Genomic DNA, 72,089 nt, shown 5'->3' with positions numbered 1-72,089 from the left:
ATCTCTTCAGACCCCTACGGCCCTTCTTCCTGGAGGGAAGGCAGAAGACTGCGTTGTGGCTCCAGAATTAACATTGTGGAGGGCTTGCAGGTCAGGAGGGTGAGGATGGAACTCTGAACGCACAAGCGCCAGTTCAATTCAGTGCCGAGCACCTGGCATTTCCAATGTGCAGCATCTGACTCGAGATCCGCAGCACCTGAGTGAGGGCACATGTCAGATGGTCGCTCATGCTAGAGTTTCTGTCCATGATGGCTTAGGGAATGGAGGGGTGGCCTCTTGAGGCCATGGAGCTTTCCAAGGATAGGGCTTGTGAGCTGTTCTGAACAGCAAGCTTTCTTTTTGCGGGACAGCGTAGTCTGTTTTGATGGCAACAGGGTCCCCCATATGGAATGATGTCATAGCAGAAGTCACTGCATGGATGGGGGGAAAACGCAGCTCAGCTTACCCTTCCACCCCAGGAACAAGGCCATTTGGATCTTGTGGCTTTGGGGCAAAGAGCCCAGGGGGCTATGGTGACAGGGAGCCTCATTCTGAGGGGTCACAATGCTGGCTTGTGTCCAGGGAGACCATTGAATGTGGTGGGGGCTCAGGAGCAATGAAGGATTCTCCTCCCCTGAGGTTGTGACACAGCTCCCAAGAGCCAGGTTGCCTTCTGGGGACAGGAGATGTTCTGTTTTGTGGCTCAGGGATCAATGTGTCAGACCATATGCAGGTTTTCCAGAGTTTGCCTCTGGAGACAGATGACTGCACACCCAAGCTAGGGTGCTGATGAGGACCTTGGGGCATGTCAGGGTTTATCTTCTGATTCAGGGCCTTTGATCTGGGTGTCTGCCTGGAGGTCAGTGTCTGGCATACGTCCAAAGGTGCATTTTTTCCAAGGCAGCATTCGAATTTGGGGTGGGCTCAGGGGCATTGAAGGTGTTCCCTAATCTGGATGGTGTGTGCAACTGTGACAGACAAAGTTTCCTTCGGGGGGTAGACAGAGTCCTGTGCTGTGCCTCCAGAGGCCCCATCCTGGAGGCACTGTCGTCCAGGGCTTTGGGGACAAAAGTCTGCCAACCAAACTCATGATAGGGTTAGGAGTGAGGGGATGGCAGGCCGATCTGCCGACCATGAGGGCAGGGCCACATATCTGAAATTAGGGCATCCCGGAGACCGGAGCACAGGCTGTACTGTCTGGGTTGTGTGCCTCGGTTGGCCACGGAATGTAGCGGGATCCTCATTGTCCATGGGAGATTCTGCCTCTGTGAGGATTTTGCCTGCATTACAAAGGGTTTAGTGTCCTTTGGGTGAAGGGAAGAGTGCTGTTTTCCATCTCAGCAGTCCCACAATAGCTGGGATCCCAGACTCGGCTTCTGGGTCCAGGTGCTGGAGAACCAGACTGAGGGTGAGGATTTGGGTGCAGGGGCATGTGGGGCCCCACATGTGGGCTCCTAGTCCAGCTAGGAAGGGGGCTGGCTTGAAAGCGGGCACAGGGTGAGCGTCACAATGACTGTTTGTGGCCAGAGCAGCACTCCGTAGAGGGCGTGGTCACAGGGGCCATGCAGCTGGCTCCTGCTCTAAGAGATAGACACCCATCCCCACAGCAAACTTTTCACATCGTGGGGAAGGTGGAGTGCTCTTTTCTGCTTGAGGTTCCCCCATAGGCCGGGATTTGAGGTATGCTCTGAGCGCAGATGCCTGAATACCCAGATTGGGTAAAGATGACAGTCTCTGGCCAAGGCAGGTCCCACCTGCAGGATATTGGGCCCGCTACCTGGGGGTCTGATTGGAGGTCGGGGCTCAGGCTGTGTCAGAGCATTAGTGCACAGGGAGGCCTAGGATACTGGGGTGGCATCGAGGTCCGTGCAGGTTGATCCTCACGTGGGGATTCTGGGCAGAACCCTAGGGCCCTTCTTCTTTCTGGAGTGCAGGCAGAAGACTGTGTTGTGGCCTGGATTTAACAATCTGTAGGGCTTGGGGTCCAGGAGGGTGAGGACGGAATTCTGAATGCACAAGCACCGGCTCAGTTCTGTGCCGAGGACCTGGAATTTCCAATGTGCAGTGTCTGACTCGAGATCTCCAACACCCGAGTTAGGGCATGTGTCAGATGGTCGCTCACGAAGGAGTTTGTGTCCCTGATGGCCGACGAATGGAGGTGTGGCCTGATGAGGCCATGGAGTTTTCCCAGGCTGGGGCTAGTGAGCTGCTCCGAACAGCCAGCTTTCCTTCTGCGGGACAGGGGAAGTCCATTTTGATGTCACCAGGGTCCCCCATATGGAAAGATATCATAGCAGAACTCACTGCATGGATGCCTGGAAATCCCAGGTCAGCTAACCCTTCCAGCCCATGAACAAGGACGATTGGATCTGGTGGCTCAGTTCCAAAGGGCCCAGGGGGCTGTGAGGACAGGGAACCTCATTCTGATGGGTGACAATTCTGGCTTGTGTCCAGGGAGACCTTAGAATGTGGCAGCGGCTCAGGCGCCATGAAGGATTCTCCTCCCCTGAGGGTTGGACGCAGTTCCCAAGAGCCAGGTTGCCTTCTGGGGACAGGAGGTGTTCTGTTTTGTGACTCAGGGATCAATGTTTTGGACTATATGTAGGTTTTCCAGAGTTTGCCTCTGGAGACAAATGCCGGCAAACCTATGCTAGTGTTCCGTTGAGGACCTAGGGGCATGTCAGGTTCCATCTTCGGACTCAGGGTCATTGACCTGGGTGTCTGCCTGGAGGTTGTTGTCTGGCATGTGTCTGAAGGTGCATTTTTTCCAAGGCGGCCAACAAATATGGGGTGGGCTCAGGGGCATTAAAGGTGTCTCCCAATCTGGAGGGTTTGTGCAACTGTGACGGGCAGAGTTTCCTTCGTGGGGGGGGGGGCAGGCCATGTCTTTTGCTGTGGGTCCTGAGACCCCATCCTGGGTGACCTGTCGGCCAGGGCTTTGGGCACAAAAGTCTGCCAACACAAACTTGGGATAGGTTTAGGGGTGTGGGTATGGCAGGCCGATTTGCAGACAGTGAGGGCAGGGACACGGGAACTGAAATGAGGACAACGGGAAGGTGGGAGCGCAGGCTTTTCTGTCTGTGTTTTGTGCCTCGGTTGGCCACGGAATATAGTGATAGTCTCATGGGGCCATGGGAGATTCTGCCTCTGTGAGGATTCTACCTGCTCCCATGGGTTTGGTGTGCTTCACGGGGAAGGGAAGAGTGCTATTTTCTGTCTCAGGGGTCCCGCCATAGCAGGGATTCCACAGTCGGCCTCTGGGTATGAATGCCTGGAGAACCCAACTAGGGTGAGGATTTGGGCCTGGCGGCATGTCAGGCCTGATATGCGGGCTCCTGGTCCAGCTAGCAAGGTGTTGACTTGAGAGCGGGCTCAAGCTGAGCGTCACAATGCCTGTTTGTGGCCAGTGCAGCCCTCCTGTGTGGGCGTGGTCTCAGGGGTTATGTAGCTGGCTCCCACTCTGAGGCTTAGACCCCATCCCCACAGCAAGCTTTTCACATCGTGGGAAAGGGGGAGTGCTCTTTCTTCTTGAGGTTCCTCCAGAGGCCGGGATTTGAGCTATGGTCTGGGCGCAGACACATGAATACTCAGGTTGGGTAGAGATGACTATCTCCGGCCAGGGCAGGTCCCATCTGTAGGAAAAAGGGGCACACTACCTGGGGGGCTGATGGGATGTTGTTAGCCCAGGCTGTGTCAGACAGAACATTAGTGTCCAGGGTGGCCTAGGTTATTGGGGTGCCATCGAGGTCCGTGCAGGTTGGTCCTCAGGTGGGGATTCTGGGCAGAACCCTAGGGCCCTTCTTCTTTCTGGAGGGCCGGCAGAAGACTGCGTTGTGGCTCCAGGATTAACAATCCGGAGGGATTGCCGGTCAGGAGGGTGAGGACGGGATTCTGAATGCACAACCGCCGGTTCAGTTCTGTGCTGAGCACCTAGCATTTCCAATGTGCAGTGTCTGACTCAAGATCTGCAGCACTTCAATCAGGGCATGTGTCAGATGGTGGCTCATGCTGAAGTTTGTGTCCGTGATGGCCGACGAATGGAAATGTGGCCTCATGAGGCCATGGAGGTTTTCCCAGCCTGGGGCTTGGGAGCTTCTCCAAACAGCAAGCTTTCCTTCTGCAGGACATGGGGAGGCCGTTTTGATGGTACCAGGGTCCACCATATGGAAAGACGTCGTAACAGATGTCACCACATGGATGCCTGGAAAGTCCTGTTCAGCTTACCCTTCCAGCCTAAGAACAAGGGCTTCTGGATATGCTGGCTCTGGGGCAAAGTGCCCAGGAGTCTGTGGTGATAGGGAGACTCATTCTGAGGGGTCACAATGCTGGCTTTTGTCAAGGGAGACCATAGAATGTGGCAGGGGCTCAGGCCTCATGAAGGATTCTCCTCCCCTGAGGGTGGGATGCAGCTCCTGAGAGCCAGATTGCCTTCTGGGGACAGGACGTGTTCTGTTTTGTGGCTCAGGGATCAATGTGTTGGACCATATGTAGGTTTTCCAGAGTTGGCCTCTGGAGACAGATGCCTGCAAATCGAAGCTATGGTTCCGTTGAGTTCCTAGGGGCCTGTCAGGTACTATTTCTGACTCAGGACCATTTACCTGCGTGTCTGCCTGGAGTTCGGTGTCTGGCATGTGTCCGAAGGTGCTTTTTTCCCAAGGCGGCCAACAAAGTTGGGGGTGGGAACAGGGGCAAAGCAGGTTGCCCTCCCAAGTCCTGGAGGGCTTGTGCAACTGTGACGGGCAGTTTTCTTGGGGGGTGGGCAGGCAGAGTCCTGCGCTGTGGCTCCAGAGGCCCCATCCTGGAGGGCCTGTCGGCCAGGGCTTTGGGGACAAAAGTCTGCCAACACAAACTCGGGATAAGGTTAGGGGCGAGGTGAGGGCAGGCCCCATCTGCAGGCCATGAGGGCAGTGCCATGGGATCTGAAATGAGGGCGATGGGGAGGCGGAAGTGCATTATTTTCTGTCTGTGTTATGTGCCTCGTTTGGCCATGGAATGTAGCGGTAGCCTCATGGGTCCATGGGAGATTCTGCCTCTGTGAGGATTATGCCCATCACCCAAGGGTTTGGTGTCCTTCCAGGGAAGGGAAGAGTGTTGTCTTCCGTCTCAGGGGACCCGCCATAGCAGGGATTCCAGAGTCGGCTTCTGTGTCCGGGCGCCTTGAAAACCGGAACGAGGGTGTGGATTTATGCCTACAGGCATGTCTGGCCGGATATGCGTGCTCGTGGTCCAACTAGCGAGGGGGCTTGCTTGAAATAGGGCTCAGACTCAGCGTCACAAAGCCTGTTTGTGGCCAAGTCAGCATTCCTGGGTGGGCATGATCTCAGGAGTCATACAGCTGGCTCCCACTCTGAGGGTTAGACCCCCATCCCCACAGCAAGCTTTTCATATCTTGGGGAAGGCAGAGTGCTCTTTTTTGCTTCAGGTTCCTTCATAGCCCGGGATTTGAGTATGGTCTGTGCACAGACACTGAACACCCAGGTTGGCGAGAGATGAGAGTCTCTAGCCATAACTGGTCCCACCTGCAGGATATGGGGCCCTCTACCTGCGGGGCTGATGGGAGGTCGACCTCAGGCTGTGTCAGACAGAGCATTAGTGCACAGGCCGGCCTAGGATATTGGGGTGCCTTTGAGGTCCGTGCAGGTTAATCCTCATGTGGGGATTTTGGATAGACCCCCTAGGGCAATTCTTCTTTCTGGTGCGAAGGCAGAAGACTGTGTTTTGGCTCCAGAATTAAAAATGGACAGGGCTTGGGGGCCAGGAAGGAGAGGACAGAATTCTGAACGCACAAGCGCCACTTGAGTTCAGTGCAGAGCACCTGATATTTCCAATGTGCAGCGTCTGACTCGAGATCTCCAGCACCTGAGTCAGGGCACATGTCGGATGGACGCTCATTCTGGAGTTTGTGTCCATGATGGCCGAAGAATGGAGGGGGGTCCTCATGAGGCCATGGAGTGTTTCCCAGGCTGAGGCATGTGAGCTGCTCCGAACAGCAAGCTTTCCTTCTGCGGGACAGGGGGAGTCCATTTTTTTGGTACCATGGTGCCCCATATGGAACAACGTCGCAGCAGATGTCACTGCATGGATGCCTGGAAAGTCCAGCTCAACGGACCCTTCCAGTCCAGGAACAGAGCCGTTTGGATCTGCGGGCTCTGGGGCAACGTGCCCAGGGTGCTGTGGTGACAAGGAGCCTCATTCTGAGGGTTCACAATGCAGGCTTTTGTCCAGGGAGATCTTAAAATGTGGTGGGGGCTCAGACGTGATGAAAGATTCTCCTCCCTTGACGGTGGGACGCAGCTCCCAAGAGCCAGGTTTCCTTCTGGGGACAGGAGGTGTTCTGTTTTGTGGCTCAGGGATCAATCTGTTTGACCATATGTAGGTTTTCCAGAGTTTTCCTCTGGAACAGACACATGAAAATTTGAGGACCTTTGGGCATGTCAGGTTCCATCTTCTGAATCAGGGATATTGATGTGGGTTCTGCCTGGCGGTTGGTGTCTGGCATGTGTCCCAAGATGCATTTTTTCCAAGGCGGCCAACGAATTTGAGGTGGGCTCAGGGCATTGCAGGTGTCTCCCAATCTGGAGGTTTGTACAACTGTGACGGGCAGAGTTTCCTTTGGTGTGCAGGCAGAGTCCTCTGCTGTGGCTCCAGTGGCGCATCCAGGAAGGCCTGTTGGCCAGGGCTTTGGGGACAAAAGACTGCCAACAGAAACTCGGCATAGTGTGAGGGGCGAAGTGATGGTAGGCCGTATCTGCAGTCCATGAGGGCAGGGACACGGGAACTGAAATGAGGGCGATGGGGAGGCAGGAGCGCAGGCTTTTCTGTCTGGGTTGTGTGCCTAGGTTGGCCACAGAATGTAGCGGTAGCATCATGGGGCCATGGGAGATTCTGCCTCTGTGAGGATTCTGCTCAGTTCCCAAGGATTTGGTGTCTTTCGGGGGGAAGGGAAGAGTGCTGTTTTCTTTCTCAAGGGACCCGCCATAGCTGGAATTCCGGAGTCGGCTTCTGGGTCCGGGCACGTGGAGAACCCGACCAAGGGTGAGGATTTGGGCGTAGGGGCATGTCAGGCTTGATATGCGGACTACTGGTCCAGCTAGTGAGTTGGCCAGCTTGAAAGCGGGCTCAGGGGGTGCCTGGGTGGCTCAGTGGATTAATCCACTGCCTTTGGCTCAGGTCATGATCTCAGGGTCCTGGGATGGAGCCCCGCATCCGGCTCCCTGCTCTGCAGGGAGCCTGCTTCCTCCTCTCTCTCTCTGCCTGCCTGCCTACTTGTGATCTCTCTCTCTGTCAAATAAATAAATAAAATCTTAAAAAAAAAGAAAGCGGGCTTAGGCTGAGTGTCACAATGCCTGTTTGTGGCCAGTGCAGCCACACTGATTTCCAAAGAAAAAGGGGGACTGTAAGGGCCTGATTAGCCAGAGGAACTGTAAACCCCAGATATAGGGGCGGGCCAGGCCAGATAGCCATATCCAATCAGTGGGGTGCACATATATTAACTGTGGTGAGTTGAAATCTCATTGGCCACCTGTGTGTGGGCCGGGCTCAACCACCTCTATAATGGTTAGTCTGTGAGGCTGGGTGGGGGAAGAAGTAGGAAGAGTTAGAATAACCCTTGGAGTAGTGGGAGAAGTTGGAGGAGTTAGAATAGCCATTGGAGAAGTAGGAGGAGTTAGAATAGCTGTTGGAGAAGTAGGAGGAGTTAGAATGGCAGTTAGAATAGCAGTTAGAATAGCCATTAGAATAGCTGTTAAAGTAGCATTTGGGAGCCGTTCGAGTAGCCATTAGGGTAGGCTTTGGGAGCCATTAGGGTAGTCATAGGAGTGATAGCGTCGGAGTCATCGGGAGCAAACCGCCCCAAGCCGTGGCCCTGCTGCTGGTGGCCTCGCCGCCCCCAGCTGCAGCCCCGCCACCAGGGCCTCGCCACTCCAAGCTGCAGCCCACCACCAGGGGCCTCGCTGCCCTGAGCCGCAGCCCCACCGCGACCAGCCTTGCAACCTCCAGCAGCCTCGCCGCCCCCAGCTGTGGCCCCGTCAGCAGCGGCCTCGCTGCTCTGAGCCGCGCCCTCGCTGGAGTGGCCTGGTCCCGAGCGGCCTAGACAGAGTGGCATCATTCCCGGGAGCGGCCTCGTTGGCATGCGGCCTCGTCCTTGAGCGGCCTCGTCCAGAGCGGCCTCTTCATCATCGGAAACGGTCTCGTCTGGTGTGTGGCCTCGTCCGGGGAGTGGCCTTGTTGGAGTGGCATCATGGGGAGCAGAGTCTGTGTCTTCGGGGTTGTTGTCCTTGACATCCTTGCCTCTTCATCATCGGGAGCGGCCTCCTCTGGGGAGTGGCCTCATGGGGAGCAGAGTCTGTGTCATCAGGGTTGTCATCCTCATCGTCCTCCTCATCCTTGCCTCTTTGTCATCGGGAGTGGCATCCTCATCATCGTCGCCTCTGCGTAAGAGATGGCCCCGACCAGTCGGTTTGATTTTCGATGCTTGGCATGAAATAAAGCTTTGCTTGATTTTTGCTTTGTGTCAGTCTCGTTCCTTTGATCACGGACCCTAAAAACCCAGCCGAGTGTGAGGATTTGGGCCAAGGGGCATGTCAGGCTTGATATGTGGACTCCTGGTCCAGCTAGCGAGGGGGCCTGCTTGAAAGCAGGCTCAAGATGAGCGTCACAATGCCTCTTTGTGGCCAGTGCAGCCCTCCTGGGTGGGCGTGGTCTCAAGGGTCATGCAGCTGGCTCCTGCTCTGAGGGTTAGACCCCCATCCCCACAGCAAGCATATCCCGTCGTGGGGAAGGCGGAGTGCACTTTTCTCCTTGAGGTTCTGCCATAGGTCTGGATTGGAGCTATGATCAGGGTACAGATGCCTGAATGCCCAGTTTCGGTAGAGATGACAATCTCTCGCCATGAGAGTTCCCACCTGCAGGATATGGTGCCTGCTACCTGGGGGTCTGAGGGGAGGTCGGGGCTCAGCCTGTGTCAGACAGAGCATTAGTGCACAGGGCATCCGAGGATACTGCGGTGCCATCGAGGTCCGTGCAGGTTGATCCTCACGTGGGGATTCTGGGCAGACCCCAAGGGTCCTTCTTTCTGAAGGGCCGGCAGAAGACTGCATTGTGGCTCCAGAATGAATAGTCAGGAGGGCGAGGACGGAATCGTGAGTGCACAAGCGCCGGTTCAGTTCAGTGCCGAGCACCTGGCATTTCCAATGTGCAGCATCTGACTCGAGATTTCCAGCACCTGAGTCAGGGCACGTGTGCAATGGTTGCTCACGCTGGAGTGTGTGTCCATGATGGTCGACGAATGAAGGTTGGCCTCAGGATGCCATGGAGTTTTACCCAGGCTGGGGCTTGGCAGATGCTCTGAACAGCAAGCTTTCCTTCTGGGGCACAGGGGAAGTCCGTTTGCATGGCACCAGGGTGTCCCATATGGAAAGACGTCACAGTAGACGTCACCACATGGATGCCTGGAAAGCCCAGCTCAGCTTCCACTTCCAGCCCAGGAACAAGGCCGATTTGATCTGGTGGCTCTGGGGCAAAGTGCCTAGGGGGCTGTGGTGACAGGGAGCCTCATTCTGATGGGTCATAACGCTGCCTTGTGTCCAGGGAGACCTTAGAATGTGGCGGGGGCTCAGGTGGCATGCAGGATTCTCCTCCCCTGAAGGTTGGACGCAGCTCTCAAGAGCCAGGTTTCCATCTAGGGACAGGATATGTTCTGTTTTGTGGCTCAGGGATCAATGTGTTGGACCATAAGTAGATTTTCCAGAGTTTGCCTCTGGAACAGGCACATGCAAAGCTAAGCTAGGGTTCCATTGAGGAACTTTGGGCATATCAGGTTCCATCTTCTGAGTCAGGGCCATAGACGTCGGTGTCTGCCTGGTGGTCGGTGTCTGCCATGTGTTGGAAGGTGCATTTTTTCCAAGGTGGCCAGCGAATTTGCGGTGGACTCAGGGCATTGCAGGTATCTCCCAATCTGGAGGGTTTGTACAACTGTGACAGGCAGCGTTTACTTCGGGTATGCAGTAAGAGTCCTCTGCTGTTGCTCCAGAGGCCCCATCCTGGAGGGCCTGTTGGCCAGGGCTTTGGGGACAAAATTCGGTTAGGGTTAGGGGTGAGGTGATGCCAGGCCTGATCTGCAGGCCATGAGGGCAGTGCCACGAGATCTGAAATGAGGGCAATGGGGAGGCGGGAGCACAGGCTTTTCTCTCTGGGTTGTGTGCCTTGGTTGGCCATGGAATGCAGTGTAGCCTCATGAGGCTATGGGTGATGCTGCCTCTGTGAGGATTCTGCTCGATTCCCAAGGATTTGGTGTCTTTCAGTGGGAAGGGAAGAGTGCTGTTTTCCTTCTCATGGGACCTGCCATAGCTGGGATTCTGGAGTTGGATTCTGGTTCCAGGCACCTGGAGAACCCGACCAAGGGTGAGGATTTGGGCATAGGGGCATGTCAGGCTTGATATGTGGGCTCTTTGTCCAACTAGCGATGGGGTTGGCTTGAAAGTGGGCTCAGGATGAGCGTCATAATGCTTGTATGTGGCCTCGGCAGCCCTCCTGGGTGGGCGTGGTGTCAGGGGCCATGCACCTTGCTCCAGCTCTGAGGGATAGACCCCTGTCCCCACAGCAGACATTTCCCGTCGTGGGGAAGGAGGAGTGCTCTTTTCTGCTTGAGGTTTCCCCAAAGGCCTGGACTGGAACTATCTTCAGGGCACAGACGCCTGAATACCCAGTGTGGTTAGAGATGACAGTCTCTGGCCATGGCAGGTCCCACCTGCAGGCTATGGGGTCTGCTACCTGGGGGTCTGATGGGAGGTCGGGGCTCAGGCTGTGTCAGACAGAGCATTAGTGCACAGGGTGGCCTAGGATACTGGGGTACCATCGAGGTCCTTGCAGGTTGATCCTCATGTGGGGAATCTGGGAATACTCCTAGGAAACTTCTTTCCAGAGTTCAGGCAGAAGTCTGTGTTTTGGCTCCAGAATAAACAATCCGGAGGGCTTGTGGCCCTGGATGGTGAGGACGGAATTCTGAACGCACAAGCGCCGGTTCAGTTCAGTGCCGAGCACCTGGCATTTCCAATGTGCAGCATCTGACTCGAGAATTCCAGCACCTGAGTCAGGGCAAGTGTGCGATGGTCACTCATGCTGGATTGTGTGTCCATGAGTGCTGACGAATGGAGGGGTGGTTTCAGGATGCCATGGAGGTTTTCCCAGGCTGGGGCTTGGGAGCTGCTCTGAACAGCAAGCTTTCCTTCTGAGGGACAAGTGGAGTCTGTTTGGATGGCACCAGGGTCCCCCATATGGAAAGACGTCGTAGCAGACGTCTCTGCATGGATGTTTGGAAAACCCTTTTCAGCTTACCCTTCCAGCCCAAGAACAAGGATGTTTTGATATGGTGACTCTGGGGCAAAGTGCCCAGGGGCCTGTGGTGACAGGGAGCCTCAATCTGATGGGTCTCAATGCTCCTTGTGTCCAGGGAGATCTTTGGATGTGGTGGGGGCTCAGACGCCATGAAGGATTCTCCTCCCAGGAGGGATGGACAAAGCTCCCAAGAGCCAGGTTTCCTTCTGGGGACAGGAGGTGTTCTGTTTTGTGGCTCAGGGATCAATGTGTTGGACCAATATAGGTTTCCAGAGTTTGCCTCTGGAACCGACGCATACAAACCTAAGCTAGGGTTCTGTTGAGGACTTTGGGGCATGTCAGTTTCCATCTTCTGAATCAGGGTCATTGACGTGGGTGTCTGTCTGGAGGTCAGTGTCTGGCATGTGACCGAAGGTGCATTTTTTCCAAGGCCTCCAAGGAATTTGGGGTGTCCTCAGGGGCATTGCAGGTGTCTCCCATTCTCGTGGGTTTGTACAAATGTGAAGGGCAGAGTTTCTTTGGGTTTGCTGGCAGAGTCCTGCGCTTGACTCCAGAGGCCCCATCCTGGAGGGCCTGTTGGCCACGGATTTGGGAACAAAATATGCCAACCCAGAAACTCAGGATAGGGTTAGGGGCTAGGTGACAGCAGGCCTGATCCGCAGACCGTGAGGGCAGTGCTGCGGGATCTGAAATGAGGGTGAAGGGGCGGCGGGAGTGCAGGCTTTTCTGCCTGGGTTGTGTGCCTAGGTTGGCCACGGAATGCAGTGGAATCTTCATGGGGCGATGGGAGATTCTGCCTCTGTGAGGATTCTGCTCCGTTCCCAAGGATTTTGTGTCTTTAAGGGGGAAGGGAAGAGTGCTGTTTTCCTTCTCAAGGGACAAACCATAGCTGGGATTCCGGAGTCAGCTTCTGGTTCCGGACGACTGGAGAACCCGACCGAGGGTGAGGATTTGGGCCTAGGGGCATGTCAGGCTTGATATGCGGACTCCTTGTCCAGCTAGCGAGTGGGCCAGCTTGAAAGCGGGCTCAGGCTGAGCATCACAATGCCTGTTTGTAGCCAGGGCAGCCCTCCTGGGTGGGCGTGGTCTCAGGGGCCATGCAGCTGGCTCCTGCTCTGAGGGTGAGACCCCCATCCCCACAGAGAACTTTTCCCATTGTAAGGAAGGAGGAGTGCTCTTTTCTGCTTGAGGTTCCGCCATAGGCCTGGACTGGAATTATCTTCAGGGTACAGACCTCTGAATACCCAGTTTGGGTAGAGATGACAGTCTCTGGGCATGGCAGGTCCCACCTGCAGGATATGGTGCCCGCTACATGGGGGTCTGATGGGAGGTCGGGGCTCAGGCTGTGTCAGACAGAGCATTAATGCACAGGGCGGCCTAGGATACTGGGGTGCCCTCAAGGTCCGTGCAGGTTGATCCTCACGTGGGGATTCTGGGCAGACCCCTAGGGCACTTCTTCTTTCCAGAGGACAGGCAGATGACTGCAGTGTGGCTCTAGAATTAACAATCTGGAGGGCTTGTGGCCCTGGAGGGTGAGGACAGAATTCTGAATGCACAATCACCGGTTTAGTTCAGTGCCCAGCACCTGGCATTTCCAATGTGCAGCATCTGACTCGAGATTTCCAGCACCTGAGTCAGTGCATGTGTGCGATTTCGCTCACGTTGGAGTGTGTGTCCATGATTGTCGACGAAGGGAGGGGTGGCCTCAGGATGCCATGGAGGTTTTCCCAGGCTGGGGCTTGGGATTTGCTCCAAACAGCAAGCTTTCCTTCTGAGGGACAAGTGGAGTCTGTTTGGATGGCACCAGGGTCCCCCATACAGAAAGATGTTGTAGCAGACGTCACTGCATGAATGCTTGGAAACCCAGCTCAGCTACCCCTTCCAGCCCAGGAACAAGCCCGTTTTGATATAGTGGCTCTGGGGCAATGTGCCCAGGGGGCTGTGGTGACAGGGAACCTCACTCTGATGGGTCTCAATGCTGGCTTGTGTCCAGAATTGGACACAGGATTGGTCTTAGAATATGGCGGGGGCTCAGGCACCATGAAGGATTCTCCTACCCTGAGGGATGGACAAAGCTCCCATGAACCAGGTTTCCTTCTGTGGACAGGAGGTGTTCTGTTTTGTGGATCAGGGATCAATATGTTGGAGCATATGTAGGTTTCCAGTGTTTGCCTCTGGAACCAACACATGCAAACCTAAGCTAGGGTTCCATTGAGGACTTTGGGGGCATGTTAGGTTCCATCTTCTGAATCAGGGTCATTGACGTGGGTGTCTGCCTGGAGGTTGGTGTCTGGCATGTGTCCGAAGGTGAATTTTTTCCAAGGCGGTCAACAAATTTGGTGTGTGCTCAGGGGCATTGCAGGTATCTCCCAATCTGAAGGGTTTATACAACTGTGATGGGCACAGTTTCCTTTAGGTGTGCAAGCAGAGTTTGCGCTGTGGCTCTAGAGGCCCTATCCTGGAGGGCCTGTCGGACAGAGTTTTGGGGACAAACGTATGCCAACAGAAACTCGGGATAGGGTTAGGGGCTCAGTGATGACAGGCCCGATCTGCAGACCATGAGGGCAGTGCTGTGGGATCTGAAATGAAGGTGACGGGGAGGCGGGAGCACAGACTTTACTCTCTTGGTTTTGTGTCTAGTTTGGCAGTGGAATGCAGCGGTCATCTCATGTGGCCATGGGAGATTCTGCCTCTGTGAGGATTCTGCTCGATTCCCAAGGATTTGGTGTCTTTTGGGTGGAAGGCAAGAGTACTCTTTTCCTTCTGATGGGACCCGCCATAGCTGGGATTCAGGAGTCGCTTCTGGGTCCGGGCGCCTGGAGAACCCAACAGAGGTGAGCATTTGGTCCTGGGGCATGTCAGGTTTGATATGTGGGCTCCTGATCCAGCTAGCGAGGGGGTTGCCTTGAACGCGTGCTCAGGATGAGCATCATAATGCCTGTATGTGACCTCGGCAGCCCTCCTGAGGGGGCGTGGTCTCAGGGGCCATGCAGCTGGCTCCAGCTCTGAGGCTTAGACCCCCATCAGCACAGCAGACTTTTCCCGTTGTGGGGTAAGCGAAGTGCTCTTTTCTGCTTGAAGTTCTCCCATAGGCCTGGACTGGTATTATCTTCAGGGCACAGACGCCTGAATACCCAGTTTAGTTAGAGATGACAGTCTCTGGTCATGGCAGATCCCATATACAGGCTATGGGGCCCGCTACCTGGGGGGCTGATGGGTCAGGGCTCAGGTTGTGTCAGACAGAGCATTTGTGCACAGGGCGGCCTAGTATACTGGGGTGCCTTTGAGGTCCGTGAAGGTTGATCCTCACGTGGGGATTCTGGGCAGACCCCTAGGGCACTTCTTTGTGGAGGCCAGGCAGAAGACTGCGTTTGCGGCTCCAGAATTTACAATCCGGAGGGTTTGTGGCCCAGTAAGGTGAGGACGGAATTCTGAAGGCACAAGCGCCAGTTTAGTTCAGTGCCGAGCACCTGGCATTTCCAATGTGCAGCATCTGACTCGAGAATTCCAGCACCTGAGTCAGAGCACGTGTGCGATGGAGTGTGAGTCATTGATCACGGATGAAAGGAGGTGTGGCCTCAGGATGTCATAGAGGTTTTCCCAGGCTGGAGCTTGGGAGCTGCTCCAAACAGCAAGCTTTCCTTCTGCAGGACAGTGTGAGTCCATTTGCATGGCACCAGGGTCCCCTATACGGAAAGACGTTGTAGCAGACGTCACTGCATGGATGCCTGGAAAGCCCAGCTCAGCTTACCCTTCCATCCCAGGAACAAGGCCGATTTGATCTGGTCGCTCTGCGGCAAAGTTCCCAGGGGGCTGTGGTGACAGGGAGTCTCATTCCGATGGGTCTCAATGTTGGCTTGTGTCCAGGAAGACCTTAGAATGTGGCGGGGGCGCAGGCGCCATGAAGGATTCTCCTCCCCTGAGGGATGGACAAAGCTCCTAAGAGCCAGGTTTCCTTCTGGGGACAGGAGGTGTTCTGTTTTGTGGCTCAGGGTTCAATATGTTGGAGCATATGTAGGTTTCCAGAGTTTGCCTCTGGAAACGATGCATGCAAACCTAAGCTAGGGTTCTGTTGAGGACTTTTAGGCATGTCAGGCTCCGTCTTCTGAATCAGGGCCATTGACGTGGGTGTCTGCCTGGAAGTTGGTGTCTGGTATGTGTCTGAAGGTGCATTTTTTCCAAGACCGCCAACGAATTTGGGGTGTCCTTACGGCATTGCAACTGTGACAGGCAGAGTTTCCTTCAGGTGTGCAGGCAGAGTCCTGTGCTGAGGCTCCAGAGGCCCCATCCTAGAGGGCCTGTTGGCCAGGGCTTTGGGACAAAAGTATGGCAACAGAAACTCGGGAAAGTGTTAGGGGCGAGGTGACGGCAGGCCCTATGTGCAGACTGTGAGGGGAGTGCCATGGGATATGAAATGAGGGTGACGGGGAGGCGGGAGCACAGGCTTTTCTGTCTGGGTTGTGTGCCTAGTTTGGCCACGGAATGTAGCGGTAGCCTCGTGGGTCCATGGGAGATTCTGCCTCTGTGAGGATTCTGCTCCGTTCCCAAGGATTTGGTGTCTTTAAAGGGGAAGGGAAGAGTGCTGTTTTCCTTCTCAAGGGACCCACCATAGTTGGGATTCCGGAGTCGGCTTCTGGGTCTGGGCGCCTGGAGAACCCGACCGAGGGTGAGGATTTGGGCGTAGGGGCATGTCAGGCTTGATATGCGAGCTCCTGTTGCAGCTAGTGAGGAGACCTGCTTGAAAGGGGGCTCATGCTGAGCGTCACAATGCCTGATTGTTGCCAGGGCAGCCCTCCTGGGTGGGCATGGTCTCAGGGGCCATGCAGCTGGCTCCTGCTCTGAGGTTTAGACTGCCATCCCCACAGAAAACTTTTCCCATTGTGGGGAAGGAGGAGTGCTCTTTTCTGCATGAGTTTTCCCCATAGTCCTGGACTGGAATTATCTTCAGGCTACAGACATCTGAATACCCAATATGGGTACTGATGACAGTCTCTGGCCATGGCAGTTCCCACCTGCAGGCTATGAGGCCCGCTACCTGGGGGGTTGATGGGAGTTCGGGGCTCAGGCTGTGTCAGACAGAGCATTAGTGCACAACGGCCTAGGATACTGGGGTGCCGTCAAGGTCCGTGCAGGTTGATCCTCACGTGGGGATTTTGGGCAGACCCCTTGGGCACTTCTTTCTGGAGGGCAGGCAGAAGACTGCGTTGTGGCTCCAGAATTAACAATCCATAGGACTTGTTGCCCAGGAGGGTGAGGACGGAATTCTGAACACACAAGCTCCGGTTCAGTTCAGTGCCGAGCACCTGGCATTTCCAATGTGCATCATCTGTCTCGAGATTTCCAGCACCTGTGTCAGGGCATGTGTGCGATGATCAGTCACGCTGGAGTGTGTGTCCATGAGGGCCGACGAATGGAGGGGTCCTCAGGATGCCATGGAGGTTTACCCAAACTGGGGCTTGGGAGCTGCTCCGAACATCAAGGTTTCCTTCTGCGGGACAGGGGGAGTCCGCTTGGATGGCACCAGGGTCCCCCTAGGGAAAGACATCGTAGCAGACGTCACCACATGGATGTCTGGAAAGCCCAGCTCAGCTTCCCCTTCCAGTCCAGGAACAAGGCTGTTTGGATCTGGTGGCTCAGCAGCAATGTGCCCAGGGGTCTGTGGTGACAGAGAGCTTCATTCTGATGGGTCACAATGATGGCTTGTGTCTAGGGAGACCTTAGAATGTGGTGGGGGCTCAGGCGCCATGAAGGATTTTCCTCCCCTCAGGGTTCGACGCAGCTCCCAATAGCCAGGTTGCCTTCTGGGGCCAGGAGGTGTTCTGTTTTGTGGCTCAGGGATCAATGTGTTGGAAATTATGTAGATTTTCCAGAGTTTGCCTCTGGAAAAGACGCATACAAACCTTAGCTAGGGTTCCGTTGAGGACTTTGGGCATGTCAGTTTCCATTTTTTGAATCTGGGACTTTGACGTGGGTGTCTGCCTGGCAGTCGGTGTCTGGCATGTGTCCGAAGGTGCATTTTTTCCAAGGCGGCCAACGAATTTGAGGTGGGCTCAAGGGCATTGCACATGTCTCCCAATCTGGAGGTTTTGTGCATCTGTGACGGGCAGAGTTTCCTTCAGGTGGACAGGCAGAGTCCTATGCTGTGGCTCCAGAGTCCACCACCTGGAGAACCTGTGGGCCATGGCTTTGGGGACAAAAGTATGCCAACAGAAACTCTGGATAGGGTTAGGGGCAAGGTGACGGCAGACCTGATCCACAGACCATGATGGCAGTGCCACGGGATCTCTAATGAGGACGACGGGTAGGCAGGAGTGCAGGCTTTTCTATCTGGGTTGTGTGGCCATTGAATGTAGCGGTAGCCTCTTGGGACCATGGGAGATTCTGCCTCTGTGAGGATTCTGCTCGGTTCCTAAGGATTTGGTGTCTTTAAGGGGGAAGGGAAGAGTGCTGTTTTCCTTCTCAATGGATCCACCATAGCAGGCATTCTGGAGTCGGCTTCTGTTTCCGACCGCCTAGAGAACGCGACCGAGGGTGAGAATTTGGGTCTAGGGGCATATCAGGCCCGATATGCGGGTTCCTGGTCCAGCTAGGAAGGGAGCTGGCTTATAAGCGGGCTCAGGCTGAGGGTCACAATGCCTGTTTGTGACCAGGGCACCCTTCCTGGGTGGGCGTGGTCTCAGGGTAAATGCAGCTGGCTCAGGCTCTGAGGGTTATACCCGCTTCCCCACAGCAAGCTTATCCCGTCGTGGGTAGGGCGCAGGGCTCTTTTCTGCTTGAGGTTCCCCCATAGGCCGGTTTGGAGTTATGGTATGGGCATGAATAAAAAGGAAGAGTAGGAGCAGGAAGTGAAAGAATAAAGGCAAAAGCAGAGTAAGAATAGTCAAGGAGTGATATGAGTTTTACTAAGATGTGTCATGAGACAATACTAGAAAGAAAGAAAGAAAGAAAGAAAGAAAGAAAGAAAGAACGAACTTTATTAGTAGTATCTTTGTGGTATGACCAAATGTGTTTTGTTTTTATTCTACATACTTGAAAAATAATTCCTATTTTTAAGGCATGCATGAATTATTTCAATTTTATCTTTAATATTGAAAGAACTAGGACTTCTGGCAGGAATCCTCCTCAACCGCACTGCATCGCCAAAAGTCTTGGAGGTGATCCTCAACTGTGTTCTCAAATATGAAACAATAAAAGTAGACATTCCTGCATTGTGTTTGTTTTTTATATTGTCCTTACCTCAATGATATTTACTAATTAATTTAGTTATGTGCATATTAAGTGTCCTTTTATTTATCACTGATCAACTCCAAGAGGGCAGTCACCTTTTCTGTTTTATTCACCAATATAGAATCAGTTGCCTCGCACAATGACACATTAGGTAGGAACTCAATAAATACTTTGGAATAAATAAATATGTAAACCAAGAAAGTGAAATTGTATCAGAGATTAGAAGTATAATTGAAAATCTATAAATACGAAATAAAGATTGATTCATTGGAGCAAACGCTTGCAAATTTGTTGTCACAAAATGGGCCGTTAGTTTCCAGAATTTTTTTCTCTTTACTACTCTTTCATTACTGTTTTTCACTAAGATTTGCTATTCCCGAAATTGAAAAAGAGCCATATCATCTTGGAAAAGAATAAATAATTGTTTTTGACATAGTGTGAACACCAGAACCATCACTAAGGTGAGGCAATTGATTCATCCTGAGCACATGATGTCAGGAAACAATCACGCCTAGGGTTTCACAATCCTCACCCATGAAACTTCATGACCCTGCAAGTGAGTGGCCCCTCCAATTTGGTACCCTAGGGCCCTCACTTGTCTCATTTTGGTATCTCTGTATATTTATCTATTATTTATTCTTTCTATAAATTTATCCTTGAAAGTCAAGTGAGTGCATCTCCAGGTTATCTCAGCTTGCCAACAATAGGTTCATGAATGTCCTTCTTTTCACATACAGATTTCTTTCCATCTCTTGACTTCCTGCCAGACCCACATAACAAAACTTCCAGGTTGTTGACAGCTATCTATTTCCTTTCCTCCAACCCCATACTTCTAATTATGACCAAGCTGACTGGCTGTACTAAACATTTTTGTTACTCATCCTTAGCTGGTCTGTAATGAGAGTTGTTATTCTTTTCTTCTTATAACTTTGTGCAGGCCAGAGATTACAAATGTGGTGCTCAGTCTCAGTGTATAGACACCTTTCTTTGACTTCAACATACTTAATACTAACTACTTCCCTACACTTAAAATTGTCAATTTTACATGAAAATCCAGATGAACAAAATCTCAAAAATGAAAAAAAAAAACACATTTTAAAAGGATTTTCTTTTATTTATTTTAAAGAAAGAAACAGAGGATGTGCATGTGCATGAGTTGGAGGAGGGGCAGAGGCAGAGGGAGAGGAACAGAAACATAAACAGACCCCATGATGAGCAGGGAGCCCCATATAAGGTTTGATCTCAGAACCCTGAGATCTTGACCTGAGTCAAAACAACAAGTCGGATGTTTAATCAACTGAGCCACACAGATGCCCCCATAAAACACATTAAAAAAAAAAAACAAAGGAAAGTCTCACAAGTGTCTTTCAACACATAGTTCCAGGCAGCTGGAGCTTTCTTAATATTCAGCTGAAATAAATGCCTTTCTTAGAAGCTGTCACTGAGCTTACCACAGACAAAATGTTTCTTCTCAGTTTTCAATTCATTTCAGACATCCGAATTTTCCAATGACACCTAGCCCTCATATATGAAAACTCTATTGACAGTGGGATGAGGGGACCCCACCACCTTTCTAGCAAATGTTAGTTATTGCTCATCACACTCCAGAAAACACAGGATCCCAAACCTTTCCACATTAGGTTTATAGACACAAAATCCTCACGTTAAGAAATGTCCCTTTTGGTGGGTGCCTCAGTGGGATAAGCCTCTGTCTTTGGCTCAGGTCATGATCTCATGGTCCTGGGATTGAGCCTCACATCAGGCTCTCTGCTCAGCCAGGAGCCTGCTTCTCCCTCTCCCTCTGCCTGCCTCTCTGCCTACTTGCAATCTCTCTCTCTCTCTGTCAAATAAATAAATAAGATCTTAAAAAAAAAGAAATGTCCCTTTCACATTCCAATCACCCTTAGCACTGGTATTGTTCTTTTTATTTCATTTTTATTTTTTAAGAAAAAATACTGTAGTATCATTAACATACTATGTTATATTAGTTTCAGGTGTACAACAGAGTGAACTGATAATTCTGTACATTACTTGATGCTTACCATGATAAACATAGTCACCATCTGTAACCACACTGCATTGTTACAGTATCATTGACCATATTTCCTATGCTGTACTTTACATTTTTGTAACTTCTTTATTTTGTAACTGAAAAAAAAAATACCACTTTATCCCAATTATCTATTTTACTCATTCTCCTACCCATTTTGCCTTTGGCAACTACCACTTTGTTCTCTGTATTTAAGAGTTTATTTGGTTTTTGTTTGTTTTTCAGTTTCCACATATAACTGAAATCATATGTACTATCATTTTTATAGTATTGTCACTCCTCTTAAACTTCACATGTCTTGTCTTTTAAAATCTGTTACACAGGAGGATGGAGAAATTACCATATTTGTATAGTAAGGGCCTATTTAGCCAGAGCAGCTCCATCTGATTAAACAGTGATTTTGTTGTTTATGCAGTAAAACTTAAACTGACTCTGCCCCCCCCCCCAGGAAATTACTTAAAAACAAGTCCCGGAAAACAGTCCCAGGTAACAAAGCCCAAATACAAGGGAGGGTCAGGCCAGGTGGAGGTATCCAATCAGTGGGGGGACATACTGTCTCCCTAGCTACCAAGGAGTATTGGCCCTGCCCTTTGGGTGCCTTTTGGGCACCAATTCTGACGACAGTGATAGACTATTCAAATATCTACTATAGGGTAAATTGTAATTCAATTGGACACTCATGTGTGACCTAGCATGACTGTGCAGGTTTCTCTGTGTATTACAATATCATTGGTCACCTGTGCATGGCCAGGCCCAACCACATGTGCTTTGCAACTTAAAAGCTATTCTGTAAGGCAGAGAGGGGTCGCCTCTTTGCAAGAGATGGCCCCGAACGTTCAGTTTGATTCTTGATGCTTGGCGCAAAATAAAGCTTTGCTTGACCTTTGCTTTGTATCAGTCTCACTCCTTTGATCACGGACCCATTATTGGGGGACCTAACAATATCCCATGAAATGAATATGCATGTAATATATATACACACATAGTATCCAGGATAGGCAGATAGATCCTATGAATAAGAAAGTGTGAAAGTTGAGAGCTTTGGAGTTAAAGGCTGAAACTCCAGAATTAGATCCCTGGTTCAAATTTCAGCATTACTCATTCATATCTTGCTGGCCAGGAGTCATACCTATAATGTCTTCACCAAAGTATTCCTCCAGCCAGCAATTCTTATTCTTTCCAGATCTTGCTTTTCTTGTGTTTTTCAGTGTGGATAAGCTGACAATTTTCTAAGTATTCAAAGTCTGATTCTTTTTTGCTTAACGAATGTTTAACAGTTCTTGTTAAAATCATCTCTATGCTCTTGCACTGTACTATAAACCGTAACAAAAATCCAGATTGCATTTGTTCTTAGATATCTTGTCAGGTAATTATTTAAGTTCATCACAAGTAAGTTCCATTTTCCAGAAAATACTAAGCACAATTTAGCCAAGTGCTTTACCTCTTTACAACAAAAATCACCTTTTCTTCAGTTTCTAATAACATTCTTCATTCCCATTGGAGACCACATGAGCATCACCTTTAAAGGTTCATACTTGTTCTGACAGTCTCTTCAGGTCAATGTAGGCTTTTCTAACATGCACCTTGCAACTCTTCCAGCCTTTCCTCATCCCACTTCCACAAAGTCACTTCCATATTTGTAGGTATTTATTACAGCAGCTCCCTGTTTTTCAATGCCAAAATCTCCATTAGGTGGCTAGGGCTGTGTTAACAAAGTGCCAGCCACCAGGCTGCATGGCTTAAACACAAGAAATTTATTTTTCCAGAATTCTAGAAGATGGAAGTCTAAAATTAAGGTATCTGAAGGTTTGGTTTCTCCTGAAGCTTCTTTTCTTGGCTTGGAGATAGGACATTCTTGCTGTGTCCTCACATGGTCTTTACCATGCATGTCCATCCTTGGTATCTCTTCCCCTTATTATAAGGACACCTGACTTATTGAATAATATTTGATTATGATTTAATTATGATTTAATTTAATCTATTCAATTATGATTTAATTTAACCTAATTGTTTCTTTAAAAGTTCTATCTTTTTAAAAAAGATTTTATTTATATATTTGATGAAGAAAGATAACATGTAGGCAGAGAAACAGGCAGAGATAGAATGAAAGCAGGCTACTTGCTGAACAGAGAGCCAAATAAGGGATTCAATCCCTGGACTCCAAGAAAAAAAAGTGTGTGTGTGTGGAGAGAGAGAGAGAGACTATATATATATATAATGTATACATGGAAGATACCAGTGATATATAGACAGAAGGTAGATAAATGATAGATAGATAGATGATAGATAGATAGACAGATGATAGATAGATAGATAGATAGATAGATAGATAGATAGATAGGCAGATGATAGATGACATTGGGCAATTGGCTCACACAATTATGGTAAACAAGAAGTTTCATGATCTGCCATCTGCAAATTGAAACCCTAGGAAATCTAGTGGAATATTCCAGTTGGAGTTCAACAGCCTGAGAAATAGGAGAGCCAATATTTAAATCATAATCTGAAAGCAATAAAACATACAATTAATTGTCCTATATCAGGAGTGAGGCTGAAAATATTAGTGACTTCCTTCTTCCTTCACCTTTTGTTCTGTTCAGGCCCCAGGATATTGAATGATGCCCAACTACATTGGGCAGAGCTATTTAATGAGCGTATTGATTAAATGCTATTCTTATCCAGAAACACATTCATAAGCACACCAAGAAATAGTCATTAATCTGAGCATCCTAAGACCAATCAAGCTGACACATGCGATTAAGCATCACAGTGTCCTAATAGGATAATATCTGGTAGGTCTCTTTCAAATTGGAAATCTATTAAAATGATCTCAGGGCTCTGGGATTGAGCCCTGCATCAGGCTCTCAACTCAACAGTGAGCCTGCTTCCTCCTCTCTCTCTGCCTGCCTCTGTGCCTCCTAGTGATCTCCCTTTGTCAAATAAATAAAATTTTAAAAAAGAATGTGCTTGGTGCCTGGATCATTTGCAAATGAGTGATTTTGATAGTAACTAGAAGTGCCATAAGTTTAGAAAAGAAGGACATGTCTATGTCTGGATTGGTCTACAATAATCTCATGGATTATAAATAATCTTAGTTAGATTATGAAGATAGATAGAGTTTAGAAAGTGAAAATGATTGGTAAGGTTGTTCTAGAGGAGGGAACTCTGTGATTAATGATGGTTGCATACATGTATTATAAGTGAAGCTCTACTAAAAATAGTAGTGCATATGCAGATGAGGTCTAATTCCATAAAAATCTGGATGTGGATCTAATTCCTCCCTTCTATGTTTGCCATATCCCTTGGAACTGTATAGAAAATATAAAGGGATGTGTGTGTGTGTGTGTGTGTGTGTGTGCGTGTGTGTGAACACTAATAAGTTCATGCATAAAGTTGCAAGATACTGTTTCATTTATCTTTATTCTGACTATGGAGAGTTGATTCAAGTGCAAAGTAATTAACGTGTAGAGAAAGGAATATTACTATATTAATAGATATGCTTTCAAATATATTCCAAAAAACACTGTTAGGGGCTTAGAGGAAATCTCATTTCACTTGCTAACTTTTCTAACGCAGGTCAGGTGTATAACCTGTCTCCTGAGAGGACAACAATATTCTGAGTAAGACCGAGTGAGAAAAGTCAACACTGGGAACGAAATAATCACACTTCTCTTCCCTTTTTGTGTTACACAATGATGTGAAGCCTAAGTGCTTAGCCCAAGTAAGGAGTTTATTGAAATCATTGGTATAGCAAGCATAAATATGAAATGATACACTTACTACTTTGTCATTTCTAGTTATTTTTATGGATATTATATATATATATATACATATATATACATATATATACATATATATTCAAATATATATATGGAAATGATTCCTGCTGGCGCTATTATTTTTCATGGGGACTTTCAGTACATTGCATTGATCTATCTGATTTAAAATTTATATGTGTACAGATTTCCATTCTTCCTAATACCTAGCATTCCAGCTCCATTTCTAGGGTAACTTTATTTCCTACTTGCTTTCTCCCTATTCCATTCTATAGTCTCATTTATTCATTGGCTTATTCATTATTCATTCAATAAGGAAAGTTGAGAGAAGACCTTATTGAGAGAGAAAGGAGAATAAATCGAGGAGAAAGGTGGGAAAGAAAATCTCCCTCTAAATCTTTTGTTCTGAGTTCTAGAAATTTTCATGGCCTCATGCTTTCTGCAGAGATTTGCAGAAAATAAATTTGATGAAAAAAGAAACTATCAATCATATCCCAATAAAAATGTCATTATTATCCCCTTACATAACAACAAACAAAACGAAACAAAAACAACAAACAAAAAATATGTAGAGGTCAAGCCTCAAAGATAGTGAGAGAAGCAGATTCAATAACATGAGGGATGATGAGTCCTTTTAAGACAGGTTTCCTCTGTCATGAAGGACACAGTCTTCCTTTCTCTATTGTTACTACTGTAGTGATTTAGAGAATACAGATCTCCATATCTGGGACTTTTTCTTTTCACATGAAATATTGAAAGCCCACTTCAATCTTTTCATCTTGTTTTCAATGATACTTGAGATAATGTGTGGCCATTATATTTTTTGCAATAATCATAATGTGTGAGTTCCTCCTTGCCTTTGGCATTGTGTCATGAAAAAATACTAACCTAGAATTCATAACACTCTACACTCTATGTTCAAGCATTGTTCCTTTTCTTAAGTCTACGATCCTGGAGAGCCATCCACCACCTTTTAACTTCAGTTTCCATCCCTGACAAAGAGAACAATAATACTATGTTCTAGAATGATATGAAGCTTAAATGAAATTGATGAGTATGGACACACTTTTTAATGTTTTAGGTATTATTATTGGAAGATTAATATATTGATCATATTTTTATAAAAAAATTAAAATTCATATATTTCAAAAATTTTAGAATTAGCAACTCCTAAAAAAAACTCCTAAAAACTGTTGAATAAGGAATACTGTGATTGCAGATAATTCCAATCACTTTAAAAAGTTCGAGTATGCCAAAACCCCAGTAAATTGATTTTAAATATTAGTCAATGAGATGAACAAAAACAATGATAAAATAATTAAATGGATAATTGTGCCTCTCAGTTAAAAATATGTCAGTGGCCTCAGAACAGACTATTACAAGAAAAGGTAATCTTTGCAAGACGTTTCTTGAAATATAAATAGACACACAGAATTGCATACTTGAAATGTAATCTCATCATGACAGTGATATCATTATTATCAATTATCAATAATATCAATTATTATCAATTAATTAATTAATAGTAATCATTGTTTGTCAATTAATAGTAATTAAATAATAAATCGATTAATTGATTGACTATTAATTAAATTGAATAAATATATAATTAATTATAATGATCATAATATTAATTCTTGTAAGGGTATTCAGACTGATTTGTGAACGTACAAAGACCGCAGGTCCCTGTGAAAAGTTTGGAGTCTTAGAACCAAACATGCATGGTTTCTATATGTTAGTTATGTAACATTGGGTATGTTACTGACCTTTCCGTCTGGAAGGGAATGCCATTTCCTATGCCAGGCTTCCACGAAGAGGTATCTTCCCTTTGCATATTCTGGCCTTTCTCAGCTTCTTCTTTCATTCCAGCCTAGTAAAAATGAAGTTGACAGAACTAATTGGTTATTTGGGAAGGAATAGATGCATACTTGGTTTAATTTCGCTCTTTTCTTTTTTGCTATTAAGCTTGTCCTTAAGCACATGTTTTCCTCCATTCCTCTATATTGCCCATAATTGGGGGGATAAATCTGCCAAGGTCTGAGGTTCAGGATAAGCAGGAGCATTTGACACACCTACGAGAGCCATCCTTGTCAACTAGGTCCCTATTTTCATTTTAACCCCTATTTTGAGGTCTTGACTATTTTTTTTTCTCAGCTTCTTCAGATTACACCAGAGTAAGGGACTAGTAACAGTAATTTTGCAATGGCTTTGTTAAAAACCCAAGATTAAATGTATCAGCCAGAAATACTGAAAATTAAAACCGAAAGATTGGAATTTGTTCAAGCAAATTATGTACATGGAAGGCTTTGCTGGTTTAAGGCTATGTAATTTAGGCCTTGGTGCTTTGACTGTGGTTATTTATAGAGGTCAGTATTAGGTTCATATGTGTTTTTACATTCTGTGATCAACTAAATTGAAATATTTTAGCCCATCTTGTGGTATTTTGGTTGTGGTAGATGACTGTAGCCTTCAGTTTTGTTTTGTTTTGTTTCTCTAAAATTAAATGGCTTTATTTTCTGGGACACAGAAATTTAGACAAAAGTCCCTGGGCCTCAGGAAAGATTCTCAAGAAAGGATATCAATGACAAGGGCCCATGAGAGATGAAATCAGACATAAGAATTGGGCATCTCAACAAACTGGGATGGGGACTCTGAGTTCTCAGCAGCGGGACGGAGTCTGGCGAGGACTCAAAGTTCCAGGGCTTAGAAAGAGCAGACTTCCAGAATCAGGAAGCTGCAGACTCCTCTTCTTTTTCTTTTTCTGGCTGAGGAAAATGTCCCATTGCAAAGAAGAGTACAGGCCTCTAAGGCATAAGTGGGAAATACAGTGTTTGCTGCTCCTAAATTGCCAGGTAGTGAAGTTCTGCATGTGTCTCAAAGCACTACTATGTTTTTAGCTTTAAACTGTTACTGCCAGATATCTGTGCATCAGATGAACCACATTCCTTTCTGCACATAGGACCCAGAAAAATAAGTGTAGGAAAACAAATCATGAAAATTGTCCACACACTCAAAATCATTTCCTACTTCAGAGTTTCAAGGTGACACTAAATTGGTTATCTCCAGATTGGGGGAGAAACCTTTGCTAGGAGACAGGTTTCTTGGCAGGAGACACTGGAAATATCCACTATGGCACAGGATTGAAAAGGAATATTTACAAGAAATTGTGCCCCTGGCATCTGAGCTGCCACATTTGCAAACGTCTAAGCTTTATAGACAGGAGAGGTGTCACTTTCAGAGATGGGATCCTGGGTGCCTAAATGGATTATTCCCTCAGAAATGTGACTGCAGAGCACCAAAATTAACTCCTTGTTGCCAGATTTTTCCCAATTGAGTTTAAATTCACACATCATGGATTTAGAAATTTTAGAACAGACTGACTGGTATCCTGGCAAGGCTACAACCAAGAAATGTTTCTCATTCACTCAAAAGGAGCTTCTTCTCTGGTCTTTGGCATCATTAAATACTGGATTCTGGGGAGATCCCCTCTCCCAGACTGTTTTTAGGACTATCAATTGGCTAGTTACCTTAATTTAAGAAGCATGATGATTTTTGCATCTCATTAATTATTTGTTGTTTAAAATTGAGGCCCTACAAATTGAAATTGACCTAATAGAACTTATTGACTTATTCCAGACAGAAACAGCGTATGCTGTAGTTGCTGATAGGACCAAGATTTACTCAAGCATGAAAAATCCTTCTAGTTTAGACTGGACTAAAGAAGGTGGAGAGGAGAAGGAGAGGAGTCAAGATGGCAGAGAAATAGCAGGCTGAGACAATGTCAGGTATCAGGAGATCAGCTAGATAGTTTACCAAACCATTGCAAACCCTACAACTCCAAAAGGAGATAGAAGAGAAGAAGAGTAACAATTCTAGAAACAGAAAATTGACAACTTTCTGAAAGTTAGGACTGGCAGAGAAGTGAATTCAAAGTGATGAGAAGCTAGACTGTGAAGGGAGGGGCTGGCTCCTAGCAAGTGGCCGAACAACAGAGCACAAAATCGGGACTTTTAGGAGTCTGCTCCACTGAGGGACATTACTCCAGTGGCTAAACCAGGGTGAAACCCATGCGGAGTCAGTGTGGCTCGAGGTCCCGTGGGGTCACATGAGGATCAGGGGTGTCTGAGTGTCACAGAGCTTGCAAGTATTAGAGTGGGGATGCCGCCTACAGTGAAAGAGTTGAAGAGTGAGCTTTGGAGTCTCCAGGCCGAGCTGTGTGCCAGAGACAGAGACCCTTGGTCACAGGCTGGGTGAGTTCATAACATGGCCTGAGGCCAGGGAGATGGGAGTGATTGAGCACTTTTCTCTGAGGGTGCACTGAGGAGTGGGACCCTGAGCTGTTGGTTCCTCTGGGCCGGAGATTGGGAGACCACCATTTTCATTCCCATCCTCCGGATCTCTATGGAAAGCATTCAGGGAACTAAAGCTCCAAAAAGCGAATTGGAGCGGATTATTTAGCCTGGCCCCTGGTAAGGGTGGTGCAATTCCAGCATGGGCAAAGACACTGGAGAATCACTACAACACGCCTCTCCCCCAGAAGATCAACAAGAAATCCAGCCAAGACCAAGTTCACTTACCAAGGAGAACAGAGGAATTCCAGAGGAGTAGAAAGCAGTCCATGGAATTCACGGATCTTTCCCCATGATTCTTTAGTCTTGCAGTTAATTCATTTTTAATTTAATTTTTTTCTTCTGCTAATTTTTTTAGATTTTACCATTTCCTCTTTTAACTTTTTTGACTAGTTTATATTAAACTTCCTTTCATAAATAAATAATAATCTTTTTTAGACCTTCATTATTATAGTCATATTTTAACATTCATTTTATTTAACTTAACTTTTTGTATACACATAGGGTTTCTTCTTCTACAAAAATTGTAGTATATTGGAGTATAACATCTTCCAATAGATCAAAATATACCCTAAAACTGGAGTATAACTTCTTCCAATAGATCAAAATATACCCTAAATCTAGCTCCAGGCTTGTTCTAGTCTCCAGCCTGAGCAAATTCTCTCCACTTTCTTTTTCTTTATTCTCCCAACCAACTTACTTTATCAACTTCTTTTTTAGAAATTAAAAAAAAAATCAACTTTATAGACATATTCCATCCCCTTATTTTGTTTACCCTTATATATGCTTTTCATTCTTTAAAATTTTGGGAGACACTTTCTTCTAAGAGACCAAAATAATACCCAAATTAAGTGGGTGAACCTGTTCTAGTCACCAATTTAATGTATATAATATATATTTTTTTCTTTGTTATATTTTTCTTTATTTGTTTTCTTTTTCTAATTTTTTTTCTGAACTTCGTTTAATCCCCTTTCTCCCCCACCCCATGATTTGGGGACTCTACTGCTTTGGTTAAAGCATATTTTACTGGGGTCGTTGCCACCCTTTTAGTATTTTATTTGCTCCTTCATATATTCTTATCTGGACAAAATGACAAGGTGGAAAAACTCACCACAAAAAAAGAACAAGAGGCAGTACCAAAGGCTAGGGACCTAATCAATATGGACATTGCTAATATGTCAGATCTAGAGTTCAGAATGAGGATTCTCAAGGTTCTAGCCGGGCTCAAGAAAGGCAGGGTAGATATTAGAGAAACACTCTCTGGAGAGATAAAAGCCTTTTCTGGAGAAATAAAAGAACTAAAATCTAAGCAAGTTGAAGTTTAAAAAGCTATTAATGAGGTGCAGTCAAAAATGGAGGCTCTTACTCCTAGGATAAATGAGGCAGACGAAAGAAATAGTGATATAGGAGACCAAATGACAGAGAATAAAGAAGCTGAGCAAAAGAGAGACAAACAGATATTGGACCATGAGGGGAGAATTAGAGAGATAAGTGACACCATAAGATGAAACAATATTAGAATAATTGGGATTCCAGAAGAAGAAGAGAGAGGGGAGCAGAAGATATATTGGAGAGAATTATTGTAGAGAATTCTGCTAATATGGCAAAGGGAACAAGCATCAAAATCCAGAAGGTGCATAGAATCCCCCTCAAAATCAATAAGAATACTTCTACCCCATCACCTAATAGTAATACAAGTCTTAGGGACAAAGAGAAAATCCTGAAAGCAGCCGGAAAAAGATGTCTGTAACATACAATGATAAAAATATTAGATTGGCAGTGGACTTATCCACAGAGAGCTGGCAGGCCAGAAAGAACAGGCATGATATATTCAGAGCACTAAAAGAGAAAAACATGCAGCCAAGAATATGCTATCCAGCTAGGCTATCATTGAAAATAGGAGGAGAAATAAAAAGCTTCCAGGACAAACAAAAACTGAAAGAATTTGCAAACACGTAACCAGATCTACAGAAAATATTGAAAAGGGTCCTCTAAGCAAAGAGAGACCCTAAAATTAGTAGATCAGAAAAGAACAGAGACAATATGCGGTAATAGTCATGTTACAGGCAATACAATGGCACTAAATTCATATCTCTCAAGAGTTACCATGAATGTAAATGGGGAAAATGCCCTAATCAAAAGACACAGGGTATCATAATGGATAAAAAAACAAAACCCATCAATATTCTGCCTGCAAGAAACTCATTTTAGACCCGAAGATACTTCCGGATTTAAAGTGAGGGGTGGGAAACAATTTGCCATGCTAATGGACATCAGAAGAAAGCTGGGGTGGCAATCCTTATATCAGATCAATTAGATTTTAGGCTAAAGACTATAATAAGAGAAGAGGAAGAACACTATATCATACTCAAAGGGTCTGTACAACAGGAAGCTCTAATAATTATAAATATTTATGCCTCTAACATGGGAGCAGCCAACTATATAAACCAATTAATAACAAAATCAAATAAAATACATTGGCAATAATACAATAATAATAGGGGACTTTAACACTCCCCTTACTGAAATGGGCAGATCATCCAAGCAAAAGATCAACAAGGAAATGAAGGTCTTATATGAAACACTGGACCAGATGGACATCACAGATATATTCAGAACATACCCTTTCAAAGCAACAGAATACACATTCTTCTCTAGTGCACATGGAACATTCTCCAGAATAAATCACATCCTGAGTCATAAATCAGGTCTCAACCAGTATCAAAAGCCTGGCATCATTCTATGCACATTTTCAGACCACAATGCTCTGAAGCTAGAACTCAATCACAAGAGGAAAGCTGGAAAGAACCCAAATACATGGAGACTAAACAGCATCCTTATAAAGAATGAATGGGTCAACCAGGAAATTAAAAGAAGATTTGAAAAAAATCATGGAAACAAATGATAATGAAAACACAATGGTTCAAAATCTGTGGGACACAGCAAAAGCCGTCCTGAGAGGAAAATATATAGTGGTACAACCCTTTCTCAAGAAACAAGAAAGAGGGCGCCTGGGTGGCTCAGTGGGTTAAGCCGCTGCCTTCGGCTCAGGTCATGATCTCAGGGTCCTGGGATCGAGTCCCGCATCGGGCTCTCTGCTCAGCAGCGAGCCTGCTTCCCTCTCTCTCTCTCTGCCTGCCTCTCTGTCTGCTTGTGATCTCTCTCTGTCAAGTAAATAAATAAAATCTTTAAAAAAAAAAAAAAAAGAAACAAGAAAGATCTCAAATACACAACATAACCCTACACCTAAAGGAGCTGGAGAAAGAACAAGAAAGAAAGCCTAAACCCAGCAGGAGAAGAGAAATCATAAAGATCAGAGCAGAAATCAATTAAATAGAAACCAAAAACAAACAAACAAACAAAAACAAAACAAACAAACAAACAAACAACAACAAAAACACACAATAGAACAAATCAACAAAACTAGGAGCTGGTTCTTTGGAAGAATTAATAAGATTGATAAACCCCTGGCCAGACTTATCAAAAAGAAAAGAGAAAGACCCAAATAAATAAAATCATGAATGAAAGAGGAGAGATCACAACTAACACCAAAGACATACAGACAATTATAAGAACGTACTATGAACAACACTACGCCAACAAATTTGACAATCTGAAAGAAATGGATGCACTCCTAGAGAAGTATAAACTACCATAATGGAACCAGGAAGAAATAGAAAACCTGAACAGACCCATAACCAGTAAGGAGATTGAAACAGTCATCAAAAATCTCCAAAACAAAAACAAAACAAAACAAAACAAAACAAAACCCATGGCCAGACGGATTCCCAGGGGAATTCTACCAAACATTTAAAGAATTAGTTCCTATTTTCCTGAAACTGTTCCAAAAAATAGAAATGGAAAGAAAACTTCCAAAATCATTTTATGAGGCCAGCATCACCTTTATTGTAAAACAAGACAAGGATGCCATCAAACAAGAGAATTACACGCCAATATTCTTGATGAATACAGATGCAAAAATTCTCACCAAAATACTAGCCAATAGGATCCAACAGTACATTAAAAGGATTATTCACCATAACCAAGTGGGATTTATTCCAGGGCTGCAAGGTTGTTCCAACATCTGCAAATCAATCAGTGTGATACCATACATTAATAAAAGAAAGAACAAGAACCATATGATACTCTCAATAGATGCTGAAAAAACATTTGACAAAGTACAGCATCCTTTCCTGATCAAAACTCTTCATAGTGTAGGGATAGAGGGCACATATCTCAATATTATCAAAGCCATCTATTAAAAATCCACCACAAATATCATTCTCAATGGAGAAAAACTGAAACTTTTCTACTAAGGTCAGGAACATGGCAGGAATGTCCATTATCACCACTGCTATTCAACATAGTACTGGAATTCCAAGCCTCAGCAATCAGACAACAAAAATAAATTAAAGGCATCCAAATCAGCAAAGAATAAGTCAAACTATCACTCTTTCCAGATGATATGATAGTATATGTGGAAAACCCAAAAGACTCCACTCCAAAACTGCTAGAACTTGTACAGGAATTCAGTGATGTGTCAGGATATAAAATCAATGCACAGAAATAAGTTGCATTTCTTTACACCAAAAATGAGACAGAAAAAAGAGAAATTAAGGAGTCAATCCCATGTACAATTGCACCCAAAACCATAAGATACTTAGCAATAAACCTAACCAAAGAGGCAAAGAATCTATACTCAGAAAACTGTAAAGTACTCATGAAAGAAATTGAGTAAGACTCAACGAAATGGAAAAATGTTCCATTCTCCTGAATTGGAAGAACAAATATTTTGAAAATGTCATGCTACCTAAAGCAATCTACACATTTAATGCAATCCCTATCAAAATCCCACCCAACTTTTTTCAAAGAAATGGAACAAATAATCCTAAAATTTATATGGAACGAAAAAAGTCCTCGAATAGCCAAAGGAATGTTGAAAAAGAAAGCCAAAGTTGGTGGCATCACAATTCCAGACTTCAAGCCCTATTACAAAGCTGTCATCATCAAGACAGTAGGGTACTGGCACAAAAACAGACACATTAGATCAATGGAACATAATAGAGAGCTCAGAAATAGACCCTCAACTCTATGGTCGACTAATCTTCGACAAAGCAGGAAAGAATTTCCAATAGAAAAAAGACAGTCTCTTCAACAAATGGGGTTGGGAAATTGGACAGCCACATGCAGAAAAATAAAATTGGACCATTTACTTACACCACACATGAAAATAGACTCAAAATGGATGAAGGATCTCAGTGTGAGAACGAAATCCATCCAAATCCTTGAGGAGAACACAGGCAGCAACCTCTTCGACCTCAGCCGCAGCAACTTCTTCCTAGGAACATTGCCAAATGCAAGGGAAGCAAGGGCAAAAATGAACTATTGGGATTTCATCAAGATCAAAAGCTTTTGCACAGCAAAGGAATCAGTCACAAAACCAAAAGACACTGACAGAATGGGAGAAGATATTTGCAAACGACATATCAGATAAAGGGCTAGTATCCAAAATCTATAAAGAGCTTAGCAAACTCAACACCCAAAGAACAAATAATCCAATCAAGAAATAGGCAGAGCACATGAACAGACATTTCTGCAAAGAGGACATCCAGATGGTCAACACACACATGAAAAAATGCTCCGCAAGGCGAACCATAAGAGACTATGGACTCTGAAAAACAACCTGAGGGTTTTGAAGGGTCGGGGGTGGGAGGTTGGGGGAACAGGTGGTGGGTAATAGGGAGGGCACGTATTGCATGGAGCACTGGGTTTTGTGCAAAAACAATGAATACTGTTACGCTGAAATAAATAATTAAATTTAAAAAATGCTCCACATCATTCAGCATCAGGGAAATACAAATCAAAACCACAATGAGATACCACCTCACACCAGTCAGAATGACTAAATTTAACAAGTCAAGAAATGACAGATGCTGTCGAGGATGCTTAGAAAAGGGAACCCTCCTACACTGTTGATGGGAATACAAGCTGGTGAAACCACTCTGGAAAATAGTGTGGAGGTTCCTCAAAAAGTTGAATATAGAGCTACCCTATGACCCAGCTATTGCTCTACTGGGTATTTACCCTAAAGATAGAAATGTAGTGATCCGAAGGGGCACATGCACCGAATGTTTATAGCAGCAATGTCCACAATAGCCAAACTATGGAAGGAACCTAGATGTTCATCAACAGATGAATGGATAAAGAAGTGGAATATATATATATTGCAACACTATGCAATACAATACTATTTAGGCATCTAAAGAAATGAAATCTTGCCATTTGCTACAATGTGGATGGAACTAGAGGGTATTATGGTTAGCAAAATAAGTCAATCAGAGAAAGACAACTATCATATGATCTCCCTGATATGAGGACATAGAGATGCAATGTGGGCGGTTTGGGGGTAGGAAAAGAATAAATGAAACAAGATGGGATTGGGAGGGAGACAAACCATAAGAGACTCTTAATCTTGCAGAACGAACTGAGGGTTGCTGGGGGGAGGGGAGTCAGGTGAGGGTGGTGGAGTTATGGATATTGGGGAGGTGTGCTGTGGTGAGTGCTGTGAAGTGTGTAAACCTGGAGATTCACAGACCTCTACCCCTCAGGCTAGAAATACATTATGTGTTTATTAAAAAATCTAAAAAAAAATTTTTAAAACGGTGGAGAGGATGCAACTCTTTTTCTCCAAATTTTGATTAAAAGAGTAAGAATAACTTGATTTTTGTATAAGATTGTGGATTATATATACAGTTAAATTTCTTTCTGCCATGTTCAAAGGGAATGTGTATTAAATGTTAGCATCTTGATGTTGGCATCTTAGAATAGCTTAATGGCATTTAATCTCTGCAGTCTGTAATAAATTATATTATATGGTTGGGCATGATACTATTGGGTAAGAAATAGAACAGAGAGTGACTCAGGGTTTGGGGACTGAGTGGCCTTGGATTGAGTTTAACTCATACATCATTCTGATCTATTATAGAACTTCAGAGACAAACTTTATATTATCCACATTTGATCGCAAGAGGATGCTCAAAACAGAAATGCTTAGTATGTGTGAGTAAGATCTTGAAAAATAGGAGACTTTCCAAACACACTGTTGCTCACTTCATTTGAGATACAAGAGCCAAACTCCCATTTTGTTAAACTTCATATGGTTATGGGAATAAAAAGTGGGGCAACTCTTTTCTCCACTCCTGATTTCTATGATGACAGAATTTCCTTGAATATTTCTCTCCACTTACACCACCTCCTCCCCTTCATTAGTTCCCACAGAGAAGGAATAACAGCTATGTAATCTGTGTTCAAATCCTGTCAACACCCCTTAGTAACTATGTGCCATCAGAAATTTTATTTTGTCTGTGCCTCCCATTTCTCACTTCTACCATGAGTACACTTGTGATTTTTGATTTCTGAAGTTACTCTGTTGGATTGGACCAAATACTGTATGTAAAGTGGTGATAACAATGTCTGTTCACTATGTTTTGTATTCGCTATTATTTCTCAAATTTGTCTTCAATTTTCAATTGAATTTAAATAATTTAATTTTTTAAATAATTTAAATAATTTAATTTAATCCAATCAATTGAAATAATACTTGCTCAAATTTTGAAGATTGCTCTGCTTGCTTAAAGGGATTGAAATGAAATAGAGACTAATTTTTTTGGCTGTTTGTATGTTATCAATTTTCCTTAAACAATGACTTAGTATGTCCCCTTGTTCATTATCTGAACATGAGAATGAGCAAACTATAAATTATTGGAGAGCATTTGTGAGCAGGAAATTCTGGGATTATTTAGACTTTCATGTAACTATCCTTCCATTTATTACCCAATCAAAATTATTTGAGATAAATATTTGGAAGAAGATTCTAGGTTTGGGGGTATAGAAGCAGGTATGAAATAGATTGCCAGGAGACTGGTAAAATAAATGAATTAGGGGGGCGCCTGGGTGGCTCAGTGGGTTAAAGCCTCTGCCTTCATCTCAGGTCATGATCCCAGGGTCCTGGGATCGAGCCCCACATCGGACTCTCTGCTCTGCAGGGAGCCTGCTTCCTCCTCTCTCTCTCTCTCTGCCTGCCTCTCTGCCTAGTTGTGATTTCTCTCTGTCAAATAAATAAAATATTTTAAAAAATAAAAAAAATAAATGAATTAGGGAATTCCAGTAGGACTTCCAGATAACATTAAAGACATATGGAAGACTAGTGGTCATGACAGAAAGTGATAAAGAGGCTCAGGGTAAGCAAGTTAGGTGAAGAATTGCATTTATCTGGGGTAGGTATTTTGACAGGCAAGCATGATGGTCTTTACACCACCACTGGCAAGATCAAGAGTTGCCTACAGAGATTGGTGAGACTCTATTAAGATGCTCTGGTATTCCTGGTAAGTTCTCCTAGTAAGACTACTACAGCTTCATCCAGGCCCCTTAAATTAAGACTTCTAAAAGATATTACTAAAATATCGAAAGACCATCATACTATGACCAAAACGGGATAATTTAAGGAATGTTATCATAGAATTTATCAACATGGTTCACTACATCAGTGCATTTAGGGATATAATTGATATAACCATGTAATATACAAATGGTAATCTTTAAGAACTCCAGAAAATTGAAAATTGGAATGTAACAAAATTACTCAAATATAATAAAGCTGTCATCAAAATTAAATATTACCATTGATAAAGGCACCAAAACCATTTCATTAAAATCCAAAAATCATGCAGGAATATGCACCATCACCATTATTTTTCAGTGTTGCCTCAAAGATTCGAGCAAATACAGTAATTCAATGAAATAAAGTAATATTTATAAAATATTACTTATATAAGTAATATATACTATATATTATACATTAATACATATATTATATAATTAATATATATTACTATATAACTATATATATTAATATATAAAATATAATAACTTATATAAGTAATTACTTACATAAGTAATGCTTATGTAGGTATATAAGTAATACTTATGTAAGTAATAAGAATCATGGGTTATTTGACTTTTTAATAAATAGAAACAAAGTACCCTTGCTAAAAAAGAATCTGATAGAAAAAATAATAAATTTCCTGGACATTTCATAAGCAAAAATCAGCAATTCAATAATGTTTCTTGTTTTATAAGATTTTATTTTATTTATGTGACAGAGAGAGATTACAATAGGCAGAGAGGCAGGCAGAGAGAGAGGGGGAAGTGGTCTACCTGTTGAGCAGAGAGCCTAATGTGGGGATCGATCCCTGGACCCCGAGACCATGGCCTGAGCCAAAGGCAGAGGATTAACCCACTGAGCCATCCAGGCGTTCCTCAATAATGTTTCTAATTCAGCAGTAAACATTTAGGGGCAGTAAGAGGAGAAAACATCTCCCATTCATATTAGCGTCAAAAACGGCAAAATCTATGTGAATACATTTAATAGTAAAGGCACAGGATCTACATGTATAATATCTCATTGAAAAACATAAAACAAAATGAACCAATTAAAACCATATCATAGTCTTGAATAGGAAGTGTTAATACCATTACTATGTCAATTGTTCCAAAATTAATGAGTACATGTTAACGTCATTCTCATAGAATTGCAATAGAGCTGAACTTCTGGGGAAAGGAGTTTGAGAAGAACTGACAGGTAAGGGACCTTATAGTTTCCGTTAAAAAAATAAATGCTTAAGAATCACTGAGAAAATTTTGGAAAAGAATAGAGAACAAAAACTTTCTTATCAGATATCACAGCACATTATAAAGACTCTGGAAGGCATCACTGGCATTGAAATGGAAAGTAAAGCAGTGAAAACAAACTAGAGATTACAGAAATAGATCCTGGTATATATGAGGAGAACATAACATATGGAAATCATCTTTAAAATGCTACAATCAGCATTACCATCCTTATGATAATCCAGATCATCATTATATGATCCCAGTTATGATTATCATCATAACATAACCTACCAATACATAATTCCCAGCACTGCATAAATTCATATTAATAATGTTTGAATGGAGCTGATACAATAGTGGGACATCAACAATTGACTGCATTTTATTTTTAAAAATCTGGAGAACTTTGTGGATGTTTTGACTACTAGTGACATATAGATAAGTGAGGTAACACATGTCAGCACTCTGCAGATGAGAAGGAATTATGTAAGTGCTCTTTATGACCTTAACATTACTTTATAACTTGCAAGCTCATAACAATATAAAATAGTGATTTATGGTACCTATGACACACACGCATGTTGGTAAAGTGCTAAATCACTGTTCTTTCTGTAGGAAAGAAACAAGGTAATCTTACATTTGTAAGTGTTCAGCCAAACTCTGATGTGTGAGGGATCAGGGAGGGGGCATTATTAACACTCTCAAGAAGACCAAATCTCTTTTGACATATGTTTATCTAGCTCTTGTGAGAAAAGCCCTGAGCCAAGGTTTATATTTATATATTTGACTTCAAGGAATGTACCAGCTCACACAAGGTGAACCTATGACCTGAATGATTTACCTTGCTTTCATTAATACAATCGCATTCCCTATGCATTTTTCTCAGAGGTAGTAAAAGAAAGTAGAATCTGTTTTACATGGGATAAGACCTTTTGTAAACCCTGGTATATTGTTTTCAGGTGGGAATGTGTTTTTTTGTTTTGTTTTGTTTTGTTTTGTTTTGTTTTTTTGGTTTAATGGTTCAATACGTTGAAAACGTATTATAGTCTAATTTACTTAGGATGTTATTCCATTCCTTCAGAAGCAATTCATTCAGAACTAGATATATTATTTTATGTTTTAATAGATAGGTTTAATTATAGTAGTTGGGGGTAAGTGAGGAACACATTTACTAGCTGGTCTGTAAGCATTTGTAAAGTTGGTAAATTCTATAGGCCTTTAACATAGCACACTTTTGGGTGTAAAAAGAGCTTTACTTTCCTGTTTTGATTCTACTCAACTATGTGCAAAGTAGTAATGGATAAATCATTTTGAGACCTAGCCATTAACCTATAGGGGCAACACCATACCTGCCATTGAGAATCATGTGTTAATCATCTTTCAGTGTAGGAGTACTTTGTATGTGCAGTTGAGAATAAACATCATATAAGGGAAAAATAAATCCCAAGCTATCACCCAGACATTAGCTATTGATTTTAAAAGCCCACATTGCCCTTTTATTCTATAATTCTGCTTCAGATTGGATCTAACATCAATATCAACAAAAATTGAAATATGAGTGCTTACTAAGTGTCAGATATAACTGCTTCCCCATGCGTTTCTCCATTTAACGTGTATCAACTTCCTGTTATTACCCAGTTTTCCTATGATAAAACACAGAATCAGAGGATTTTACATAAAGGTTTGCAGAAATTAACCACAATTAAGTCTGTGTGGTTGTCTCTTTCATAAAGATCAGTTTTCAGTCTGCTAAGACATCTAAAAAAGGTAGTGCTCTTTTGACACTCTGTTGTTGAACTTTTCAGATAACCATGGGAGTGGGGTCCAACATGAACACAAAGGAAGAACACGAACTCACCTCCTCAAAAGAACATACCAGATTTATAGCTACGATGGAATAATTCTCACTGAAAAAGAACTGAAACTAGATGAATAGCTCCTTACACAGCTAGGGATAAAAGGACCACAGTAATCTGGGTGTGAGAGAAAGAGATAAGGTCTTGCCTAAAACCCAATCTAGCAAGTGGACACACAATAAGGAGGGAGATCACATTTATGAAGCTTATCTCCAAGAATCAAGATATTTGTGCCCCACATCAGGCAAGACAAACTTTGAGACTTGCATCGGAAGACAAGTCTGGCTTTAGAAACAAATAAGCTTACACCCACATGGCCAGAGGGGCCGTGGTGATCTGAGATATTCCCTTTTTCTTTTTTTAAGATTGTATCCATTTATTTGATATAGAGATAGATCATGGGAGTGGGGGAGAGGGGCATAGGGAGAGAGACAAGCAGACTCCCCACTGTGTAGGGCGTCCACCATGGCCAGATACAAGGACCCCAGGATCATGACCTGAGCCAAAGACAGGTGATCCCAAAGCAGATGCTTAACTTACTGGGCCACTCAAGTGGCCCTTTTGAGGGACTTTTCATGGATCATTTGTCCTGGGATTCAGCACAAAGGCAATAGTTTGGGAAGTGTCCAGATGATAAGTGAAGGAGATGCATTTGATAATTTTGAAGTACCTCCTGGAGGGGTGGGACCAGTAGAACTTTGAAGAAAATGGTGAGTGCCATTTTTGCATTCTCCTTCTGTCGTGGTAGTGCTGGTGCCCAAGACACAGCCTTGGTAACGCCGCAGGCATGCCTAGATCAGTACTCATCTCTGCAGAAGATGTCCCCTGCTCTAGCACTCTTCTCCTGTGTCACTAATGCCTCAAATATGTCCCACCATCATCACTTTCCCAAGGTCTTGCTATGGGCAAATGCAGTCCACACAGGTGATGCTACTTGATTGCCTGGCTCTGGAGGTCAGAGGGGTGTGTATTTCTGGGCCCCATGAAACTGCTACAATCAGAAAGTCAGGTCAGAATATGCTATCACACCCAGTGCACAAAGGCCAATGGAAATGCACCCTTACTCTACCTATAAAAAAATTACTTCTGCTGAAGCTTCAATCTGAAGATATAAACTTCAGGTATGCCATACATCTGGAGGCTACAAAGGTACTCTCAGGGAATGTGAGCAGAGAGCCACCATCTTTGTGTACTCCTTTGGCCTCACCAAAGCAAAGAGATACCTCACAGAAAGGAACATACACACCAATTCTTGCAAATAAGTGGTGAAGACACCTCCATATCTCTTGGTCTGAATATCATCAGAGTCTATGATTGTGATCCCACAAGACTGTATATGTGTTTACATAAGCTAAAAGCAGTTGCCTAAGGATCTGGCTTCCAGTCAGCCTGAAGCTAGGTATTGACTGAGATTCTTCCCTTTGGAACACTACAAGTCTTTGTACACCCTCAACAGTTAATACTTAGGGAGAAAAAAATTAAGCTTCTGAGACAATCTTTCGAACAAAGGTTCGAAAGACTACCAAGTTCTAGGTAAGTTTGAATGATATTTCATCTCCTACTCCCACTCCCTCGCATCTAGGAGAGATACCTGTTTCACATAATACACAGAAACAAACACGGAGAGTGAGATAAAGTAAACAGAAAAATAAAATAAATGAATGAGAGAACAAGACACAAGCTCAAAGGAAAAAATTTAATGGAAATAACTAAACTACTTGATAAAAAATTCAAAGTACAGTTATAAAGATTCTCACCAAACTCAGAAGAAACTCATAGGGTGAACATTGTGAGAATTTCAACAAAGAGAAAGAAAATATAAGAAAGTACCAATCAGATGTCTGAGTAATACAACAACTAAACTAAAAAGGACATTAGAAAGGTTCAACAAAAGACTGGATGAAGCCAACTGATCAGTAAGCTCAACAACAGGACGGCATAATTCACCTAAATGGAAGAACAAAATGAAAGAACTTTAAAACGTGAAGATAGCTTAAGAGACTTATGGGACAATATCATGTGGAATAGCATTCCCATTATAAGGGTTCCAGGAGGAAATGAGACAGGGCAGAAAACTTATTTGAGGAAATAATCATGTAACATTTCCTTGACCTGGAAAGAAAAAAGACACTCAAGTCCAGGAAGCAGAGAGAGCTCAAATTAAGGTATAGATATCCACACCAAGACATTAATCAAAATTTCAAAAGTTAAAGAGAGTATCTTAAAAATGGTAAGTGAAAAACAACTTGTTACATAAAAGGGAAGCCCTATGAAACAATCATCTGATTTTTCAGCAGAAACTTTCCAGGTCGGGAGAGAATGGAATGACATTGCAAAGGGGTGAGAGGAAGAAAGTTACTTTTGCATGTAGACCAAATTGATCTAAGAGATATTTACAGAACATACCATACAAAAGTAGCATAATACACATTCTTTATTTTTTTTAACTAAAACAAAACAAAATGAAGCCGTGGTATTTTTAAGATAAGTTTTAGGTTCACAGCAAAATTGAACAGAAAATACAGAGAATTCTTATATATTCCTCATCTCCACAAATGCACAACCTCTCCCACTAGATGCACTTGTTATGACCAATGAACCTAGGTTAACACGTCATTAGCTTCCAAAGTCGATAGTTTACCTTAAGGTTCACTAATGATCTCACACATCATGTGAATCTTGATAAATGTATAATCAGGTGTATCTACCATTATAGTATCATACTGAACATTGTCACCTTAAAAATCCTCTCTGCTCTGTCAATTCATCCTTTCCTCCCCTCTAAACCCTAGCAAACGCAGATACTTTAACTTCTTCACAGTTCTTATTTGTACAGAATGTCATGGTGGAATCATATACATAACTTTCATATTGTCTTCTTTACTTAATAATAAGTATTTAAGTTTCTTCCATGTCTGTTCATGGCTTGATAGCAAATTCATTGTAGCACTGAATCTCATTTGATGTACTGAAGTTTTTTGTGTGTTTATTTTTTTTTTCTTTAATCTATTAGCCCCATTAAAGACACCTTAGTTTATTCCAAGTTCTTGGCAATTATGAATAAAACTGCATTAACATACGAGTGCAAGTTTGTATGTTGACATGTTTTCAACACATTCAGGTAATTACAAAGACTGTCGTTGCTTGATAATGTGGTCAGATTATGTTTAGTTTTAGAAGAATCCACCAAACTGTCTTCCAAAGTGGCTATACCATTTCATTCCCACCATCGATGAATGAGAGATTTTGTTGTTCTGTATCTTTTCCAGCTTTTGGGATCATCTGTTTTGGATTGTGTCCATTGTCACAGGTGGGTGGTGCCATCTCATTTTTAACTTGCAATTTCTGGCTGTCAGAGGAAGTTGAACATCTTTCCATGTGTTTTCTTGACAACTATAAATCTTTGTTCAGGTCTTTTGTCCAATTTTTAATTCTGTTGTTCATTTTCTAATGTTGCATTTTTAAGAGTTCTTTGTATATTTTGGATAACGGCTATTTATCAGATTTGTCTTTTGTAAATATTTTCTCCAAGTCTGTCACTTGTCTTCGCATTCTCTTGACATTGTCTTTTGCAGAGGAGAAGTTCTCTTTTTATTATTTTTTATTTTTTTAAAGATTTTATTTATTTATTTGACAGAGAGAGATCACAAGCAGACAGAGAGGCAGGCAGAGAGAGAGAGAGAGGGAAGTAGGCTCGCTGCCGAACAGAGAGCCTGATGCGGGACTCGATCCCAGGACCCTGAGATCATGACCTGAGCTGAAGGCAGCGGCTTAACCCAATGAGCCACCCAGGCACCCAGAAGTTCTCTTTTTAAAAGATTTTATTTATTTATTTGACAGACAGAGATCACAAGTAGTCAGAGAGACAGCCAGAAGGAGAGGAAGAAGCCGGGTCCCAACTAAGTGCAGAGCCCAATGCAGGCCTCGATCCCAGGACCCTGGAATCATGACCTGAGCTGAGGGCAGAGGCTTTAATGCACTGAGGCACCCAGGAGCCCCCAGAGAAGAAGTTATTAATTTTAATAAGGTCCACTTAATCAATTGCTTCTTTCACGGATCATGTCTTTAATGTTGTATCTAAAAATCATTACCAGACGCCAGGCCATGGATTTTTTCCTATACTATATTGTAGGAGTTCTATATTTTTAATTTTTCATTTAGGTCTGTGATCCATTTTGAGTTAATTTTCATGAAGGGTATATGGTCTGTGTCTATTTTTTCCCATATGGATGTCTAGTTGCAGCATTATGGGTTGAAAAGAACTTCATTTCTCTAGTAGGTTGAAAAGACCTTCATTTCTCTAGTATATTGACTTCTATCCTTTGTCAAAGATCAGTTGACAAACTTCTGTGGATCTATCTATGGGTTCTCTACCCCACTCCATTACTCTGTCTATTCTTTTACCAGTAACCACACTATTTTGATTACTATAGTTTCGTAGTAAATCTTGAAGAACAGTTTGACCTGTGCTCTGACTTTGTTCTTCTTCTTCATTATTATGTTGGCTCTTCTTGATCTTCAACACTTTCAAGTAAATTTAGAATCAGTTTGCTGATATCCTTAAATTAATTTGATGAGATTTTGATAGGGATTGTGCGGAATCTATAGACCAATTGTGAGGAACTGACATCTTGACCATATTGAATCTTTTTATCCATGAATATGGAGTCTCTCAATTTCCTTTGTTCTATGATACTTTCCATCACCATTTTGAGTTGTTCTTGTATAGATAAAAGGTGTATTTTTCAAAATAGATCTTTTTCCCTTTCTTCTGCTAAAGGCATGAGGAAATTTTTTATCCACTATTAACTATGAGGACCTGGTAGAGCTCCTGGACGTAAAACTCACAGAGGTATGGAGGATCCCTATGGCTGAATTCCCTGAAGTTTCTTTTCGTTTTGGGGGCTTCCCCCCAATAGAGTTCTTATCAGAGTCATAACCAAACTAAACCTTCAAGGAATACACTAATTACCATTTTGGTTTCTCAACAACAGGACTGTTTTTTTGTGGAAGTTTCTGCTCTGGAGGTTTCTAATTCTCTGTATTTGCCTGTCTTTTGCTCCAGATTTAGGAGCAGGAATTTGTCTATGAACTCACTCTGAAAAATCTAAGGAGAGTTGCTTATTTTTCAGATTTTTGCTTGTTAGGATGTAGTGACAATTTCTAGGCTCCTTAGTTGTTAGACCAAACCAGTTATGCTTTTATTTAAGAGAGGGAGAGAAAGAAATGGGGGGGTGAGCAGAAAGAGAGGGAGAGGGAGAGTCATAAGGACACTCCCCACTGAGCATGGTCCTCACATAGGGCTCCATCTCAGGACCCTGAGATCACGACCTGAGCCAAAACCAAGAAAGCACAGCCCAGGGGCCCCCAATTATGCTTATTTTTTAATCAACATCTTCAAGTCTCATAAACTATCATCTCTCTTTTCTTACTTGCCTGTCCAATGAGCACTAATTAAATCACTCACTGAACAAAAGGTACAAGGTGCCTACTAAATTAGATAAGGCCACTGAGAGCTGAAGAGAATTAAATAATAATGTGTAACCAAGATATATAATGTACCTACTTTCATGGTTTTACCATCTAGCAGAATAAACCCCAGTGAATTACTTCCATACCTATTACCTGCTGTTCAATCTAGTTAATAAACCATTTGCTCTCTGGATTATAAATTTTGCATGTAGGATATGATATCATATAAGAAAAATTTTAAATTTTAATGAAAATTATTTTCAGTACTAAATGAAGCAAACACTAAGTTAAAACTGTTGTGGTCCTCGGGAGTAATTTCAGTTATGAATTGCAACAAGTCTGACAATAGTTACAAGTGGAAAATACATAAGCGATGGAAAGACAATGCACTGGGGAGAGATGATTTAAGAAAACTAGGTTCCTTTATTGATATAGTATATTTTCTTTTAAATAGAAAGTCGCTACTTCAAGCTTAATCTAAGTTTCAGGCAAAAGAGTCTATGATATTGATTATTTATGTCCTGAGATTAAGGTAGAACACAAAAATAATTTGAAATTTTGCCATGGTAATAAATGTGAAATTGCCCTAGTCGTAGGATGACCTACTCGGTAAGAAGCACTCTGTATGTTTCCAAGAGGTTCTGCACAGCGATTCACTTCAAGGATTTTAAATAAGTTTAACTAACCAAGTGAGAAGTTTGCAAGGAGGAAAGAAGTTGTAGCATTTCCAGCAATACAATATGCTAAAAATACTTTAATACATCTAGTATTTTAACCTCAATATTTTTACAAGTCAATGCTGCCTTGTTTTTACTTATTTTCAAAGTTAAATACCTTCCATAATTCATTAAGAATATTGTAAATTTGTTCAAACAAAAACCTAGTTCATAAAAATATTCATCATGTGCATTGAAATAAATATTGCTCTTAGCATAGGTTAAACGTATGCCCCATGTTCGTTTTTTTTCCCCCTACATGAATGATTAGTTCCAGGTTTCCATCTTCTTATGTGAAGCCTTCTGCACTTTTGTGTCCATTCAGAGTTCAAGTATATTTTTTTCACATTGCCTATTATGAAATTAGTAATATATTGTCATATTTAATGGAAAGCAATAAGACAAAACTGCTTGTAGATTTGAGAACACATTGATAAATCAAATTAATTATTAGTATATTATGTAGAGGAGAGAGATGGCCAGCAAGGAGCCCTAACTCTGATTCAAGTTACCTACAGGTCTGGCTCGGGCTGGGTGGATAAGCATGGGCGTCGTGGCCTCCTGAGACCAGATTGACCAGCTCCCCACTCCAAACCCCAAACCCGAGGAAGCACTGGACCTGAGCCAACTGCTACTGGAGCTGCTCCTGGTGGTGCTGAGCTATGTGGCCGGCACATGCTGCTGGGGTGCTGCTGCAGAGTGTGCCAGGGATGAGGTGCCCTGGTGGACAGCAGACCTTTGGTTGCTCATATTGTCCTGAGACCATGGTACCCTGCTGTTGCTTGCTCACAGCTGCCTGCCCCCAGCCCTCCCCCACCCATCTGCCTGCGATGGCAGGCCCTGCCTCCTGGGCAGCTTCTGTCAGCGCAGTGCATTTGGATGCAACTTCATCTTCAATCCCTGCTGCCAGGAAGGCCTTCAGAAATGGATGGTGCAGCATGGTGGGGATGGCTGGGTGGTGGAGGTAACAGGTGAATGGTGCCATGGGCCCTCTCCCAGTCCTGTTTCATGTCTTCCTTGGGGTGTTGTCGCAAAAAACAGGTGTTGGACTTGGAGGAGGAGGGTTGTGGCTAGGGCTGCTAGAGAGTGGAAGACTGAGATTTGTGTTTATGATTGGTGGGGAGTCCGACACAACAGTGGCTCTATGTACTGATTCCTTGTCTAACTTCTAGATGCCGCCAGACTGTGCTGGGTAAATTCTCTGCTGTGCCATTTCCCATCTAACAGTGGAACAACACTGTCTGCATTCAGGTCACCCACATGTTCTCCAGCATCAAGATGGGTGTCTGCTTTGTGTCTTTCCAACACTGGGACCAGGACATGCAGTTCTAGGATGGTCACTATGGAGCCCGTGCGACCAACTCCAGTGTGGTAATGTGGGTCCAGCTGTCTTAATTGAGGGCTGTCCTGGCACAACAACCAGACCGGTGACTCCAGGACTGGGGACCATCGGCCATGACTTCTTATTAACCCAGGATATGTACCTCCTTGGCGTCCTGGGTGCTCCGGGATCCCTTGAAAGTTTCTTCCAGGGCCCCTCTTCTGGTTCTAGAAACTACTAGATGAAAGATTTTCTTCAGAGTTCCCTACTGCTGCTCTAGGGCAGTCCTCCCCCTGGAGGTCCCCTTATTCAGCACCAGTCCCTCTCTCTCCTATCTTTTCTCCTTTCTGCTTTCAGGGGCTTTATGGGTCCCTTTAGAGAGGGCCACTCATCTCAGAAGTAGAATCAGGAGGGGGAGGAGCCAAGATGGCGGAGAAGTAACAGGCTGAGACGACATCAGGTAGCAGGAGATCAGCTCGATAGCTTATCTAAACATTGCAAACACCTACAAATCCAATGGGAGATCAAAGAGAAGAAAAACAGCAACTCTAGAAACAGAAAATCAACCACTTTCTGAAAGGTAGTACTGGCGGAGAAGTGAATCTAAAACGACAGGAAGATAGACCACGGGGGGAGGGGCCGGCTCCCGGCAAGCGGCAGAGGAACGGAGCACAAAATCAGGACTTTTAAAAGTCTGTTCCATTGAGGGATATTGCTCCAGAGGCTAAACCAGGGTGAAGCCCACGCGGGGTCAGCGTGTCCCCAGGTCCTGCAGGGTCACAGAAGGACCGGGAGTGTCAGAGTGTCACAGAGCTCGCAGGTATTAGAACGGAGAAGCCGGCTGCAGAGACAGAGCCAAGGATTGAACTCTCAGCTCAGGGTTACCTTGAACTGGTCGCGGGCTGGGTGAGCTCGGAGCGCGGCTAGAGGCTGGGGATACGGGAGTGATTGAGTGCTGTCCTCTGAGGGCGCACTGAGGAGTGGGGCCCCAGGCTCTCAGCTCCCCCAAGCCGGAGACTAGGAGGCCGCCATTTTCATTCCCGTCCTCCGGAACTCTACAGAAAGCGTTCAGGGAACAGAAGATCCCAAAAGCGAACCCGAGCCGATTACCTAGTCTGGCCGCAGGTAAGGGCGGTGCAATCCCGCCTCGGGCAAAGACACTTGAGAGTCACTACAACAGGCCCCTCCCCCAGAAGATCAACAAAATATCCAGCCAGGACGAAGTTCATCTATCAAGGAAAGTAGGTTCAATTCCTAAGACAGCAGCGCAATTCCAGAGGAGGACAAAGCAAAGCACGGAACTCATGGCTTTCTCCCCATGATTCTTTAGTCTTGCGGCTACTTCAATTTTTTTTCTTTTTACATTTTTTTTTCTTTTTTCTTCTTCTGCTAAATTTTTTAAAACTTTTACCCTTTTCTTTTTTAACGTTTTTTGACTAGTCTAAATATATATTTTTTTCTTCTTTTTTATATTTTTTCTTTATTTGTTTTATTTTTTAAATTTTTTTCTTTTTTATTCTGAACTTCTTTTTATCCCCTTTCTCCCCCCCCCCCCACAATTTGGGGTCTCTTCTCATTTGGTTACAGCGCATTTTTCTGGGGTCTTTGCCACCCTTTTAGTATTTTATTTGCTCCTTCATATCCTCTTATCTGGATAAAATGACAAGGCGGAAAAATCACCACAAACAAAAGAACAAGAGACAGTACCAAAGGCTAGGGACCTAATCAACACAGACATTGGTAATACGTCCGATCAAGAGTTCAGAATGACGATTCTGAACATTCTAGCCGGGCTCGAAAGAGCCATGGAAGATATTAGAGAAACCCTCTCTGGAGATATTAAAGCCCTTTCTGGAGAAATTAAAGAACTAAAATCTAACCAAGTTGAAACCAAAAAAGCTATTAATGAGGTGCAATCAAAAATGGAGGCTCTCACTGCTAGGATAAACGAAGCAGAAGAAAGAATTAGTGATATAGAAGACCAAATGACAGAGAATAAAGAAGCCGAACAAATGAGGGACAAACATCTACTGGACCATGAGGGGAGAATTCGAGAGATAAGTGAAACCATAAGACTAAACAACATCAGAATAATTGGGATTCCAGAAGAAGAAGAAGAAACAGAGAGGGGAGCAGAAGGTCTATTGGAGAGAATTTCCCTAATATGGCAAAGGGAACAAGCATCAAAATCCAGGAGATGCAGAGAACCCCCCTCAAAGTCAACAAGAATAGGTCCACACCCCATCACCTAATAGTAAAATTGACAAGTCTTAGTGACAAAGAGAAAATCCTGAAAGCAGCCCGAGAAAAGAAGTCTGTAACATTCAATGGTAAAAATATTAGATTGGCAGCAGACTTATCCACAGAGATCTGGCAGGCCAGGAAGAGCTGGCATGATATATTCAGAGCACTCAACGAGAAAAACATGCAGCCAAGAATACTCTATCCAGCTAGGCTATCATTGAAAATAGAAGGAGAGATCAAAAGCTTCCAGGACAAACAAAAACTGAAAGAATTTGCAAACACCAAACCAGCCCTACAGGAAATATTGAAAGGGGTCTTCTAAGCAATGAGAGAGCCTAAATGTAGTAGATCAGAAAGGCACAGAGACAATATACAGTAAGAGTCACCTTAAAGAGTAATAATGGCACTAAAATCATTTCTCTCAATAGTTACCCTGAATCTTAATGGGCTAAATGCCCCAATCAAAAGACACAGGGTATCAGAATGGATAAAAAAACAAAACCCATCAGTATGTTGCCTACAAGAAACTCATTTTAGACGCGAAGACACCTCCAGATTTAAAGTGAGGGGGTGGAAAACAATTTAGCATGCTAATGGGCATCAGAAGAAAGCTGGGGTGGCAATCCTTATATCAGATCAATTAGATTTTAAGCCAAAGACTATAATAAGAGATGAGGAAGGACACTATATCCTACTCAAAGGGTCTGTCCAACAAGAAGATCTAACAATTTTAAATATCTATTCCCCTAACGTGGGAGCAGCCAACTATAACAACCAATTAATAACAAAATCAAAGAAACACATCAATAATATACAATAATAGTAGGGGACTTGAACACTCCCCTCACTGAAATGGACAGATCATCCAAGCCAAAGATCAACAAGGAAATAAAGGCCTTAAATGACACACTGGACCAGATGGACATCACAGATATATTCAGAACATTTCATCCCAAAGCAACAGAATACACATTCTTCTCTAGTGCACATGGAACCTTCTCCAGAATAGATCACATCCTGGGTCACAAATCAGGTCTCAACCGGTATCAAAAGATTAGGATCATTCCCTGCATATTTTCAGACCACAATGCTCTGAAGCTAGAACTCAATCACAAGAGGAAAGCTGGAAAGAACCCAAATACATGGAGACTAAACAGCATCCTTCTAAAGAATGAATGGGTCAACCAGGAAATTAAAGAAGAATTGAAAAAATTCATGAAAACAAATGATAATGAAAACACAACAGTTCAAAATTTGTGGGACACAGCAAAGGCAGTCCTGAGAGGAAAATATATAGCGGTACAAGCCTTTCTCAAGAAACAAGAAAGGTCTCAAGTACACAACCTAACCCTACACGTAAAGAGCTGGAGAAAGAACAAGAAAGAAACCCTAAACCCAGCAGGAGAAGAGAAATCATAAAGATCAGAGCAGAAATCAATGAAATAGAAACCAAAAAAACAATAGAAAAAATCAATGAAACTAGGAGCTGGTTCTTTGAAAGAATCAATAAGATTGATAAACCCCTGGCCAGACTCATCAAAAAGAAAAGAGAAAGGACCCAAATAAATAAAATCATGAATGAAAGAGGAGAGATCACAACTAACACCAAAGAAATACAGACAATTATAAGAACATACTATGAGCATCTCTACACCAACAAATTTGACAATCTGGAAGAAATGGATGCATTCCTAGAGACATATAAACTACCACAACTGAACCAGGAAGAAAGAGAAAACCTGAACAGGCCCATAACCAGTAAGGAGATTGAAACAGTCATCAAAAATCTCCAAACAAACAAAAGCCCAGGGACAGACGGCTTCCCAGGGGAATTCTACCAAACATTTAAAGAAGAACTAATTCCTATTCTCCTGAAACTGTTCCAAAAAATGGAAATGGAAGGAAAACTTCTGAACTCATTTTATGAGGCCAGCATCCCCTTGATCCCAAAACCAGACAAGGATCCCACCAAAAAAGAGAACTACAGACCAATATCCTTGATGAACACAGATGCAAAAATTCTTACCAAAATACTAGCCAATAGGATTCAACAGTTCATTGAAAGGATTATTCACCACGATCAAGTGGGATTTATTCCAGGGCTACAGGTTTGGTTCAACATCTGCAAATCAATCAATGTGATAGAACACAATAATAAAAGAAAGAACAAGAACCATATGATACTCTCCATAGATGCTGAAAAAGCATTTGACAAAGTACAGTATCCCTTCCTGATCAAAACTCTTCAAAGTGTAGTGATAGAGGGCACATACCTCAATATTATCAAAGCCATCTATGAAAAACCCACCGCAAATATCATTCTCAATGGAGAAAAACTGAAAGCTTTTCCGCTAAGGTCAGGAACACGGCAGGGATGTCCATTATCACCACTGCTACTGAACATAGTACTAGAAGTCCTAGCCTCAGCAATCAGACAACAAAAAGAAATTAAAGGCATCCAAATTGGCAAAGAAGAAGTCAAACTATCACTCTTCGCAGATGATATGATACTATATGTGGAAAATCCAAAAGACTCCACTCCATAACTGCTAGAACTTGTCCAGGAATTCAGTAAAGTGTCAGGATATAAAATCAATGCACAGAAATCAGTTGCATTTCTGTACACTAACAACAAGACAGAAGAAAGAGAAATTAAGGAGTCAATCCCATTTACAATTGTACCCAAAACTATAAGATACCTAGGAATAAACCTAACCAAAGAGGCTAAGAATCTATACACAGAGAATTATAAAGTACTCATGAAAGAAATTGAGGAAGACACAAAGAAATGGAAAAATGTTCCATGCTCCTGGATTGGAAGAATAAATATTGTGAAAATGTCCATGCTACCTAAAGCAATCTACACATTTAATGCAATCCCCATCAAAATACCATCCAGTTTTTTCAATGAAATGGAACAAATAATCCTAAAATTTATATGGAACCGGAAAAGACCTCGAATAGCCAAAGGGATATTGAAAAAGAAAGCCAAAGTTGGTGGCATCACAATTCCAGACTTCAAGCTCTATTACAAAGATGTCATCATCAAGACAGCATGGTACTGGCACAAAAACAGACACATAGATCAGTGGAACAGAATAGAGAGCCCAGAAATCGACCCTCAACTCTATGGTCAACTAATCTTCGACAAAGCAGGAAAGAATGTCCAATGGAAAAAAGACAGCCTCTTCAATAAATGGTGCTGGGAAAATTCGACAGCCACATGCAGAAAAGTGAAATTGGACCTCTTCTTTACACCACACACGAAAATAGACTCCAAATGGATGAAGGACCTCAATGTGAGAAAGGAATCCATCAAAATCCTTGAGGAGAATGCAGGCAGCAACCTCTTCGACCTCAGCTCTAGCAACATCTTCCTAGGAACAACGGCAAAGGCAAGGGAAGCAAGGGCAAAAATGAACTATTGGGATTTCATCAAGATCAAAAGCTTTTGCACAGCAAAGGAAACAGTTAACAAAACCAAAAGACAACTGACAGAATGGGAGAAGATATTTGCAAACAACATATCAGATAAAGGGCTAGTATCCAAAATCTATAAGGAACTTAGCAAACTCAACACCCAAAGAACAAACAATCCAATCAAGAAATGGGCAGAGGACATGAACAGACATTTCTGCAAAGAAGACATCCAGATGGCCAACAGACACATGAAAAAGTGCTCCACGTCACTCGGCATCAGGGAAATACAAGTCAAAACCACAATGAGATATCACCTCACACCAGTCAGAATGGCTAAAATTAACAAGTCAGGAAATGACAGATGCTGGCGAGGATGCAGAGAAAGGGGAACCCTCCTCCACTGTTGGTGGGAATGCAAGCTGGTGCAACCACTCTGGAAAACAGCATGGAGGTTCCTCAAAATGTTGAATATAGAGCTACCCTATGACCCAGCAACTGCACTACTGGGTATTTACCCTAAAGATACAAACATAGTGATCCGAAGGGGCACGTGTACCCAAATGTTTATAGCAGCAATGTCTCCAATAGCCAAACTATGGAAAGAACCTAGATGTCCATCAACAGATAAATGGATAAAGAAGATGTGGTGTATATACACAATAGAATACTATGCAGCCATCAAAAGAAATGAAATCTTGCCATTTGTGATGACGTGGATGGAACTAGAGCTTATCATGCTTAGTGAAGTAAGTCAATCGGAGAAAGACAACTATCATATGATCTCCCTGATATGAGGACATGGAGAAGCAACATGGGGGGTTAGGGTGATAGGAGAAGAATAAATGAAACAATATGGGATTGGGAGGGAGACAAACCATAAATGACTCTTAATCTCACAAAACAAACTGGGGTTGCTGGGGGGAGGTGGGGTTGGGAGAGGGGGAGTGGGCTATGGACATTGGGGAGGGTATGTGCTATCATGAGTGCTGTGAAGTGTGTAAACCTGGTGATTCACCGACCTGTACACCTGGGGATAAAAATACATTATATGTTTATAGAAAAAAAATTTGGAAGGGGAGGCGAACCATAAGAGACTATGGACTCTGAAAAACAACCTGAGGGTTTTGAAGGGTCAGTGGTGGGAGGTTGGGGGAAGAGGTGATGGGTAATAGAAAGGGCACGTTTTTCATGGAGCACTGGGTGTTGTGCAAAACAATGAATACTGTTACACTGAAAAAATAAAGTGGAAGTAGAATCACATCCTAATGGCTGGGAAAAGTCCAGCCACGTTGAGTGGCAAACTTAACCTCCTTCAGCTTCAAGGCTTGGACCAGGTCTCCGCATTGAAAGTCAACCAGCACAAAAAATGTGTGGAGATCCTCAAGGACCCTGTGATTTTATGGTGTATAAAATTGTATTTTATAGTTAAATTTTCCACAACTCTGAGAGAATAATTTATCAACAACAACTATCTGCTGATCATATGTAATAAATTTATTGTTTTGCAAAAAAATTAGGGAAATACCAACTATAACAAAACTCAAGGAAGCAGAAAATTCATCTATGACTTTCAGCTTTCTAAATGTGTACAGGGTCCTCTTCAAATAACAATATTCACCCTTATTTAATCTTTCCAGGTGTAAAAAAGTTATCATCATTTATTAACTTCACACTAAATATATACTCCATATTTTCCAGGTACTGGAGTTTCAACAGCAAATTAACAAATCAGATCTTACCTCTTTCCCTTTTGAAGCTTTGAATTTGTGGTCCCTACCTAAGAGGAAGGCTGTTCTTCTGGTTATCATTGATCTGCCTCCCCTTTATTCAGTTCTTAGTAAAATATATCTTTAGGCCCCTCCGATCATTCTGCTGAATGGTCCACTACTCCATCCCCATCATTTTCTATCACAAAACTGGCTGGTTTGCTTCATTAGTTTTTGCAATTTGTTCATATTTTTGTTAATTTTTCATGCTTTTCTACCACAGGATAATGAAAATCCCATAGAATTTTGCAGCACCGCTAGCAAAGTGACCAATAAGTTCTACATAGATTTGTCAATAACTGTTACTTGAATTAATTAACTAATTCATCAGTAAGAAGAAATCAGAGAGGGAGATAAACCATGAGAGACCCTGGACTCCAGGAAACAAACTGAGGGTTATAGAAGGAAGGGGGATGGGAGGGTGGTGTAATCAGGTGATGGGCATTAACGAGGGCACATGTTGTGATGAACACTGGGTGTTACATGCAAACGAATCACTGGACAGTACATCAAAAACTAATGATGTAGTACACAGTGCCTAACTGAACATTAAAACAACAAAAACAACAACAAAACAAATCCCGATGCCCTCTTGCAAACCACGGGTCTCTTGAGCATCATTGGAGTACTTTAAAATGTAGTTACAATATTCTTTGTTCAAATTATTGATGACCTATCAAAATGTGTTATATGCACTTCAATATTACAATGACATGTCCACAACAAAATCCATAAAGAGGAGACTACTTTTATGATGAAGTAGAAAGAATAATTGGTATATTTTTTATCCTTTACTTCCTTGAACTAGATCATTTAAATTGCTCTTGTCTGGCAGAATAGAAGGAAGTGTATGGTATAATAATTCCCCTCGTCATCAGATTTGATTTCTGAGTACAAATAGGAACTTTCTTTTTTCTTATTTCTGTTCCTAATAGGGCTGGAAGCTGTGCTTTTCCTTACAAACAAATCCCAAACAACAGTCTAGCCTGTGGCTTACATTGGTCCTTACCCATCTGAATTTAAAATGCTGTCACAAGATTTCTTCTAAATCCCCAAAACTTAACAGGCTTTTTTCTCTCTGCATTTCTGTTTGCCACTTACTCTGTCCTTTGGTGTAGCAATACCAGTTCAAACTTCCTCTTCTATCTCTATGCCTAATATAAAGTTCCTTCTGTCAGCAAGTCATTGTCTTTCATCTTAATTGTTAAGATACATTAATCATTTACAGTTAGTTGACTATTTCAATTTTGAAAGAAAATAACTTGTTTTGCTATTCACTGCCTAAGATTAGTTTTTAATACTCACAAGAGAATGTTCATGTAAAAGAGAGATTACTTTAAGTTATAGATATGTCAATATGGAAAGAAGACAAGGTCTACTAGAGGCAATATTTTAGAAGAGACAAATATCTAAATGTATTTGCATGTAAATAGAGATCTGAAATTATAGATACATGATCATGATGCTATTGGGAAATAGTCCATTTAAACTGATATTTCCGTTTTAACAAATTTAGTCACATGTGCATTGCTAAAATAATTACATATTTTTAAAAATCTTATTAATTTATTTGACAGAGAGAGATCACAAGCAGGCAGAGAGGCAGGCAGATAGAGAGAGGAGGAAGCAGGCTGCCAGGCAGAGAGCCCAATGTGGGACTCAATCCCAGGACCTGAGATCATGATCTGAGCCGAAGGCAGAGGGTTAACCCACTGAGCCACCCAAGTGACCTAAAATAATTATACTTTTATTGCATGGGTAGCACAATGCACAGTATCTTAAAATTTAAAATGCAATAACTAAAAAGTCTGATTTTAGTTTAGTACATTTAGTTTAGCACATTTCATGTAGTAAATTTAGTACAATAAAAAATGAAGGGGTGCCTAGGTGCCTTAATTAATTGAGCTACAGACTCTTAATTTCAACTCAAGTCATGATCTTGTGGTCCTGAAATGTTCTCCATATCATGTACTGAGCTCAGCATAGAGTCTGCTTGCCCTTCTCCCTCTGCTCCTTCCCCAGTTCATATGCACTCTCTCTCTATCAGATAAATAAATGAACAAACTCTTTTTACAAAATGAAAAGTAGACAAAACATGGCAATTGCAAATGAAATAAAGATATTTAGAGCTTCCAATATCTTAAAATCCTATCATTGTCTTTATGATTGAATTTAAGCTCATTTTTCCTGTTCTACAACTGAATTGCCTTAGTAGTGTGATGACATTGGTGTATTTTTCTCCACAGATCATGATATTTGATTACTTTCTTTTTTTATTTTTTATTTTTTTTTATTTTTTTGAAAGATTTTATTTATTTATTTGACAGAGAGAGAGATCACAAGTAGACAGAAAGGCAGGCAGAGAGAGAGGAGGAAGCAGGCTCCCTGCGGAGCAGAGAGCCCGATGCGGGGCTCGAACCCAGGACCCTGAGATCATGACCTGAACCGAAGGCAGCGGCTTAATCCACTGAGCCCCCCAGGCACCCTGATTACTTTCTTTTTTTAGCTAACATATCTTGTATTATTTGTTTGAGGGGTACGGGTCTGTAATTCATCAGTCCTAATCAATTAACAATGCTCACCATAGTACATACCCTTTCCAATATCCATCACCCAGTGACCCCATTCAGCACACCCTCTTTCATTCTAGCAAACCTTAGTTTGAACACAATCTCGGGTTAAGATTAGGACCGAGGGGATGACAGGCCCGAACTTCAGACCCTGAGGGCAGCTCCTCGGGATCTGAAATGAGGATGAAGGTGAGGCAGTAGCTCAGGCTTTTGGCTCTACATTTTGTGTCTAGGTTGGTCCCAGAATGTAGGGGTGGCCTCATGGGGCCATGGAAGATTCTCCCTCTCTGGGGATTTTACCTGGCTCCCAATAATTTAGAGTCATTCTGGGAGAAGTGTGAAGTCGTGTTTTCTGTCTCAGGTGTCCTCCAAAAAAGGGGATTCCAGAGCAGGGCTCTGGGTACAGGCGCCTGGAAAACCCCACCTTGGGTCAGGATTTGGGTCTAGAGGTATGGCAAGCCCCATATGCGGGCTCTTGGTCCAACTCCTGAGGAGTTTTATTTGGAAATGGGGCTCAGGCTGAAGGACACAATGTGTGTTTGTGCCCAAGGCAGCCCTCAAGCATGGACATGGCCTCATGGACCATGCAGGTTTCTCCTAATCTGAGGGCCTGACACCCATTCCAACAGCAAGATTTTCTGCTACAGAGTAGAAGGAGTTCCGTTTTGTGCATCAGGTTCCCCCATATGAAGAGATTTGAGCTAAGGGATTTCAGATGCCTGAAAACCCAGGTTGGGTAGAGATGATGGCCTAGGGCAAAGGGAGGTCCAATTTGCTGGATATGTGGCCAGCTGTCTGGGTGACCATCAGGAGGTGTGGGGTCAGGCTGTGTCAGACAGAACATTATTGCACAGGTCTGCCTATGACATGGGAGTGCCGTCAAGGGCAGTGCAGGTTGATGATTTGGAGTTTCTGGGTTGCCCCATAGGGCACTTTTTCCTTCTAGTGGGCAGTCAGAGTGCTGTGTGGTGGCTCCAGAATTCCAGAATTCTGGAGGGCTTGTGGGCCAGGAGTGTGAGGACGGAAGTCTGAAAACACAAGCTGGGTTAGGTTTAAGGCCTAGGGCATGGCAGGCCCAATCTGCAGAGGCTGACTGGAGATCTCCAGCATCTGAAGTAAGGGCGAGTGTCAGACGTTCGCTCAGCCCAGAGATATGTCCACGATGGCCGCCTAGTGGAGAGGTGGCCTCATGAGGCCATGGAGGTTTTCCCACTCTGGAGGTGGTGAAGTGCTCCAAATGGCAAGGTTTCCTTTGATTGGTCAGTAGGTGACTGCTTTGATGCCTCAAGGGACCCCTATATGGAAAGATCCCAGAGCAGGGCTCTATGTATGGATGCCTAGAGACCCCATTTGGTTCCCATTGGCACCTAGGAAAGAGGCAGATTCCATCTGCTGTCTCTAGGGCAAGCTACCCAGGCAGCTGAGGGGAAATGGACTCTCATGTTGATGGGTCACAATGAGAGTTTGTAGCCAGGGAGACCTTGTAATGTGGAAGTGGCTCAGGGGCCATGCAGGATTCTCTGGCCCTGAGGATTGGATACTGCTCCAAAGAGCAACAATCCCTTCTGGGCACAAGAGAGGTTATGTTTTGGGCCTCTGGGAACCCCATATGTTGGTTTTAAAGACAAGGCCTCTGGGGACCAATGTCTGCAAACCTAAGCTAGGCTTCAGATTAGGGCCTAGGGGCATGTCAGAATCAATCTTCTGTCTCTGGGACCATGGACCTGGGTGTCTGTCTTGATGTTGATGCACAGGGTGTTTCAGACTGCACATTTTTGTTCTGGGTGGCCACCGAAACTGGGGTGGCCTCGGGGGCCTTGCAGGTGTCTCCTAATCCAGAGGGTTAGGGCAAGTGTAAAGGGCACAGTTTCCTTTGGGCAGGCAGGCACAGTGGCTCCGGAGGCCCCAGACTTGAGGGTGTGTGGGCCAGGGCTCTGGGACAGAAGACTGAGAACACAAACTCGGATTAAGTTTAGGGCCGAAGGGATGGCAGGGCCAAACTGCAGAACCTGAGGGGCGCTCCTTGGGATTTGAAATTAGGGCCAGTGTGAGGCGGTATCTAAGGCTTTTGCCTCTGGATTTTGTATCTAGGATGGCTGCGGAATGCAGGGGTGGCCTTCTGGGGCCATGTATGATTCTCCTTCTTGGGGATTCCACCCAGCCCCCAATATTTGGTGTCATTCTGGGGGAAGGGAGGAGTCCTGTTTTCTCTCTAACGGATCCCTGAAACAGGGATTCCAGGGCAGGGCTCGGGTTACCGTCCCCTGCAATAACCCAACTTGGGTTAGGATTATGGCCTAGGGACATGACAAGCCCAATAATCGGGCTCTGATTCCAGCCCCCAAGGGGCCTTACTTGAGAACAGGGAACAGGCTGAGGGTCACATTGCATGTTGGTGTTCCAGGCGGCCCTCCAGAGTGGGCGTGGTCTCATGGGCCATGCAGATTTCAGCAACTCAGAGGGTTTGACACCCATCCCAACAGCAAGGTTCAGTCAGGCTCAACTTTGGGTCCATTATGGCCACCTAATGGAGGGGTGGCCTCATGAGGCCATGGATTTTTTCCCACTCTGGGGGTTGTGAGCTGCTCCAAATCACAATGTTTCCTTCTGTGGGACAGGCGAGTCCTATTGGATGGCTCAAGGCTGCCCCATACAGAAATATTTGAGAGCATGGCTCTAAGGACGGATGCCTGGAAACTCTACCAGGCATTCCCATTGGCGCCTAGGAACAAAGCAGGTTCAATATACAAGCTCTGGCAGGCTACCTAGGGGAATGAGTTGAAATGGAGCCTCATGCTGATGGATCACAATGTGGGTTTTTGTCTAAAAAGACCTTGGAATGCAGTGGTGGCTCAGGGACCATGCAGGATTCTCCTGCCCTCAAGGTTTGACACAGCTCCAAGTAGCAAGATTCGCTTCTGGGGACAGGAGGTGTTCAGTTCTGGGCTTCACCAGCCCCTATCTGTTGGTATTCGAAACAAGGCCTCTGGGGACAAATGCCTGAAATCCCAGTTTGGGTAGAGATGACGGCCTGGGGCATGGGCATTTCTGATCTGTTGGATCTTTGGTCTGCTGTTGGGGTGGCTGTCTGGATGTCTGGGCTCAGGCTGTGTCAAACAGAGCATTTGTGCACAGGGGGCCCTATGAAATTGCGGTGGGGCTGAGGGCTGTGTAGGTGAATCCTCATTTTGGGGTTTCTGGGATCACCATAGGGCACTTTTTCATTATTATGGTGGGCAGGCAGAGGTCCTGGTTGTGACCCCTGAATGCTGTATCCTGAGGGCTTGTGGGACGGGAATGTGAGGACGGAAGTCTGCCAACACAAGCTAGAGTTAGGTTTAGGGCTTCGGGCACAGCAAGCCCAAACTTCAGAGGCTGAATCGAGACCTCAAGCTTCTGAAGTAAGGGCGAGTGTCAGACATTGCCTCAGGCTAGAGTTTGTGTCCATGACAGCCGCGTAATGGAAGAATGGCTTCATGAGGCCATGGAGGTTTTCCCACTCTGGGGGTTGTGAGCTGCTCCAAACAGCAAGATTTCCTTCCATGGTACAGGCGAGAACTGTTTGATGGCTCAAGGCTGCCCCACACGGAAAGATTCAATAGCAGGGCTGTAAGATTGGATGCCTGGAAACCATACCTGGAAATCCCATTGGCACCTAGGGACAAGGCAGGTTCTATCTGCTGGCTCTGGGCCAAGCTACCCAGGTGGAAGAGTTGAAATGGACTCTCACGCTGATGGGTCATAATCTGGTTTTGTGTCCATGGAGACCTTGGAATGTGGCGGTGGCTCAGGGGCCCTGAAGGATTCTCCTACCGGAGGGTTTTACAAAGCTCAAAATAGCAAGGTTCCCATGTGGAGACGAGATGTGTTCTGTTTTGTGCCTCAGGAGACCCCCATATGGTGGTATTCGAAACGAGACCTCTGAAGAGAGATGCCTGCAAACCTAAGCTAGAGTTCTGATTAGGGCCTAAGGTCATGTCCGGTTTAATATTCTGTCTCTGGAGACATCTGTTTGGGTGTCTGAGTGGAGGTAGTTGCTCAGGATGTGTCAGAATGCACTTTTTTGCCCAGGGCAGACTACAAAATTGGGATGGCCTCAAGGGCCTTGCAGGTCTCTCCTAACTCTAGAGCTGTGGCCAATGGAACGTGCATGGTTTCCTTTGAGAGGACAGGCACAGTCCTGTGGTGTGGCTCCAGAGGCCCCAGTCTGGAGGGTGTGTTGGCCATGTTTCTGGGGATAGAAGTCTGAAAACACAAACTCCAGTTTTGTTTATGGCTGAGGGTATGCCAGGCCCAATATGCAGACCATAAGGGGAGTTCTTCTGGATATGAAATAAGGGCAAATGTGAGGAGGTAGCTCAGACTTTTGTCTCTGAATTTTGTGTCAAGGATGGCCATGGAATGTAGGGGTGGCCTCCTGGGGCATGGACGATTCTCCCTCTCTGGGGATTTTACCTAACAACCAATAGTTTCAGGTCATTCTGTGGGTAGTTGGAGTCCTGTTTTCTGTCCTAAATGTCCCTCAAAAAGATCGATTCCAGAGCACAGCTCTGGATACTGGCAACTGGAAATCCTAACTTTGGTTAGGAATGAGGCCTAGTGGCATGGCAAGCCCTATATGTGGGCTCTTGATCCAGCTACCGAGAGGCTTTATTTGGAAACAGGACTCGGGCTGAGGGTCATAATGTGTATTTGTGCCCACAGCGTCCCTCAAGCATGGACGTGGCCTCATGTGTCATGCAGGTTTATCCTACCCTTAGGGTTTGCCTTTGACACCCATCGCAACAGAAAAGTTTCTTGCCATGGGGAAGGAGGAGTTTTGTGCATTAGGTTCCCCATGTGCAGGGTTTTGAGATAAGGTCTAGGGACAGATGCCTGAAAACCCAGGATGGGTATAGACGATGGCCTGGCCATGGCAGATCCGATCTGCTAGATATGTGGCCAGCTGTCTGGGTGTCTGACAGGAGGTCTGGGTTCAGGCTGTGTCAGACAGAGCATTAGTGCATAGGACAGCCTATGAAATTGGAGGGAGGTCTAGCACCGTGCATGTTGATCCTCATTTGGGGTTTTAAGGCAGCCCCACAGAGCACTTTTTTATTCTGTTGGGCAGGCAGAGTGCTGCATTGTGGCTCCAGAATTCCAAATCTGGAGGGTTGTGGACCATAAGTGTGAGAACAGAAGTCTGAAAACAAAAGCAATGCTTAGGTTTTGGGCCAAAGGCACGGCAGGCCCACTCTGCAGAGGCTGAATAGAGATCTCCAGCATCTGAAGTACAGGCAAGTATCAGACCATGTCTCAGGCTGGAGTTATTTATTTATTTATTTATTTATTTATTTATTTATTTATTTATTGACAGAGAGCGAGAGAGAGATCACAAGTAGGCAGAGAGAGAGGAAGGGAAGCAGGCTCCCCGCTGAGCAGAGAGCCCGATGCGGGGCTCGATCCCAGGACCCTGAGATCATGACCTGAGCCGAAGGCAGAGGCTATAACCCACTGAGCCACCCAGGGACCCCTCAGGCTGGAGTTTTTGTCCATGATGGCCTCTGAATGGAGGGGTGGCCTCATGAGGCCATGGAGGTTTTTCCACTCTGGTGTGTGAGCTGCCACAAATAGCACGTTAAGGCGAGTGTGAGGCAGTAGCTCAGGTTTAGGTCTCTGGATTGTGTGTCTTAGATGGCCGCAGAATGCAGGGGTTGCCTCATGGGGTCATGGGAGATTCTCTCTGGGGATTGTCCCCGGCTCCCAATAATTTGGGTTCATTCAGGGGAATGGCGGAGTCCTGTTTTCTGTCTCAGGTTTCCCCAAAAAACAGGGATTCCAGAGCAGATCTCTGAGTACGGGAATGGCAATGGGAAAATGCACCCTTGGGTTAGGGTTTGGGCCTCGGGGCATGTCAAGCCCGATATGCGGGTTCTTGGTTCAGCTCCTGAGGGGCCTTATTTGAAGACGGGGCTCAGGCTGAGGGTCACAAAGCATGTTTGATCCCAAGGCAGCCCTCTAGCATGGTCGTGGCCTCATGGGCCATTCAGGTGTATTCTCCTCTGAGGGTTTGACATCCATCCCAACAGCAAGATTTCTTTCCATGGGGTAGGACAGGTTCTGTTTTGTGCACCATGATCCCTGAAACACAGGCATTTGAGAAAAGGTCTGGGGATAGAAACTGAAAACACAGGCTGGGGAGCCATGATAACCTTGGGCCATGACTGGTCCGATCTGCTGGAAATACGGCCATCTGTCTTGTTGGCAGACCTGAAGTCTGTGCTCAGGTTGTGTTCAGACAGAGGATTAGTACACAGGGCGGCCTATGAAATTGGAGTGTGTCGAAGGCTGTACAGGTTGATCCTCATTTGGGATTTCTGGGCAGCCCCATAGGGCAATGTTTTCTTCTGGTGGGTGGTAAAGTGCTGCTTTGTGCCTCCAGAGTTCCCAGTCTGGAGGGCTTGTGGGCCAGGAGTGTGAGGACGGAAGTCTGAAAGCAAAAGCTAAGATTAGGTTTCAGGCTGAGGGCAGGGCTGGCCCACTCTGCAGTGGCTGAATCAAGATCTCCAGTTTCTGAAGTAAGGGCAAGTGTCAGATGTTTCCTCAGGCTGTAGTTTGTGTCCATGATGACCCTGAATGGTGGTGGCCTCATGAGACCATAGAGGTTTTCCCACGCTGGAGTTTGTGAGCTGCTCCATACAGCAATGTTTCCTTCTATGGGATGAAGGAGTCCTGTTTGATCGCTCAAGGTTTCCCCGTTTGGGAAGATTTGAGATCAGGACTCCATGAATGGATGCCTGGAGACCAGAACTTGCATTCCCTCTGGCACCTTGGAACAAGCAGGTTTGATCTGCAGGCTCTGGGGCCAACTACCAAGGGGGCTGAGTTGAAATGGAGTCTCATACTGATGGGTCACAACACGGGTTTGTGTCCAGGGAGATACTGGAATGTAGCAGTGGCTCTGAGGCCATGGAGGAGTCTCATACCCTGATAGTTTGATACATCTCCAAATAGCAAGTGTTCCTTCTGGGGACAGGAGGTGTCCATTTTGGGCCTCACAGACCCCCCATATGTTGGTATCAGAGACCAGGTCTCTGGGAACAGAAGCCTGAAAAGCTAAACTAGAATTCAGATCAGGGCCTAGGGGATTGTCTTGTTCATTCTTCTATCTGTGGAGCCATCTACCTGGGTCTCTGACTGGAGGTAAGTCTCAGGGTGTGTCAGACAGCACACTTGGGTCCAGGGCAACCTACAAAATTGGGGTGGACTCAGGGACCTTGCAGGTTTCTCCTAATCTGAAGGGTTTGGGCAAATGAATAGGGCACAGTTTCTGTCGGGAGGGCAGGCACAGTCCTGGGGTGTGGCTCTGGAGGCCTCAGCTTAGTGGCTATTTGGCCAGAGCTCTAGGGAAAGAAGTCTGGAAACAAAAACTTGGGTTAGGATTAGAGCCAAGGGTATGGCAGGACTGATCTGGAGACCCTGAGGGCAATTACTCTAGGGGTGTAGTGCAGCTCCATAGGGCACGGTTTCAATCTGGAGGCCAGGGATCATCCAGTGGTGTGGCTCCTGAGCCCCCAAACTGGAAATCTCATATTCCAGGACTCTGGGGACTGATATCTGAAAATCCAAGCTAGATTTATGTGTGGGTTCTAGGGCATGGACCTCTGATTTGCAGATGCTGAGGCAAGGTCACAGGATCTTGAATTGAGGAGCAGTGTCAGGCCTTCGCTCACACTAAAATTGGTGTCCTAGGGCCGCCGAATGTGTGGGTGTCCTTCTGGCGCATGGAAGTTTCTCCTGCTTGGGGGGCTTCGCACAGCTCCAAAGAGTATGGTTTCAGGGGCTCCTGGGTGGCTCAGTGGATTAAGCCGCTGCCTTCGGCTCAGGTCATGATCTCAGGGTCCTGGGATCGAGCCCCGCATCAGGCTCTCTGCTCCGTGGGGAGCCTGCTTCCTCCTCTCTCTCTGCCTGCCTCTCTGCCTACTTGTGATCTCTCTCTGTCAAATAAATAAATAAAATCTTTAAAAAAAAAAAAGAGTATGGTTTCAATCTGGAGGACAGGTGGAGTCCTGTTATATGGCACTAGAGCATCCAAATGGATGGATTCCAGAGCAGGGCTCTGTTTATGAATGCCTGAAAACTCAACCTAGGTTTAGGCTTAGGCCATGGGGCATGGGAGGTCCGATCTGCTGACTCTGGTGCCAGCTACGTGGGTGGCTGACTACAGATCACTGCTCAAGTTAAGGGAAAGAATATGTAGTAGTGTCCAGGGTCAGCTTCTGCAACTGAGGTTGACTTAGGGGTATCATGCAGTTTTCTCCTAATCTGGGGGTTGTGTGTAGTTCCATAGGGCACGTTTTCCATCTGGAGGGCAGGCAGGGTCTTGTGGTTTGGCTCCAGTGCTCCATTTCTGGAGTGATTGTAGACCACAACAGGGAGAACAAAGGTCTGAAAAGCCAATCTAGGGGTATGGTCAGGGCCTATCACGTGGCAAGGCTAAGCTACAGTCACTGAGGCATGCTTCCCAGGATCTGAGGTTAAGGAGAATCTCAGAGGGTCGCTGAGTCTGGAGATTGGGTCCATGAGATCCGTTGAATCTGGCAGGAGCCTCATGGGGACATAGAGATTTCTCCCACTCTGGGATTTTTGCATATTTAAAAAATAGCTTGGTCTATGCTGGGGACGAGGTCCTGTCTTGTTTTATGTCTCAGGGTTCCCCCATATGGAGGATTCGAGAGCGGGCTCCATGTATGGATGCCTGAAAACCCAACCTATTAGGATTATGTCCTAGTGGCATTGCAGGACTTAAATCCTGGCTCTGGGCTGAGCTACCCATGGGGCTGTGTTGCAAATGGGGCTCAGGCTAAGAGTCTCAAGGCATGTTTGTGTCCCGGGCGGCCAGCAATATTGGGTGTGGCCTCAAGAGCAATGGAGGTTTCGCCCAACTCTGAGGGATTCACATAAGTTCAGAAAGCTTCTGGGTCAAGAGAAGTTCTGTTTTGTGGCTCAGGTTTTCCCATGTAAAGGGATTTGAGAGAAGGACTCTGGGTATCAGTGACTGAATACCGAACGAATTGTAATTCAGGACTAGGGGAATGGCCAGTCTGATCTGCTGACTCTCTCGCCAGCCACGTGGGTGGCTGACTGGAGGTCGGAACTCAGGTTGAGGGACAAAATGTATTTTTGTGTCCAGGTCCAGTTTCCATAAATGAGGGTGGCTGTGGTGTTTCTTGCACTTTTCTCCTAATCTTTTGGTTGCATGCAGCTCCATAGGGCACATTCTTCTTCTGGAGGGCAAGAAGAGTCCAGTGCTGTGGCTCTGGTGTACCCTATTCGGAGGGCTTGTGCACCAGCACTCTCTGGACCGAGGCCTGAGAACCAAGCTAGGGGTAAGGTGAGTGCCTAAGGCATGGTAGGTCCAACATACATAAGATGAGGCAAACTCCAGGGAATTTGAGGTTAAGGCAAGTATCAGGATTTCGCTCAGGCTGGAGTTGGTGTCCATGCGATCTGCTGAATGTGGGGGTGGCCTCAAGGGGACATGCAGTTTGCTTCAGCTCTGGGGATTTGTGAAGTTCTGAATAGTGGTCTATTCTGTGGGATAGGTGGTGTCAGGGATGGAATTCTGAAAACTGAAACTTGGAGTATGGTTGGGGTGCAGGGCATGGAATCCGATCTGAAGATGCTGACATGAGATCCCTGGATTCCTAGGTTAGGGCGAGTGTCAGGCATTCACTCAGACCATACTAGAATTTGTGTCCACTAGGGCTACTGAATGTGTGGGTGTTCTCCTGGGGACACAGAGGTATCTCCTGCTCTAGGGGAATTGCACAGCTCCAAATAGTATGGTTACATTCTGGGGGAGAGTTGGAGTCCTGCTACATGGCTCAGGCTTCCCCATATGGAGGGTTTAAAGAGCAGGGCTTTGTGTACGGATGCATGAAAACCCAAACAAGGGTTAGCATTAGGGAGTAGTGTATGGGAGGGCGAATCTTCTCACTTAGGAACCAGCTAATAAGGGGCTGACTGGAGGTCGGGTTCAAGCTAAGGAGAGAATGTGCATTAGTATCCAGGCTTGGGTTCCCTAAATGGGGGTGACCTCTTTGGCCATGCAGTTTTCTCCTAATCTGGGGGTTTGGGGCAGATCCATTGAGAAGAGTTTCTTTTTGCAGAGTAGGAAGAGCCCCACGATTTGGCTCCAGAGTACTCTATCTGTAGTGCTTGTGGGGAGGACTCTTGGGACAGAAGTCTGAAAACTCAAGCTATAGTCACAGTAAGGGCCTAGGTCATGGCAGGCCCAATCTACAGACGCTGAGGTGAGCTCCCAGGGATCTGAGGTAAAGGCTGGTGCCAGGAGGTCGTTCCGGCTGGAGTTTGTGTTTATGCAGTCCAATGAATGTGAAGGTGTCTTCAGGGGGCCACTGAGTTTTCTCCTGCTCTGGGGTTTTGGGCAGTTCCAATAGTTTATTCTATTCTGGGAGATAGATGGTGTCTTGTTTTATGGCTCAGGGGTCCCCCATATGGAGGGAGTTCCTGATATGGATGGCTGAAACCCCAACCTACATTTAGGGTTAGGTCATAGAGGCATGGAAGGCCTTATATCCTGCCTCTGTTGTGATGTACCCTTGACGTTGTATTGAAAATGAGGCTGAGGCTAGGGAGCACAATGGGTGTTTGTGTCCAGGACGGCTGCAAAAGTGGGTGTGGCCTCAGGGGTGACTCAAGTTTCTTACAAATCTGAGCGCTTTGCATAACTCCAAAAAGCAAGGTTACTCCTGGGGGGAAAGAGGAGCTCTGTTTTGTGGCTCAGGATTCCCCTGTGTCGGGATTCAAGAGCAGGGTTCTGGATATGGATGCCTGAAACTAGGGTTAGGATTAGGACCTAGGAGCATAGCAGTTCTGATCTGCTTGCTCTGGGACCAGCTCTCCCGGTGGTTGATTGGAGAATGGGACTCAGATTGTGTCTGACTGCATATTAGTGTCCAGGGTGGAAAACTAATGCAGGGTGGCATTGGGGGCCATACAGGTTTCCCCTGATCTAGGGCTTTTGCCTAGCTCCATAAGGCACAGTTTCTTTCTGGAGGGCAGGGAGAGTCCTGAGGGGTGACTCCAAAGTTCCTGATCAAGAGTGCTTGCACTCCGGAACTCAAATGGAATTCTGAAAACCCAAGCTCATTGCATGGTCAGGATGTAGGGCATGGATCCCCAATCTGCAGATGCTGAGGCGAGGTCCCCAGAATCCGAAGATAGGGCGAGTGTAAGCATTTGCTCAAACCAGGCTAGAGTTTGTGTTCACTAGGGCTGCCAAATGTATTTTTTTTCCTCCAGGGGAAATGGAGGTTTCTTTTGATCTGGGGGATTTGCACAGCTCCAAATAGTACGATTTCATTCTATGGGAGAGGTGGAGTCCTGTTGTATGGATCAGGGGTCCCCTTATGTAGAGATTCTTGAGATGGGCTCTGGGTATAGATGCCTGCAAACCCTACCTAGGATTAGACTTAGGGACTTGGGGCATGGCAGGTCCGATCTGCTGACCCTGGGGCCAGTTACGTGGGTGACTTACTGAAGTTCGGGGCACAGGCTGAGGACAGAATGTGCATTAGGATCCAGGGTGGGGTTCCATAAATGGGGGTGGCCTCATTGGCGGTGCAAGTTTCTTGTAATCTGGGGGTTTTGTGCAGTTCCATTGTGCACAGTTTCCACCTGTAGGGTAGGCAGAGTCCCATGATTTTGTTCCTTATTTCTCTATCTGGGAGGCTTGTGGGCCAGGATTTCAGGACTGAAATCTGAACACTCAGGCTAGGGTTAGGATTAGGGGTTAGTGCATTGCAGGTCCAATCTACAGACGCTAAGGTGAGCTCCTGGAGATCTGTGGCTCAGGGGAGTGTAGAAGGTTGCTCTGGCTGGAGATGTGTCCATGTGATCTGTCAAATGTAGGGTGGCCTCATGGGTAAATGGACTTTTCTCCCGCTCTGGGGTTTTGCACAGTACCAAATAGTTTGGTGTAAGCTTTGGTATAGATGGTGTCCTGTTTAATGACTAAGTTATCCTCCATATGGAGGGATTTAAGAGCAGGGCTCTGAATATGGATGCTTGAAAACCAAATCTACATTTAGGGTTAGGTTCTAGTGGCATGGCAGGTTGTATATGCTGGATAGGGGTTGAGATATCCATGGGACTGTGTTGAAAATGGGGCTCAGGCTAAGTGTCACAATGTGTGTTTTTGTCCAGAGTGGCCTGCAAAAGTGGGCGTGGGCTCAGGGGCAATACAGGTCTCTTCCAACCTTGAGGGTTTTACATAGCTCCAAAAAGCAAAGTTTCCTTCCGTGGGGCAGAAGGTGTTCTGTTTTGTGGCTCAGGTGTCCCATGAGGAGAGATTGAGAGGAAGGCTCTGGGTATGGATTCCTGAAACCCCAACCAAAGTTTAGGGTTAGAAAAGACTAGAATTTGCATCCACTAGGGCTATCAAATATGTGGGTGGCCTCCTGGGGCAATGGAGGTTTCTCCTGCTGGGGGATATGTGCAGCTCCAAGTAGTATGGTTACATTCTGGGGAAGAGGTGAAGTCCTGTTGTATGTCTCCAGAGTCCCCATATGAGAGTAGGACTTGAGAGTCCTACTTTTTGAGAGTAGGACTCTGGGTACGGATGCATGAAAACTCAACCTAGGGTTAGATTTAGGGACTAGGTGCATTGCAGTTTCATCTGCTGACTCTCTGTCCAAATACATGAGTGGCTGACTGGAGGTCGGGGCAAAGGTGAGGACAGAATGTACATTAGGATCCAAGGTAGCATCCGTAAATGGGGTTGACCTCATTGGTCGTGCAAGTTTCTCCTAATCTGGGGGTTTAGGGCAGCTCTACTGGGCACGGTTTCCTTCTGGTGGGTAGGCAAAGTCCCTTTGTGTGGCTTCGGATTTCTCTATCTGGAGGGATTTGGGGCCAGGACTCTTCAGAGGGAAGTCTGAAAACAGAAACTAGCGTTAGGGTTAGTGCACAGGGCTTGAGAGGCCCAATATAAACACGGCGTGGCTTGCTCCTGGGGATCTGAGGTTAAGGCGAGTGTCAGGAGATAGACTCAGGCTGGAGTCTGAGTCCATGCCATCCACCAAATGTGGAGGTGGCTTCATGGGTCCACGGAGTTTTCTCCCGCTCTGGGGTTTTTGCTCAGTTCCAAATAATTTGGTCTAGTCTAGGCGATAGGTTGTGGCCTGCTTTATGGCTCAGTGATCCCCCATATATGGGGATTTGAGAGTAGTTTACCAGCTATTGATGCCTGAAAACCCAACTTAGGTTTAGGATTAGGTCCTAGTGGCATGGCAGGCCTTATATCCTGGCTCTGGGGTGAGCAAAACATGGGATTGGGTTGAAAATTATGTTTAGGCTAGGAGTCACAATGCGTGTTTGGGTCCTTTAAGGCCTACAAAATTTGGCGTGGTCCTGGGCAATGCAGGTTACTTCCAACTTGGAGGGTTTTACATAGTTCCAAAAAGCCAGGTTTCCTTTTGGGGGCAGGATGAGTTCTGCTTTGTGGCTCAGGGATCCCATGTTTGGAGAGATTCATCAGGAAGGCTCTGGGTATGGATGCCTGAAAACCCAACCTAGAGTTAGGATTAAGACCTTCTGGTATGTCAGTTCTGATTCCCTGGCTCTGGGGCCAGCTGTCCCAGGGGCTGATTGGAGGATGAAACTCAGGTTGTGTCAATGTAGGGGCCTGATTAGGCAGAGGAACTGTAAACCCCGGATATAGGGGCGGGCCAGGCCAGATAGCCGTATCCAATCAGTGGGGTATGCATATATTAACTGTGGTGAGTTGAAATCTCATTGGCCACCTGTCTGTGGGCAGGGCTCAACCACCTCTATAAAGGTTAGTCTGTGAGGCTGGGTTGGGGGGAGAAGTAGGAGGTGTTAGAATAGCTGTTGGAGAAGTAGGAGGTGTTAGAATAGCCGTTGGAGAAGTGGGAGGAGTTAGAATGGCAGTTAGAATAGCCGTTAGAGTAGCTGTTAAAGTAGCCTTTGGGAGCCGTTAGGGTAGTCATAGGAGTGATAGCATCGGGGTCATCGGGAGCAGTGCCGCCCCAAGCCACGGCCCCGCGGCCGGCGGCCTCACCACCCCAAGCTGCAGCCCCGCTGCCAGGGGCCTCGCTGCCCCAAGCCACAGCCCCGCCACCAGGGGCCTCACGGCCCTGAGCCGCAGCCCCACCACGACCAGCCTCACTGCCCCAAGCCACAGCCCCGCAGCCAGGGGCCTCGCCGCCCTGATCCGCAGCCCCACCGCGACCAGCCTCGCCATCTCCAGCAGCCTCGCTGCCCCAAGCCACAGCCCCGCTGCCAGGGGCCTCGCCGCCCTGAGCCGCAGCC

At 44.9% G+C, this 72,089-nt stretch overlaps 1 pseudogene; it reads left to right on the top strand.

Moving 5' to 3' along the window:
* The first annotated feature begins 46,312 nt into the window (after positions 1-46,312).
* Positions 46,313-47,826, top strand: LOC123936537 (annotated as a pseudogene).
* The last annotated feature ends 24,263 nt before the right edge of the window (positions 47,827-72,089 follow it).

This window comes from Meles meles, unplaced genomic scaffold, assembly GCF_922984935.1.
Source record: "Meles meles unplaced genomic scaffold, mMelMel3.1 paternal haplotype, whole genome shotgun sequence".
Classification (NCBI taxonomy): domain Eukaryota; kingdom Metazoa; phylum Chordata; class Mammalia; order Carnivora; family Mustelidae; genus Meles; species Meles meles.
Note: the sequence above shows the minus strand (reverse complement) of the source record. Positions and strands in the feature narration are given on the sequence as shown.